Raw genomic sequence first — 72089 nt, 5'->3', positions numbered from 1 at the left:
GATACAGATGACCTCTTATTTTTTGTTAAGCTCATACATGGACAAATTAGCAGTGCGGAACTGCTTTCGGAGCTCCAGCTAACAGTGCCAGTTAAAACCACAAGAAACCGTCATTCTTTTCGTACTCTCAGCTCCTGTCACAGACATTGCCCGCTGTTCAGGCTGCAGAGCACGTGTAACTTCTACTCTGCAGACGTAGATATTTTTACAGCTCCCTCAATCAGGTCAGTTCAGACACTTCCAGAATTCTCATTCGCTAATATGCTCCCTCTTATTCTCTTACATGGAATATGGAATATTGAATATGGAAAATTTCTTTGCTCCGTCATACTGAATGGATATAGTAACTTCTTTTAGTAATGGATTATAGTAACTTGTATAGTAATGGAGTAATAGAGTATAGTATAGTATAGTAATGGAGTATAGTAAATATAGTAATGGAGTTATAGTAACTTCTTTTTAACTGCTTGCCTTACTGTATGGAGAGTATGCTGTTTATATGACTCTTTGGTTGTTTTCCATTTTATGGGTTGCTGTTGTAAGGTTACACCATTATCTATAGAGTGCAGATGTTCTGTTTCATCGGTACGATGTAATTACCAATTCTGTTGTATCCTGTCAGTTTTGTTTGTGTTCATTTCATGTAGTGTATATGCTATCTACGTTTTCTAGTGGTTTGTATGGTATACTTTGTAATATACATTCTTAAAGTTATTTTTGTTCTACTCTTTTATTTCTTACGCTGTCAAAGTGTTTTTCCTTTCACTTTTTGTTTTCCTTTTTTTTCACCTGTATCCCTCTGTGTACCAGCACCAAGGCCTCACGGCTGTTCCTGGACACAATAAATATACATGATTGATTGATTGATTCATTGATTGATTGATTGATTAATATTATTATTATTATTATTAATATTATTGCGAGGGGAGCTCGCGCGTCCCCCGCCTTCTCCGCCTGCTTCCCCGAAGCCTGCTAATCTTTTCATGCCTCCGGTGACGTCAACGCAGTCTGGTATCCCTACGAGGTCGTCGTTCGGCGAAGACGCCGCCGGTGCAGCTGGTGAAGGTGCCCCCTTCCTTTCCTCTACCACCGCTTCGCCGTTCGTTGACCGCCCCAGAAGTCAACCTGCTACGGCCTTGAGCACTTTGGTTTCCACTTCAGTCCACCCTCTGCCCCCCCCTCCTAGCTCCGACACCGCGTTTAATGGCCCGCCGACGAACTTGAAGAAGAAAAGGAGCCCTCCCCGCGTGGGTGCGTCGGAATGTTCTCAGTTGGTTGTGGTACACTGACCACCGAGCTCCAGGGCCATCTTTGTTTCAAAACTGTCGGCTAACACCACATCTGCTCAACTGTTGGCCCACTTGTCAACTGTGCAAGTTACACCATTGTCGTGCAAACGCCTTAGGACCAAGTACGACTCCTATTTTTCTTTTTGCGTAACTGTTAACGAGGAGTGTTTTAGGCGCCTGAGCGATCCATCTATGTGGCAAAAAGGTTGCCTTTTCAAGCCGTTCTAAGGCAAGGTCCTCCCTGGTATGCTGCACAGCTGTGAAATAACTGAAAATGATCAGTAAGTACGAGAGTCTCGACATATACTATCAAAACACTCGAGGTCTATGAACTAAGTCCTCTGAATTTATTAGAAATATTGTATGCTCTAAATTTTCTGCTATTGTCATTAGTGAAATCTGGCTTTCCGATGACATCTCGTCTTCCGACTACTTCCCTTCTAACTATCAAATCTTTAGAAGCGACAGAAAATTAACTGAACCTAAACAAAAAGGTGGTGGGGTTCTCATTGCCGTTGATCATCCAGTGCAGTGCATGCGGCGTGCTGACCTCGAGACCCTAGACGAATCAGTCTGGCTTGAGGCAGGCCTCACGAGGGGCGAGAGGCTACTCATTGGTGCATTCTGTATATACCGGGATGTATTACCTTCTGATTTAATCCAACACTCACATCCATAGGAAATGCCTCAAATGCACACTCTAACCATAAGCTCATTATACCTGAGGACTTCAATACCCCAGGTATTCGCATGAACAGTCTTTGCTTTGAGCACAAAAACCATTAAGCAGCGCAGAAATGCAGCATGCTAATAGATTTTTAATCGTTCACCTCAATGCAGAAGTTTTGCCGCATAGAAAACTTTTGTGGTAATGTTCTAGATGTGTGCTTCTAAAACTTAAAAAACGTACAAGTGTTTGCCTCCGAAATATCCCTTGTGCACCCCGACACGTTTCACCCCCCTCTTATTGTCTCTGTCTCGGTCGCGACACAGCATCGCTCTGGCGGTGTTGACAATTGTGCAGTCCCGCGATATGATTTCAAGCGTGGAGATTATGCTGGGCTGTATCACTTTTATTCATCTGCTGAATGGTGTAGTGTTTTGGATGTCAATGATAGACGAACAGTTACGACGTTTTACCGAAATCGTCAGAAGTGGCAAGAAAAAGTACATCCCTTGTTATAAGCCTGTTGCTTCCAAATTTCCGCACTGGTTTTCTAAAGAACTTCGAAGTTCGCTTAAACTTAAGGACAGTGCCCACAAAAAGGCCAAGCGTTCTTGCCTTCAAAAGTGGAAAGCGGAGTTTAGTCGGTATCGCTCACTTTGTAAAATCCTTCTACCGGCGTGACCACCAGCTCTATATAGAATCGTTAGAGGCTTCTGCGTCTCAGAAACGGGCTGAATTCTGGAGGTATGTACGCGGCCGTTCTAAGGCGTCTAAAGAACACGTTAGCCTGCCTAATTCCGATGGTGAAGAGGTTGAGGATTTTGTCACCAGTTTTGCTCAGTATTTTCATTCTGTCTTTCAACTGCCAGATGGCAACGACGAACACCTATTGTTTAATAACACAAATTTTACCACACTTATGTTCGATGAAAAAATTGTCAATGATAGCCTTCAACGGATGAAACCATCATTTTCCTGTGGTGCAGATTGAATTCCAGCAGCCATCATAAAGGCTTACGGCAACATTTTTGTGTCTGTCTTAACTTCCATTTATAATAACTACTTACTTTTAGGTAAATTTCCTCGTGCATGGAAAATCGCTCGAATTTTTTCAATATTTAAGTCTGGCGATAAGTCAGCCGTTTCTAACTATCATCCGAACTCCCTCTTTTGTGTCACCTCAAAACTCTTTAAGTCAGCTCTGCACAAACTTCTTGCTGCCTGCGTTGTGATACCAAATCAGCACGGCTTTTCTCGGGTCGATCGACGATCAAAAATCTTGCAAGCTTTATGACACAGGCTTCGGCTGCAGTTTGTGAAAACGGCCAGTTGGACGTTATTTAATTTGACCTCAGTAAGGCATTTGATGTGGTGAACCATCAGGTATTAATTAAAAAGCTTGCTGAGTCCGGTGTAGACGCAAGCCTTGTTGCCTTGTTCTCCAACTATCTCCTTGACCGGTCCTTTTATGTAGATGTTAACTACAAAAAGTCTAGTGTTTACCCTGCAACAAGTGGTGTACCCCAGTGTTCCGTGCTGGGTCCATTATTTTTTCGGTCTTTATCAATGATGTGTCAACAGTGTTAACAAACTCTTTTCTTCTCCATGCTGATGATGTCAAACTTTTTAGGCACATTAGCGGTGTTCAGGACTGATGTGTCTTGCAGAGGGATGTGTCGGAATTATCGGTCTGAGGCAGAAAAAACTGCCTAATTTTAAACCCCACGAAAACAAAGGTTATCACCTACAGCCGGAAAACTCACCGTCTGCTGTTTTCCTACAGTATTGAGGGAGCTCCTCTGCATAGGGTTGAGGAGATTAGGAACCTAGGGGGGCTTTTCGACAGTACCCCCTGTTTTTCTCCTCATATTAGGCTCATCACCCAGCGAGCACTCCGAAGTCTTGTAAATGTGTGTCGGATTACAAAGGAATTCTCTTCTGCAGATCCATTTCTCTTGCTATACAATACAATATGTATACCACAGTTAAAATATGCTTCTGTTGCCTGGAAGGGCATCTCCAAATCTAGTGGTGAATTAATAGAACGTGTGCAGAAGTTTTTATCCATAGTTAAGCACCGTCATCAAAATCACAGTTTTCATCGTGATTCTGACTTACCCATCGTCCCTTCCATCCGTTCCTTGAATTGCAGACGTGGGCGTGCAGACCTTACATTTCTTCACAAAATTGTTCATGGTGACCTTTCTTGCGCAGACCTGCTTAACTGTTTAGAGTTTAGTGTGCCACAAAGGCCCACCAGATCGCATCGCCCGTTCTTGACCGCTGCGCGCAACTCCAATCATTCTCCTGTGCGCAGAATACGGGATTGTTACAAGCGCTTTTTTGAACGCCTTGACATCTTTCAGAAATCCTTTACAATTAACCGTGCAGCGCTGCTGAATACAGTATGTAAACACCTATGATAAGTCTGTCGTTCTTTTTTTTCTGGAATTTGGTTTCTCTGCGGTTGTGTCTATCCATCTGATAGTTGCCTATTTTTGAAACTGTTTACTGTCATTTGTTCATCTTATCATTTGCCTCTACACTCTTCCCGTTGTTTTTGTTGTATTACTGTCAAACTTTGTTGCTCTGCCTGTCGTGTGGCCTTTACGACAGGCAGAGCAACATAGGCATCTTCTTTTTTTAATTTTTACCTGTACCCAAGCTCCGCCTGTGCTTTATTTCTATCATTTTCACTACTTCAATTTGTGTGTGTCTTGTCGCTTGTTTGTTTCTGGCTATATGTTTCTTGTATTTTGTTTTCATGTAAGTACCCGTGCGCCAGCACTCAGGCCTCTTTTTGTTCCTGGGCACGTAAATAAACGTGATTGATTGATTGATTGATTGATTGATTGTTTGATTATTATTATTGTACCTACTCAGACCTTCTTTTCTTGCACAAATTGCTTAATGGTAATATTTTATGCCCGGAACTGCTTCAATCAATCAGTTTTTGTGCTCCACAAAAAGTTACAAGGCTCGCCCATCTTTTTAAAACCGCTGGACCTCTAAGCACACGTTGTCGTCTTCAAAGCATGAAGCATCTGCATATTCTTCAGTCCGAGAAGCTCGATATTTTTCAGCGTCCTCTTCGAGAGTTTTCGGCTGGGTTTTTAGCTCTGACACACTACGTTCATCTTGGCACTGCTCTTTTTCTTCTCTTATCCTCCTGACGTGTGCATTGACTTCACCGAGCTTGTTCTTGTTCTTGGTTATTCGTGTATTGTGTTGATATTCCGACTGTAATTATCGTAAAATTTTTCCTTTTCTGTATTTGTTATCATTGCAAGTTGCCATATTCATTACATAGGTCCATTTGAAACTGAAAATTTGCGCTTCCCAGATCTGGTAAAGACTTTCTTCTTTTCACTTACCTTTCCGTATAGTTACGCCTATTGTCAGATGCCTTCTTTCAATGGACCAGACATTACAGTTTCTATTGGTTGTGTAATGTTGGTAAATTACACTATGGTATTTTTATTCATCTTTGCAGTTGTTGTAGTTTCTTAATTATTATTTTTGCTCCCTGATTTGTCACTTGACAGCTGTTGATGTATTTAAGTGCTGCCTTACACCTTTTCTCTGTTCCAGGGCGAATTTGTTGTGTAATGTCGGTTGGATTGCATTGTTTTATTTCTAGTCTTCTTTGCCGTTTTTTAGTTTTCTTTTTGCTCTCTGAAAGTTTATTAGCAAATTGTTGATATACTACAGGGCGGCATGTTCCCCTCTCAGTGCTCCAGCACGAAGGCTCCCATGGTTTCTGGGCTTTATAATAAACATTGATTGATTGATTGATTGATTGATTGATTGATTGATTATTCTGTTGCAGTGTCATGGCTTGCAACAGTAGGCCTCCGGATACTTCTTTTTTTTGCTGTTTTGCTTTCTGGGATTTCTGTTGCTATTTTTACCTTATTGTTTCTGTCATGCATATGCCTTTGTGTTGCGTCGTCTTGATTTTAGTTTGTTTTTATAAATGTTTTTATGCGGTGTGCCAGTACCAGTACCCTAGGGTTGTTCCTGTGCACCGAAAATATTGGTTTTTCCATTGAGTGATTCTTGATCGATTTAGTGATCGAACAGGCAACAAGCTTTGACGGTTAAGTACAAGAAATGTTTGCCGGTGCTCTAGATCCTGTGCATGTTTTCGGAAGCCTACCAAAGCGTATGATATGCACAGAATGCGAAGAACAATGCTCTAGAATCACTAATGTATTCGGCATTCACACGTTTTGTATTTGCCACGGCCAAACCGCCTGGAAATTTTTATGCAGGAACCTGACCGGCCGGTTTTCACAGAAATACAAAGGCTGTTGTGGAGGGTGCTATACTGTGCGGTTCGGCCCCACCGAGCCTCAGTTGTTCGAACGGGACTGCGATGAATATCACAAAGTCATGTGCGAGCAGCGCCCGGGGATGAGCGGTAAGCTTCCATCGGCAGATGGCCTTGCGCAATAGCGAAGCGCCTAGATATGACTTATCTAAACACTGGGCTTTTGGAATCGAGCTTCCCTCAAATTCAGTTGTCGCTGCTCACAGTCCTTGTTTTTCACATATAGCCATTTCCTCATGCTGCACCTTTGTCTCAGAAAACACATAATTGACGCCAGACGCAAGTCGTTCAACAAGTACACGATATAGCACGGCAAGCGCCTTTTTCTGACATATATTCTCTTTCTAAGCAGGCAATCAGCGCATGGACACAATTAAACTAATTTGGCATCGATGAGTCAAATGCTTTACGCTTTCTTGAAATCGTCACGCATTATGCCTAAAAGGTGAAGATTTATTGAAAGTGCACTTAGCCGTGTTATTTTAAATACTTGCGTAGACAGCTGAATCATTTTTTTGCCACGTGTGGGTGAGAAAATAATTTACATCCCCGTTAACGATGGCTAGAATGGTACACTCTAATAAATTGAGAATTTGGGACGTTTTTCACGCCGTGTATACACTGGGCCTTGAAACGGGGCCCTTGTGGAGAACCCTCTGGATTATTCTGACCAGTAGGAGTTCTCTAACGTGCGCGGGTATATTAAAGCATGGGTGTTCGCACATTTTAATATGTAGCACAAATGGCCGAGTACCGCCCCAGGCAGAAGCAGTACCGCCGTGTAATTCCATAAAAAATGCAGAATTCTCGAAAGTTCTGAATGTAATCGTTAGAATAACGTCAATGGAGATAATTGGTTGAACAAAATATTGAAAAACTAAAAAATAAGTAAAATGTATAAAAATACAGGAAATATCAAAACGATGCCGCATGGCACTTCCATAATAATGTACATTTCGCGAAAGTCTTACCTGTGATCGTTATAATTGCTTAAAGGGAGATAATCGGTCAAACAAAACTGAAAAATTAAAAAAACAAGAAAAATATCAAATCATTACGGGAAATGACGAACCGTCTACAGCCCTGCATTTCCACAATATAGCAGATTTTGCGGAAGTTCAAAATATCATCGTTAGAATGAGGTAACTGAATATAATTGGTGGAACAAAATTTTGAGAAACAAAAACATAACAAAACATAAAAAATTATGGATAATGTCACAATGTATACCGCATGGCATTTCCAAAATAATGCGATTTCAAAAAAGTTCCACATGTGATCGTTGTAATAGTAATAATGGGATAATTGGTCGAGCAAAACTTTTAAAACTAAAAAAGAACAAAAAATAAAATATTTACGGGAAATGGCGAACTGCATTTCTGCATTTCCATGCTACATCCATTTCCTTGCATTATGGTGCAAATGCAACCCCCTGCATTTCCACCCTAATGCAAATTTCCGAAAAGTTCCAAATGTAATTGTTGTAATAAAGTAAATGGAGACAGTGGGTCAGACGAAATTGAAAAACCTGAAAAAAATACACAATGTTAAAAAAATTACAGAAAATGTCAAGACACATACTGTTTGGTATTTCCACAATAGTGAAGATTTCTCAAGTTTCACCAGAAATTCTTATATTAGCATAAATCGAGATAGATTTAGAAAAAAAAACAGAAATTTGGCTAGAAAAAATCACACTCAAGACAGGCGGCATAAGAATGCTACGCGTTAGTAGACAATTCTCTGAATTTATGCAGAATTTTGTTCCCAAGAAAAGAGCCAAAGTGGCCGGGATTGAACGCAAGTGTATAGACTGAGCAGCACAACTCCTTAGCCACCCAGACACCACGGCTGGCATCTTTCTAACGTCACTAGCAGGGAAGCACACAGAAACCAGATAATTTCTATGTATCTGTAAAAGCCAAACTATTTGATGTGCTTCTTTAAATATACCTGTGCTAAACAAGAATCTTTGGAGGAATGAAAATGGACCGGCACTTTTCGGCGTCCCTTTGAGCCCCCATTAGGCATTTTTTCAGAAAATCTAAACATTTCACTTGACAGCATTTTCTAATATTCGGATTATTTATCTTGCAGACAGACGTCGGCCTTACTATGACAGGCGGGACTGCAGTAAGTATTCTCATATTTGTCGAGCGTAGCGAATCGGGGCATGATGGCTTTTCATTACAAAGGTAAGGGGATCCCCCGGCCTTGGTCCACATGTCGTGAAAACCAACGTACTGACAATGTTTAGGCAAGCTAATGCAACTGTGCTTCTAATTTTACAGGATGATACTGTTCCATTCTAATATTTGCAGGTAGTTTTTGTAATAGGGTATTTCATATCATAACAACTTGCAGATGACGTTTCTTATAAGGTCTTGCGATGTGAGCGATGATTGAAATAATTCATGATCGAGGCCTTATTTTTGAACATCGTTGGTCTATATAGCAGCCTAGACCTCAAAACGCTAAATAGCACTTAAAAACCGATCAAGAGAAGCGGGAACTTTTTTGAAAGCAGTTGCCACTGTACAAAAGCCGCTGTAAGTGCAACATTTTTTCAGCGAAATTTGCCAGAGAAACGACTGGTAATTTCTCTATAGGCAACCAACTATGTGCCTGGAGCAGGTGATGACGCACGTACAGTGGCCCTGGGTGTTGCAGATAAAGCCGACAACTTCAGGGTTGCTGGCGCCGCAAAAAATTACCCTCTCACAATGATGGCTTGATGAATAGGTACCCCAGAAGAGCGGCTGTGGAAGGCCAAGAAGAATGAATTGGGGTTCTTGAAATCTCTTTGCACAAGAGGTATTGTGGATGGAAAATTGTATGGTGCCGAGAGGGCATGAATAATTGACCTTGGCTTTTAATGATGAATGGAGCACGGGTCGGTATACTTGGCAGAATACATATATGGTTCTGGGTTCTACTGGGCTTGGGTGCGAAACGCTGCTCCCATAACCTGAATGACTGTGCCTGCATTGTCTTGAGATGGAGTCGAACCTTTTATGTGACACCCCATTTCCCTAACCATAACCTCGAACAGTGGGAGACTTCCATGTCTAGAGCACACCCGGATTAAGAGGTCGTGCTGACCGACAGAACAGAATTTGGGAAGATGGCGTTCGAACTTCTTGAATCAGAAACCCCCCGCACGCAAAAAACCCCTAATAAAAGTTTTACTATACTCTTCCTATCACTCGCCGTTTCTCTGCATTCACAACGAGGAGAAAGGAAGCTGTGAGCCAGGATAAGGATAACTGTTGTACGGTGGGAGGACGCAGGACACGTGCCAAAGAAGATGACTTCGATTTAATTCTAAGTGGGCCACAACAAGTTAGCCGATTTGTATGTACTGCACAGTACTTCGTCGTCGTCGGCGGTGAATCCCACTGGTGGGACGTGCTACTGCCCTCTCCTCTTTCTTCCAGTAAAACCAATGTCGCTAGCTGACTACCCACATAACCCTAAAGATTGGCTTTACCATGGAGCTTTCAAAACATGTTAGTGACCGTGCGAAGCAAGACGAAATGATTTGGTATAACGTATTTATGGTTGTACAACCCTTCCCATTTTATTGACACCAGATTACTGGATCATAAAGATCGGTTACAACTCGAATATTCAAGCCTCTGCAGTCAGTACATCACCAAGAGGAGGGTCATTTATTTGAAAATATCTGCCATGAATTTTCTACTACAGAGCGAAGCCAATGACTCGCAACGTCATGCGAGAAACTAGTCCGGCAGCCGAGAAACTAGTCCGGAAGTCCAGCTGTTGTGGGGTAGGCTTCGCGCCGCTCGAGGCCTGTTTTCTCAGGAAAACATGAGCCCAAGGTGGCGTTGCCTCGCTTCCACCGCGGGGACGTTGCACGAGCGTGTTGGGACGTGTCGCACTACTGGTTGTACGGGTTTATGCGTCGCGTAAAATAGAGTGTAAGGCGAGTGCAGGGGTGAATAGGGGGAAAATCAGGTTGGAATATGAAGGATGGGTGCTGAATGGTGAGACTGCTCAACAACGAAATGAACGAAAGCAGCCAACTTGACTGGGGAAGTTATCAAATGCGAAAACTTCGAAGGCAAAAACGCAGAACCTGATTAGGAAATCCTGATTCAAAGCTAGGTGTATGAAAACTTCTAAAGTCCCACAAAAAATTGCAGTGAGTTTGTCCTTAAGTGAGCAAAAAAGGCGTATGCTACGGTAACGCATGACCAATGATGCACTAACCAATTTTCAAGTAATGTGTAAAGACGAAAGCCTGTCTGGTGATTCTTCAATCCAAAAAGTTTGGTCCGTCAGCAAGTCTGCGTCTATCAGTTCAGTCTGCGTCTATCAGTAACTGTGCCAAAAGTTGCCTGAATTGTACAAAGAGTAACTCATACTGCTCAACCTTTCCAAAACTACTTAATGTGCTACCCTACATGACATTTGTCAACAGTTTAGAGAAAAAAGAAAACAATGCATATTTGAGACATTTTGAGACATATTTGAGCATATTTGAGCATATTTGAGACATATTTGTACGTAAATCCTATAGGGAAGAGGTCTATAAGAAAAGGAGGCAAGGACCAGATATTTGCCAGGGCACATTAAAAAATTGCGCTAAAAAAACTTTTGGGTGAAGAAGACAAAACTATCTCCCGCTCACACATACATTTTGTATCGGCATTTCATTCCCATAGTAGCAAACATTTTCAATGGATTCCTCGTGAGCAGGACCACAATGAAAATTGGAATCGATCTGAGTAACCCTGCACGGCCTTTTGTGTAAAATGGGTGAATGGGGCGGAGAAGAGAGTAATTGGTTGGTGGGGCCGAGAAGACAGCGTTTATGTGTAACGGGCGGCTCACAACTATCGGCTTTCGACGATATTTGCATGTGGGAGTAAGGTTATGCTACCGCGTCCATCTCCCGCGCTAACGCGAATTTACATCTCCTAAATTTTCAGCAGCAAAGAAGTAGCTTACCATGGTTCACAATAAGTTCTGTTTTGGCGTCTATTTTTCCTTGCACCTATATAGGTACGTATCCTGCTCAGGGAAAAGAGGAACGTTTTAGAACTAACTGCGGATACTGAAGAAGGCCGTAAGAAATAAAAATTATCCAACCTGACCAAATTTAAATTCACATGATTCCAAATATCTTGAGTGTGCATGCTATGACTTGAAATAATGCATTGGCTTGAGTCGGCCAGACCCCGGTTCTGTATACAAAAGATTCAGGAGAGCACCAGTGCACTCAGAACAAACGAAAATGTAGTTATGGAACTACGATTCATCATGGCTCTACCCTGTTATGATAATGAGATTGCGAGTAATTACGCTTACTTGTGGCAGAAAGCCGGAACTGGGTAATTTTAGAATAGCCGAAATATGAAAAGGGTTAACACTGTCATGGTCAATCTCACATTCCAATAGCACTTTTATAGCGGTGCACACATATTTCTAATTCTGCCGTTGTTGGGCTTGCTTTATTGCTCCCTGTCATGCGGCTGCAACCACAAAGCTGAGCGAGCTGTGTTTTTCGCGTTATTATAGGGCTGGGTGAATACATTAGAGCACCTAAAACGCGTGGAAATAAACTATATTACTCACTCCATATTAAACATTGATGTTAATCCCCGCAAAAGAAGCATACATAAACGCGCACACGTTCATTTTTTCGTTACAGATTTGGAAATGGTGATTGTTGATAACTGATATACCTAAGATGCATACCCAATTCATGAGACGTAGTAAATGCGCCATGAACCAAAATAGCAGCTAGATCCTATAAAAACCAAGTGGTGTGTCCCGGCAACAAGGACACCAACTTTACCTGTGCATCCACATACGTAATGGTGGCATTAAAGAAAGCGTATGCAATAGTGGCGGCTCCCTAGGCATTTTCTTTTGACGTTGCCTATAGTCTTGTTTCGGCAACTGGAGGCAGAGTCCTTCAATGTTTACTGGTCATGAAACTGCTCCGTAACTCAATGGTAGAGCTTCATATGCTGCGTTTGGCCGTCGCGCAGTGGCGCCACCCTCTCACTGAGGTCCCTCCTCGGGCGGCGTAGCGCTGACTCGAACGGTGGAGCCGTGGCGAGTTGTTTTTGTTTTGTGCGGGAAAAAACGTAACGCGCATATCGCGCTCTTGTCGAACATGTGTTGCGTCCCGGGATGTCGTCCCTTGTACAGCGATACCACAGAAAATGTTTCCTTGTTCTGTTGAGACGAGCGACGAGCAGCTGCGTGAGAAACGGAGGCGCGCCATTCCAAGGCAAGCAACTCGAGGTTTCAGCTTCGATTATAAGTGTGTGACAGTGTGTGGAAATGTACTGTGTGTGAGAATGGAAAAAGCAATGTACCCTTTTGAGAGCATCGTGGCCCTAAAATTGTACAAGGGTAACCCTAAGCCGGATTTTTGTCATATCAGTCAGGTTGTAGCGGTGCTTCATTACCTGTTTGCAAACTTGTATTACCTTGCGCTCAGGCTCGCGTGTAAAAAAGCTTTGGGACGTCCTTGTGCTTTTACTTTTCATATTTCCGTGAATTATCCCTTAGGGTTCATTTTGTTTGTTTTGTAACCGCGCGTGCCCGATTCCGGTTTCTCATCTGGCGTTACAACCGAAGCGCCCGTTTGCTCTTTTTGCCGTACGTCACGTCGGGCAATATTGTTTGACATGGAAGGGGTGCCACCTTGTCGCTAACTTGATTTTTTGTTTCTTCGACAATGTTCTCGATGCTATTTCCATGGATCTAAAATTAATAACGTTCCCAGAGTAATGCGTGCTTAGGAAACGCCACGCAACCCGCTTTATCGACGTTCATCTGTGCACGTCACACTGCGGACGGCTTCTTTGACGTTAGTTTCATTCTAGTCTTTTGTAGTGCAGGAGCTCGCTAGCTCGCTACGTTCAGAAAAGCTTTGCGTCGCTCTTGGCTACGTGGCAATATTCTGTTTCCTCCGTGTGCTGCACATCGCAGCGCGAAAAAATAAAATTTTGTACGCTGGACCACGCTCTTTTGTCTCCCTTCGTAACATTGAAATTTTTTCTTGCGTGTGATAAAATCAGTTTTATTGTTCTTTTTCGCTTCCTGTTTTTGCAAGGATTGCAAAGCGTGGAAGCAGAAAGACACATGGTGCAACATATATCTCTTCGTGTTTTGATCCTTCGCTTTTCTGCAGCGTTTTTAGATGTTCTCAAGTATGTACCCACTCATCGAAACGGCAATACTATTGGGCTATCTCTTTTAGCGTTCTGTGCATTCCAGAGCAATAAACGAATTCATTGAGCCTTGTCTCAACGACGCGTACTTGGTTTCTTTCAGTTTTTTATTGTATTATCGATAGGCCCGCAGCAGTCCGTCACTACACAGCTACCGTATGTGTGGTATTTACAACTTTGCTTTACCAAAAGAAGCAATATAGATTTAAAAATCGGCAAACAAGATGGCGCAGCGCTTGTGCCAAAGCACACAGGAGCCGTTGCCGTTCGCGGACGAAGTCTACGGTAATTTACTGCCAAAAATAAAACCCCATTGAAGGCAGGTGATATACACAATGACTGGACTATTCATCGCTAACTACTACGAAAAAAAAACACTTAATAAGCGCGCAGACACCAAAAGCAGCGAGCATTTACACGCCAAAAGCTGGCCAATACGCCGCGCGCGCGGCGGCTGGATGCCCTTCGTGCGGCGGTGGCGCCTGTAGTGGCACGCGCGGTCCCTATATGAAACGAGCGCCGAAGTTTCGTGACCAGTAAAGCATTGAAGGACTCTGCTGGAGGCAACAGACGAAAGCCACCGCACAGAAACAATAATGTGTAACTGTAACAAAAACCCTCGTTTTGTTGTGTTGTATTACATTCATTATAACGTACATTCACAAATTATTGTCACGAAGTCAAAGACAACGCAGTTGTCTTCAAGGAAAACAATTTTATTGGAGCGAACTTGTGCTCCCCTAACAACTCAAAGAATGCACAGGCGGCAAAGCAGCAGTCAACGAAGTGACGTGTGCAGGCGAGCTCCGGCGATTCGGATGCCGCGGCGTCTGCTATTCAGGCTTTTATCTTTCGCTGCGAGTGTTTCTGAAACCGTCGATTTACATCCAGAACATTGTAGAGCAAATACGATTATTCTGAGCTAGTGAAGTTAAGGCGAAACAGTCTGCTGATCTGAATGAGGTAGCGTGTGCGGCATAAAAATAAAGAATGGAAGAAGCGCTTCGCTTGGGACTCAGATAACAGAGCCGAGCGTGGTCGGGCAATGTGTAGTAGTGGTGGTTTGAGTGACGTCACTATTTACTATGGTAAATCACTTTAGCTCGAAGTTTTTTTAATTATGGCATTTTTCAATGAACCGACGTCTTTTATTTTTTATGGCTCCAGTAAAGCAGACTGAGCTACCAAAGGGTAGTTCTATTAAATTGAACAAAGCTGGCTTTTCGTTCATGGACCATTTATATATGGAGGTTTGCAACGGTTTGTAACTTTAGTGTTTGGAACGGTGTGTAACATTGTTTGTAACCATATGGTAATAGCACACACCGGGGTATTCGCTATCCAACTTCTAGGCACAAGGCTTAACACTCCAAGAATGCGGGAAGCTTCGGGGGATTATGTTCTTCGTCATAAAAAATGCGTGGAACGTTGCTATACAATCTTCGCTAAAAATAGTCAATGACTGGGCTTCTCTGCAAAGCGATGTTTAAGCGCCACCTTTGACAGAAGGTTAGAACATGAATTGCGCCGGTACTCATTTCGTACTAGGGAATTTTTAATGGCTAAAATACACGTGACATTACAAATGCTGAAGTTTTATCAGGAAGCTTGTTTATAAAAAGCATATATTGCCTTTTTATTACGTTACACGTTACATTTCGGAGGCAAGTAATGCACTCGGGCAGCACAGGACCTGAGCTCATGGAGGTTAACGACGGAGGTCTTCTCCTGGCTTATTTCTGAAGAGTTTGGCGATGATGATGATGATAATGATGATAATGATGATGACGATTTTGTTGTATGATCATATTTCGTCCAGCACACTCCAGAGCACCATAACGAAACGAAAAAGTGCTAAATAAATTACAGTGATGGTGCCTACTTGCGGCATTTGTTTCAGGCTTGGTCAGATCCGGGAATTTCAGTTACTGCTTTAACAAGCAGAGAACGTTCTTCAAGCATGATGGCGAACGGTTCTGCTTCTACCTTGGCCTGACACTTCTTCGAGGCAGCACCCTGAGGGAACCACACAACCTGTACAATCCCGTTTTGCCGGTGGACCTGCGTGACGATGATCGAAACCTTATCTGGGAAGCAGGCTTTGATAAGGAAAGGTAAGGATGCCCTCCTTTTGTTCTCGGCCGGAAGAACGACGTGCGGCCCCTTTTTGGCCTTCTATAGCAGACAAAAAACACTAAACTATCATTTAACGGTCACGCGCACGACACTAAAGCCACAAATGTTCTTATTTACCTTTCTCTCTGTTGAGATGTGGCTTCAAAGTAACAATACTTACGATTGCAGCTTTTCGGCTCTTCTAGTTACTATAGTGGACTTTCTGAGATGGCAAAAACGTATTTTCCAGCAAAACATACCCATTTTCCAAACATAAATTCTAACCCAGCTCGACTCAGGCATTTGAGTACGGATAAATCCAAATGGCTTACGTTGGAAGATGTTTCTGACTATAACGTCAGGAATAACCGTACTTTGCAAGAACCTGGTACTATAAAACACCAATAAGATTATGGTAGTACATTTTACCGAAGGAACATACATAATCTTAGCAAAGGTGGTATTCAAAACTATCATGTGCGAAAGCGGCTATAGGTATATCATCAAGAGTTTGCACTACTTTTAGACTATAGCCGCCAGGCTACCAGGTGTGGACTATCAGGAGTGGAGCTTAGTGTATATTGAGCAGAGAATATCCCTCAAAAGCAACTTCCACAAATATTGTGTAAAGGTGGACATAGGCTTATGTCCGTGTTTGTGAATGGTAGACCGCTGGGCTTCACACATGCTTAAGTTACTCCAGTGGCACTCTAAGCCATGTAATGAACACTAGAAGGCTAATACAGGATGGGTGGAAAGCTCGTAGTTTGCTCGAATGGGGGAATGGCACAACCGTTTCTGGGTGCTTGCGAAGTTCTCGCAACACCTTGAGAACTTCTGTGCGTGAGCTCCGGAGCGACCCAATCTGTTTCAATCGGCTACGCAGTGCACCGCAATGGAGAGTGAAGGCTAAAAGTTTTAATTTTAGACAACCGGTGTATCTCAAGGGCACACCAAGATACTTTTGAGATTCAAACGGGGTTTTTACTTAAGCGTTACTTTGAAAGAGTGGTCTCAGTTGTGGTAAGGAAGCTCGACGTTCAAGTTCTCGGTTACCCCAAGGTTTTAGGTTAGGAAAGAGGGCATGGGAAATGGCTGCCCTTGCAGTATGACCATTAAACTCACACCTAGCGAAATTTAACACTGGACGAAGAAAGAAAAGACGAAGCACGCGCTAGATCACCTTCCATAAAAACAATCAATGACACATGTAATCCGACTTTACATAACCTCCACGTCTGGATGGCGGGCTGGTAATATAAATAGGAATTCGTGATGTTTAACACGTTTACACGTCGCTATAAGAACGAAAAGGTATGGTTTGTTTGTTTAGCAGACACTACGGGTCACTGTGTCCTAGGAAAGTGAGGTTAATGGCTGTACTCAGCTTTTTACTCACCCTGAAGCGCACGCACAGGCGGCGTACACGAGACGGCATATAAGACGAGACTGATCGACTATGGGCCGGCGAAGCAGCCCTAAGACTACACATAGTCACGTGGTACCGTAGTGGCGAACATCCGAGCTAACGCAGCTGCGACGCCACTCGACTGACAATTAGGCGATGGGACGTCTCAAACTTGCCCCACGTGAACTCCCGCGACTCAGAGCCATTGTGACGCGATGAATGATCTTGGCAAGCATAGGCTTGTAGAGCTATCTCCAATGGTGTTGGTTTCCCGTGAGGGTAATCTAGCTATCCATATGTAATAACTCGAGTAATTGTATTTTGAACAACAAGAGCGTAGTTTCACAAGGGCAGTATTAAGTACCACAACTGCAGTTTTTGGCTGAAACCTTTTGTATCATACGGGCCTTGCTTTTGAGATAGAAATAAATAAGGCGACAAGAAAATGGGTAATTGGCGTTACTGGGTATCTCTCGCAATAAGGCACACAAGTGAGCAACAAAGCAAGAAGTCAAACACAATGACTTCAACTGGAATGGATTGGAGATGGAGATGGAGCTTGGAATGGAAATATAGTTCCCGTGAAAGCTCCTTCATCCGATGTTTGTCCAAGCAAAAATACCTGAATGTTGACTAACTGAAAATTCTTAAACCCTTTCACCGGCAGCCATTGACGCAGGAATTTTTGTACAGGTTATGGTGTTGCTTTAGAAAGTTAAATTTTTCCGCCTTGTCCACTGCTTGGTGGAAAAAATGGCAGCTCACGTTTTATACCTCTCCTCGTTATTCCGCATTTTTAGGAACAAGAAACCAGGATATTGCAATGCTACTAGCCTGGCCAAGATGACGCCGGAAACACAGAGTCTTCCGTGCTCTCATCAACTTGGATATATCTGTAAGTTCTTGGAGAACACGTATCGTTAGGGCAGCCTCATGGGGGGGGGGGAGGAAGGGAATGGCGGCAGAACACTATCGAATAAGACCACAAGAGAAAGAGCGATGGCAGGCGCTTCAGATTGTGCTTGTGAATTGGAAGACTATTGAAAAAAGAACCGATTGCGTGCGAAGTCCACCTCTTCCCTTTGTATCCTAGACCATTTTAACGCTACCAAACATCTTCGCGTGCCTAAAGCAGATGTAGCTTTAAATTTTCGGTGCCTAGCAAAAAATATAGGTTTTTTTCCGGGGACTTTTTGAGGGCCACCGGTTTATAAGCTGTGCGTGAGGGGTCGCACCTTGGTCCTTACACCAAACAAAAGAGGTGTTGGCGACATCACAAGAAGTAACATGCAAATGTCATTTTGCCAGAAGGGGTACTCTACTATACTACGCGTTAGTTTAAAGTAAAAAAACAACTGAGAGAATCAACAAGTTGAGGCGGTTGGGATCCGTTATACGGAAATTAACTAGAACCCGTGACGCGGAGCCGTATCAAGAAAATAACAAAAAAGTGGTGAAGACGAGTTTGTGCATTATTTTCTACGGAAGCCTTTTTACGTGCTTCATTGCCCGAAGTGCTATACCAAGTTATAGGGGCTCTGATGTATGCTGCGGTTGCTCAGAAACTTCATGCGCTTAGTCTTGACGAGGAAATTGAATACCTACGTTCGTCGGGGGCACACACGCCGAACGAAGCAACTTGCATCGGTGGAATTTGTATTCGCGCCCTGCCACTCATAGGTTACGCCAAATAGTACTACACTGGAAGGATTTTGTTCAATGCATTCCACTATTTTTAAAGGGTTATAATATTCACTTAAGACAATACGACCGAAGAATAGAAAAGGGCCAGTAAATGCAACAATAAGTAAGGGTAAGTACTGTTTATTGCAGTGTTATATGCTCTAGTAAAATAAACCAAAGGTCACCTACAGTGAATCGCGTGAATACACCCACAGAAAGGATACTACGATGCACTGTTTGATTTCTTTGCGTCATTAGACGAAATAATAACAATACAAATATGCGAATAATAGAAACAAAGTAGACGGACTGATTACATTCATTCAATAGCATTTTATTATTAGCTGAAGAAGGAGAAGGAGGAAAAGAGAAAATTTATACAGCGCAAATTCTTCTTCCGGGAGGCCTTCATGGTGCAAATAGGCGCTAGCCTCGCAGGGGCTCTTGCCAGAGACGCAAGGTTAACCTGCATTAAAAGTATTGCAAAAGGATACATGAACTGCCTCACGTACGTACCAATCGTTCGAATGGTAAAGGCATCTCGAACCTGTAACACTACCGGCTGGTAAAAGAGTAGAAGCTTTTAGGCTGTGGGTACCACTTTAATGATTCTCTTTCCACGGTACCGCCACCTCTCTAACTATTCCAAGTTCAAACTAGGTACTGTCACTTGAGGAGGTTTCGGAGTATCGGCACTCTTTTCTCCCATTGATCTGCGCCGCCGCCATGATGGGCAGTTTGCATCGCGTGATATTTGCTTACACTGGGACGGTTCATTTACTCCGCCATTTTGTTGTTTGTGCGGTTTAGTCGGTTAAAGCTAGTAGTCTTAGCTTGTATTCCCTGACGGAATCTTGAAGCGCTAGGACAGAGGGACCAGCGAGTGGGACAACACAAGGCGCCTTGTGTTGTCCCACTGGCTGGTCCCTGTGTCCTAGCGCTTCAAGATTCCGTCATGTCATACCAAAAGGCCCAAATCAGCACCCTCGTGAATTGTATTCCCTGCTCTGTGGCTGTGCGCACCGGAAGTGGTTCCGCCCCGGAATGAAAGATGATGCTTATAGCAGCATTTCAGCAGCAAAACTGTTTCCCAAGATGCCGTTTTTCGGCATCTTCTGCAGTTTTGTTCAGAAATGACCCAGTCGAAGGTAGCGGCGAGGTCGTAGAAGCGGCGATTTTGAAACGGTGACTAACACCAAAACTGCCTCCATTGATAACTTCCTTTCTTAGAAGCTGTACTCTGAGACTTTGTCGAGTGACTCTGGTTTAGGCAATAAAAATTTTTCAATGTACAGTCGTTAACACATGCGCTTTTTTCCGCAGCTATCGGTAAAGATATTTTATAATAATATCATTTCTATAATGTTGATAATTTTGTATTTTAGTAATTTTGTAATTTGTACCACGAAAATTACCTGTTCGAAGCAGTAATGTCAGCACTAAAAAATGCATGGCTCAAAAGCGGCGAAAACGTAACTTTTCCAAGTCCTCTGTGAAAATGTTATTGTTATCTGGCAGGAGGGAATTACTCGCTGGTGGCAATGAAAAGAAACCGCGGCAACAAGGTGGCACCCCAAATATTGAGGCTGCGAGAACGGCACTTGAAGCGGCAGAAGCTAGCCACAGAGGGACCGCAATGGCGAGCCTTTTCTCTGGCGGCTCGTAACATGCTCATCTTTGTAACTCGCAGTATTGTTTACGATATGGAATATTATTACTGCAAAGCAGTATATCTCTAAACCCCCCCCCCCCCCCCCAGTTTTCATTCCGGTGCCATCGATTTACTCGGCGGCACTCCGGGTATCATCTTTACCACCTCTGACACCTCTTTAACAAATATTTTCCCCTCGTCTCCACAAACAAATATTTTCCCCTCGTCTCCAAATATTTTCCCCTCGTCTCCAATTTTCTGCGACTACTCCAAAGTAGGTGTACAGAAAGAGCCCAGCAGAACAAAATTGCCTAAAATCTTGCGTGTTAAAGCACACAAGCAACTCAAAAGATCCTAGTCTGGCTTATTTATTAACATTTAAATAAAATAATGCGTAAAGTAGGGGTAAACCCGCACGCGGGATGCCTACAGAGTGTATTCAGGGCAAAGAAGCAGCAGCGCCAGGCCCGGCGTGATCGGTGCGCACACTCCAGAGAGGGGAAGGCGGCTCGCGCCCCGCGACCGCTGCGTGCGAGAGTACGTTTCCCCCTGGCCCGATGAAACGGTCTATAAACAGACGCCGCTCCCGTGAAGCCCAGGTATCGGCGGCCAAAGGGCTGCCCCCTTAAACGATCGAAACCCGCACTCGCTGTTTCCATGGAAATTCACTTGACTAAGTAGCTGCGAATCCCCTCCTGTAGAAGAGAAACTTGCCCATCTGGAACGTCGGGTTGGACCCATACTTCTTTTTCAGCTTGGAAGGTCTTCCGAGGGAGATTTTCGCCGGTGTCTTTCACGCCTGAGCATGCGCCATCACCGGTTCCTGGTTTATGCGTCATGGTTTGCGGGTAGAAAAAGGGGGGTGTGCAAGCACAGCCAGGCTTTATGCCGCTACTGATGAAATGCCGGTTGTGCTGGTGGGAGATTTAGATGTCGAAATTACATTGCTCAATGCGCTTAGTCGGCTGTACTGCTCAATCCAGTGGTTCGGGAGCGGGTTGTGGTACACAGACATCTGACAAAACAGTAAGATGCATACGAGGGGGAAGGAAAACTGACCGCCACATGTTGGTACGCGAGAAAAAACTCAAGGACTTTTATGTTTCAAATAGTTATGGAACGGATGCATGCCATTCTTTTGGAGGAACAAGAGCAAGAATTGAAGCGTCCGCCCGAACACAAGTGCGAATGGGTGCAAAAACAAAGGAAAGCTGTTGGCACCGCCGTTACCTACTCAAGTTCATCTGGTAGGGTAGTGGCGAATCCCTCCTAGATAAATAGCTAATTGCCCGCTTCGAACACCAGCGCGAGCCAATATCACTTCTTCAGAGGGCTTGCAGGGGATATTTTCAAGGGCGTCCGTCACTTCTAAGTCCGCGCACATAACCGGCTGCCGCTTTATGCGTGGGCAGGTTTGTAGTGGAGAATAGTAGGAGAGAGGAGGGGAGGCGTGCAAGCGCAGCTAAAGGGTTCATGCCCGTACTGATGAATTGCATGTCCGTTGTGCTCGTGCGAGGTTTAAACGAAGACTTTAAACGGCCCAATGCGACCTGTCCGGAGCCCTTAGTGATAGAGCGGATTGGGTTTGTGTGTTATGCTGTTCTGATTACCCACGCAAAACCCGCATCATGATCTACGGACGTAAAGAAATGCCATGTCACGCAGTTCGGTTGGCTCAGACGTGAAATGACGTCATTCTTTAAAGTTATTACGACAGTTGCGGCAAAAGTGTGAATCCGGAATTACACAAACAGTAAGATGCTTACGATGCAGGAAGGACACGGTTAGATACATGTTTAACTGCAAGAACAAAGCTTGGATCGTTCAGCGGTTCAGTCAGCTAATTGGCTAGGATAGATGCTCCATCGCAAATTGTGATAACCGTGCTTTGTTTCGTGCACTCCTTAGACTGCGCCCGGCTTTGTAGGTCATCCTTCTTCACAGAGTGCAAGGGCACTAATTTTTTTTATATCGCCGGCTTTTTAGGAATTTTTTACACCAGAGCGGTTTACCCCGAGTGTTTCGCATCCATCGCTTGAAGAAACCTCGAAGCTTAAACAAAACATGGTTAGGGAGGTACTGAGAATGGAATTTGGTACCTTTACACCATAAAACCACCAACATAAGCACTGGGCCACCGCAAACCCCAAAGGGTTCGTGGTTAGCAGAGGCGACGAACGATAAGATGGGTACCAATTAGAAAAAAAAATTATAGTGTCGGAAGCAGTGCGTAACACCTACCAGTAAAAACGTCTAGAAAGGAATTATCACACGTGTTAGAGTCAAATGGCTAAACTTTGAAGCAAAAAACAATAAAAAAATTTCCCCGCATTTCCCCGAGGGGAAGAATGTGAAAGTCCGAATGCATGAGTTGAATTTGCCCGGTTCGGTAATGTTCGCGAAAGAGAGATCACACACACACACACAACTACAAAGAAAGAAAGATGCATTTATTCACAGACACCTATTTGTGTTGTCGTTGTACTTGATTGCTAGAGCGGATCTCAGCTTTGAAATTTTGTGTCAGTACTCCTTTAAGCAGGTGCATTAGCCCTTCTCACGCCCGATTCCTGGCCAATCCCCCACGTGGGTATGTGCCATGTCAGCGGCCAGGCAGCGCGCGCCCATCTCCCCCCGTTGCCAAGGAAGACGAGGAGATTACTGGCCAATCCCCCACGTGGGTATGTGCCATGTCAGCGGCCAGGCAGCGCGCGCCCATCTCCCCCCGTTGCCAAGGAAGACGAGGAGCGCGCGCACCCGCAGCTGTTGCTATGTGGACGGACGGCGGTCACCGGAATTCAGGGTCGCTTATAAAGTGCATTCGCACTTAAAATTCATGCGCATTTAGCGCCCAAAAGCGAATCCAGCCTGCCTTCTAAAGCCGCCTGATTAGGCAAGTGGAAGGCAATTGCACACAGGTGTTTAGGAGGTAGGAAATAATAATAAAGTAGGAAAAAGGGGTACAGTAGCCCCGTAAATTAGGCTTAGCGGAAAACAGTTAAAACATCACCGACGCATGAAACAAAAAAGAACCAGTACAAAAAACATTTCCCGTGGCCGCAATCTAACCTGGATCGTGGTGTTATGAAACCGGCTTCTATGCAATTTTAGTACCTGGCGTGATATCTCGCGTGCTGTTGTGCTTGCCAGTTGACGTGCGTTGGTGCCGGAAGTAGGGAGCAGAGACACGAGTTCAACAGAAGTACAACAAAATCAGCGTTTAGGTGTGATAAAGATACCGACATGAAAAAACACAAACTACATTTAGCTGTGTTCCTCTTGCACATACGTGCGCAGTCCATGAGCGAAGGTACACGTTATCCGGTCAGGCATCATAGGAGAAAAGTTGGTATTTCTTGTCCTTGTTAATGACGTGGTTTTCTATTGAGTTTATGTGAAATGAATTCCGCAAAACGATTTGCGTGCCCAAACTATTCTTTATTCCCTGAGCTGATGTGGGGCTCCTGAAGAAAGTTGGCTCCAGATGCAGAGTTTTGCATAGAGTGAAAAAAATGCCAGTAAAAAGAGGTGTAAAAGCTTCATTTTTATAACTACATACATACACCCTGTGGCGGAAACGTTGATGTTAGAGAGAGGTGTATTTTTGCCATGGGTGCAAATGTTCACTCTGTAAAAAACCGAAAAATATCGAACGCGTATTTATCTACAGAACCTACGCCTGTTTTTTTGGCATATCTTGCAAGGCACACAAAAAAAAAGCTTAGAATAGCGGCACCTGACGTTCCCTTTCTTACTGTCCCATTTCCTGTTTTACCATTCGCCTTACTTTTTTTTTCGGGGAGGGGGTTATGTGCATATCGAATAGCAGAAAGTTGTTATAAACTCAGATGTCAATGCAGTCTAAGCGCAACTACGTAGCAATAAACATGTGCAAACTGTGTGAAGTCGTTTTTTGTACCTTTCTTCAACGTTAGGCATGAGAAAGAAAAACACGCAAGAAAAACCGGCACACTTTACTGTCGATTACAATTTGTCACCTTTTAAGTCAGAAAGCTTATTCGTAACAGAGACCCCCTTCATTTTTGTATGCCAGCTTAAACAGAACTTCGCGCAGTTGACCCATGTGTACTCCAGGCCAGTTGCCCACAGACTCTCCATTGAAAACTGATTTTGTAATGTCAGCCTACTTTTTGTAAGGTGTGTCAACCCCTCGTCAAAAAAGACGTTCCAAGTTAGAACAAAAAATCGGTCATCCAGGAAGCAAATTCAACGTTCCGCAATTGGAAGGTCTTTTTAGATTGTTTCAAAAAGTCCCAAATTGAAAATGGCTTCCAGATGTGCATGAAGCCCTGCTCGATATTTTCCATTTTTAACACCGTGAACACTCCAACCCATGGCATAAAATAAACCTCTGTCCAACGTCCACGTTTCGACCAAGTGGGTATTAGTTGCATAGCTTTCACAATACATAGCTTTCACACCTCCTGGCACTGTGAGTCTCCACACTCAGAGTTCAACAAAATCTCCTTCGCCCACTTTACACAAGTTGCGGTACTTCGTCTCCGGGAATAAACATTCGTTTTGGTGCGATGACAATGTTTTACAAACCCCAGTTGCTATCGAAAACCGAGTAATTGTAAAACGAAAAGACAAACCAACTTCCGTCATAAAGTGGACGACACATATTGGCACATTTAGTAGAGAACGAAACAAATCCTACAAGATATACGAAACTTTCGTCATTAGAAATACAATACAAAAGTGTTCTCAGAGTAAAGGTAGACGGTCTACAACCCTCCAACTTTCCAGTCGGCGCCCGCAAGGCCTGGACACTTTCGCTTTAATGGTTTAAAATATCTCAGTAATTCCGTAACGCTTCCCCGAAATTAGTGGGGCAGTTTATTTGACTGGGAAATGCTATTGAAGAATATGCTGACTTCCCAAAAATCGCGGTGCCATATTCTTGGAAACTTTTCAAAAAGGTTCGCTGTGCTGCTAGTCATATACAGTATTCATGAGTAAGCTCAGTGAAATAAAACCACCTTCTCGAATATTAGAAAGAAAGCAACTTCATCGCCGTTGTGCCGTTTCTTTCGCAACGCAAAATTCAACGCACATTTTTTACCCAAGAGGCCTCTCGATGATTTCTGTACGCCAGTGCTTAAGGCAAAGCGCGAACAGGGAGGAAGTGCAAAGCGTGACGCACATATGCACGCAAGTTCCCCTGGATAGGTGAAGTGCCCGTTAATAACTATTAGGTCATACATTCGTGGCAGGCCAATTTTGCCCTGTCTAGGATTATTTGCTCCACTCTGATGTGTTCTAGTATTTGAAAGGTACATCACGACACACCTTATCGAACTCCTTCTTAAAATGTACCTGCAACCTGGCAACCTGTTCAGAATGTTTTCAACCTATTTAGAAGATAACGAGGCCGCAAGCCGCAGAACCCTTTGGACAATGCTTACCTAGCATCGGGTCTCTCCTTGCAAGAATTTGCGGATGAGGCAATGAAGGCTTTTTTCCCCAATTATGACACGCCTCCTCCTTCCTTTGGGGGACCTTCACCCCTTCCCCCTGAGGCAGGCCGACCCCTTACCATGGAAGAGGCCGCTGGTCTTGTTTCCCCCTTCACCATGGCGGAATTATTGGCAGCTATCGACTCAGCAGGAACACATAAGGCACCGGGCCCCGATGGCATACAGTACGAAGTGTATAAGAACTGCACAGAGAAGTATCTCCAAGTCATACTGACCACTATAAACGAAGCTTGGGCCTCTGGATGCGTACCCAGGTTCTGGAAGCACGCAGAAATCATAGGCGTCCCGAAAGCAAGAAAACCACTGGATAGACTCAGCAATCTACGGCCGATTGCTCTCACATGTACCTTATGCAAGCTGGCTGAGCGTATGCTAGCATCAAGGCTCACATGGTGGCTTGAGGGCATGGGTTGGTACCATCCCTCTCAGATCGGCTTTCGGCCCCACATCGGCGCAGAGGATGGCCTTGAAGCGTTCTCTACTTCCGTACTCATAGGAGGACGCTCTTGTCATATTCGTTCTGTTCTTGCCCTAGATGTGGAGAAAGCGTACGACAATGTGAGCCATCAAGCAATCCTACAGATACTGCGTTGGCTTGGGTGCCCGGCGCCTGTGGTGTTCTTTATAGAGTCGTTTTTAACACACCGCACATTTTCAATTAGAGTCTCAAGACAGGCGGTTGGCTCCTTTTCAACATGCCGGGGGGTACCACAAGGATCAGTCCTGGCACCCATACTGTTCAACCTTGCCCTTCTCCCGCTCGCTTGGACAGTAGGGGCATTGAAAGATCTAAAATGCCTCATCTATGCGGATGATATCACACTCTGGTCGACACTTCCAGACATTGCGGATCAAGAACACGCTCTTCAGAGTACTTTAAATATGGTTGACACGTGGTGCAAACGCGTGGGACTCATGCTATCCCGAGATAAGACAGTGTTACTTATCGTCGCCAATCGAAGGGCTCGACAAAAACTGCAAAACCGACCCATTTTACTAAATCTTGATGGCGAGCCAGTGACGAAAGTTACTTGTCACCGCATCCTTGGCCTGGACGTTGCGGCCTCCGGCTCAGCTACGCCATTTCTCCGGGAAGCTTGCCGGCGCGCCCTTCAACTGCTACATCTAGTTCGCCGGATTTCCACGAAATCGGGAGGACCTCGCACAGAGATGGCTCGGCTTCTCGTACGTGCAATCCTGTAGCCACGTATCACGTACCAGGCTCAGTTTCAGTACATGACAAGGGTGGAATGGGATCGTCTAGAGGACATCAATAGAGAAGCCATGAGGACTATTACCTGCCTTCCTCGTTTAACGCGCATCTCCACACTACAGGAAGAAGCTGGCCTTAACACGATAGATGAGTTGGTTCACCAGCGGCGACAGGCACGATCCCTTAAAGCGCAGGTGTACACATCTGTGGCTGCTTTAAGGTGGTATATGGGCCTCCAAACTAACACGCCACCAGATCCCACTCCAGAACCCCCTCCTTGGACCCGAATATTAATTACTGACTGCAAGCCTCTGGGTCGGTCAAGCCGTGTTGCGCCGCAACTCTCATCCAGTGCTGGCCAAGATACGTTTTACGTCGACGCCAGTATTTCAGGAAGCCTTATTACCACAGCCGTCGTAAGCCCAGCCATGCAGTTTTGTCAAACCTGCCATTAATACGCCCCTCAGAGGCCCCCGTCAACACTTGCTGAGCTCAAAGCGATTTTCGACGCCTTGACGACTATAGAGTTGCTGAGGCCAGACCAATCGCAACATGTCAACATCTTTACAGATTCAATGCAAGCAGTCCGAGACCTCCGGAAAGTACTTCATCAAGTGCCCATGTCCCAAACCATCCACGCGAAGGCTGCGGCCCTAAGTTTCAGAGTGAAGATTACTTGGGCCCAGAGGACATCGACCCCTGGACAGCAACAGGCGGATGCGGCGACCGTATACCTCCAACGACGCATCCACTGCCCTTATTTCCAGTTGACGCAATGTCAAAGTTGGCCACCGACAAAGAAGACCTTCGGCGCTCCACACGCGCACTTATTCCACCGTGTGGATCAAACCTCCCTGGTGGGCTCACCCGCCGTGAGGAGGTGGCGCTACGAAGGATTTGCGTCGGGGCTGCTCTTACACCAGCTGTAACCCACACCTGGCCCCAGGATCGACGGGCTCCGTTTGGCCGGGCATGCCCATTTTGCACCACGTCGGCATCGACCGCAGACATTCACCATCTTCTGTGGACTTGCCGTGGCCTCCAACGTTCCCGACACCAAGTACTACATAGCCTGGGACTCAACCCAGGCCGACCTTCCGACTACAGACGCTGGCTCTTTGGGCCGTATCACCGGAGCCTTTTAGACTTTCTTAGTGAAAACTTCCTGTTTATGTACATTTAAACACACTCACCCCCACCGTTTTATGCTGCAGAACAAACTTTCGCAATAAAAAAAAAGATTCCACATTTTTTTGGAGGACATCAAGTGTCTTCAGGGCACATTGGAACCTCTTCGCCAAACTTTACGACTACATTGTAGACTTTGTCAGATAATGTGAATTCCCTGTAACCAGTAACTTTAGCAAGCACTTCTGTGTTAGCTTTCTTAGCTAACACAAGCCTGTCTTTCCTGTCGGCAAGCCTGTCGGCTTTCGAGAAAGTGGTGGGGAGTGCCCCTTTTTGGAGGGCTTCCATGAAGATATTGTGCAGGATATTTGTCGAGCCAGATTTAGTTTTGTGAAAGGCCGACCTTAGCCTATAAGTTTCTACGAGACATTCCAATTCTTCTGATATGGACTCATCGAGACAGAGAAGCACCTTAACAAGGACCTTTCAAATTTGTTCCGAGGGGGGGATGTTGTTAAACAACTGTGCTAATATTTTGCAAAACACTCTCGAAGTTTATATGACTCATGCATCTCAACAACATCATAGAGGAGAATTATTAAATGATTATTTCACGAGCTCCTGTGTTGCTGTTAGGGCACGCGCAAGGTGATTGCGTCCCTAGTCCGGGATGGCCTGGCCTTGGCTGGCAGTCTAGGCCCTCTTCACCAGTATGCGCTGGGTCCCAGGGCCCGGAATCTTCAGGCAGGCCACCCACTGTTCGTGAGAGGGGAAATGTTTGAGGATAGGCCTGGGGTTTGTCCGCAATTCCATTTTTGGTGGTATGGTGTGCCGGGCAAGGAACAAAAATTACAGGTGGCCGGGTATATGAGGTAATCCTACCAAGTAAGCACTCGGTATTCATATTGGAAGGGTAGCAGGAGATACCGGCGTTTTGTGGCTACCACAAAAGTTGACCTTGCTAGTCTGCACTGCATGGCGGGAGAGGAACACAAAATTTGAAATGGCTGCCCTGCTGCAGACAAATGACCCTGTTTTAGACAACGCCATTTACACGGGAACTACCGTTGATAGGCAGTACTGTATTCCAGAATATGAGGGGTTATGCTGAACATTACCGACAACTTTAGCGTGACTGCAGGCACACCAGGGGAAGTGAGTCTGTGCGTGATGAGGTGAATACTTTGTAATGAGTGGTAATACTTTATGTGCTATTTGTGTGATATGACTTCTTTAAGATTGTGTCAAGGTCACCAAAGAGGTGGCCGGGGTTTGGTTTGGGCTTTGTCAGGCTACTGTTGGGGTTGATTGGGTGTGCCTTTCGGTTGATTGGGGGTGGGTTTGAATATCAAGAACTCGGTGCTACAGACGCCGAGTTCACGAAGCGGGTAGCCGCGCGTGTTAGCGCGCCCTAATTAGGTCCCCTTTTGGTGAAGTTTGAATGGCTGGGGACGAAATGATCGTGCACTGCCGGTCATCGAAAACTTTCAGCGGCAAGTTCGGAAATATATGTGAGCTACCACCGCCGTGTCTCCGACTAAGGGAGAGGGACCGCCACCTCTGGTGTTTCGACAGCCTTGCACCACGAGTTCAAGCTGCACCATTTTTTTAGTTTTGGCTTGGTTTCTACTAAATTTCCTCAAGCTTAGCACACTTCCCTCCTCTCCTCTTTCCTAGATGTTTCGAGGAGATGCCCATTCTATATGTTAATCAGTTCTTAAAAAAAAGTTAAATTTTGTATTTCTACATTTTCATTTTTTGGCTCCATTCGGTCAGTTATCTTCCACGACATGATATTAACGAATATATGCGTTAGTCCCGCGAGCTAAATATTTTTGGAAATGTAGGTAGGTTCACGGTTGACTCATTTATGCAAGTGTTTATTAGTATTTCTCTGGTATTTACCCAGCTTTCTTAATTCAACATAGGGTAATTTGTTGAGATGTTTACGATTGAAAGTTTTTTATTTTGTACGAATAGTTTTGTAACATTTTTATTATTTTATTGCTTCTATTCTTGGGGTTTTCAACTTTCTATTCAACCAATTATTCCTATTAAGTGCAACATAATACGTTGATGCGTTATCATTGCAAGTATTGCATTTGTGGTAAATGCAGCACAATACGCGGCCAGTGTTGTGGATCTATATTATAATGCCCAACGTTAGAAAAATAAACACAGTACCCCCCTGCGTGATATTTGCTGAAACTGCAGAGCTGTGGGATTTGTTTACAATTACTCCGTTTCACTAGGGCTTTTTTCTGATGCACCATATGACAGTTATCTTAATGGCTGTCATACAACTTGTTTCGGAATTATTCGTGTAAAACAAGTTACCGCCATTTCCTGTAACCATGCTTCCTGAATAGATGGGCATGTGTTAAAAAAAATTATTCTGTATCATTTTGAAACTTCATAATGAACCTATTACGACAAGTAAATCAAACTTGGTGTAATGGTGCAGCAGTCTTAGCGGCTAATTGTAGCCTAATTATTTTTATACTTTTCTTAACACAACAGCGAGAGCCGCTTGCTGTAATCATAATCTCTGTGTACATAGCATGCTTCACTGCCCGGAGAGGCAATGTGACTAAGCCAGCTTACAAAGACCCATCTTACGCAAATTTTTAACTACCGGCTTTAACTCAGAACTTTACCGCTTCTCTGCGAAGACACGTTTTAAAGATTATATAAGCCGTCACCTATTTAGATCCGAAGGTCTTAAGAGCTTGAAACGGTTTATATATAGATATATATAATACAGTCGAACACGGCTATATCGAATTATTGTCTATATCGAACTCATAAATTATCCCCTTGAAAATTCTGTGTAAAAACATAGGAATTCGTACGTTTATATCGAACCGTATTTTTGCCGACATCGGGTATATCGAACGCCGCCGGAGCTGGTAGGTGCTCTTCGGCGGTCGCTGCACCCCCGATTGAGGTTGCGGAGGATGTGGTGGAATGCGCAGGCATAGCGAAGGTCGGGTACACGAGGCGACTCCTCGATAGGCTTATTATGAACCTCCGCGTGGGCACCGAGCTTAAGGTTGACCTGCTGGGAGCCATACATATGATGACAAGCGCTTGGAACGGCGTGAAGAAGGAGACCATGGCCAACTGCTTCCAGAAGGCAGGCTTTGTGACCGCCGAACTTTCCGAAGCTTGCGAAGACGGCGACGACGACGACGAGTGCATGGGCGACACGTTTCGTGAGTTGTCGTCCCTCTTCCCGGCTGCTGTTCCAGCCGGAGTGTCTGCCGACGACTTCATGAACAGACACCAATGTTCAGGCTATTTCGAGCCTCGGTGACAAGGATATTGTAGCTGCGGTCGCAGGAACCCAGGCCGATAGCCGAGTGGTGAAGATCGTCCGGACGAGGAGGCGGCTACACGATCGTACTCCGCGGGTGAAGTGGCCGCTGCGTTCAGATTGATTCGCTGTTGTTGCGGCGACATGGAAGGTACTGGGCTGTCGCACCTGGACGGCCTCGAGAAGATTGAGACCAACGTCTTTAATTTCATTTCCAGGACGAATTTTTTTCACGGAAATAAAGCGTCCTGTTGCGTCGTGAGTGCGGAATGAGTTGTCATTCTTGAATGCGCCCATCGGTAAGTGATCGCTCGCCATAGGTGAGGTCTCAGAGCCCATATTTTTTATATCGAATTTTTCATATATCGAACTATTTCGCGATCCCCTTGGAGTTCGATATATCCGTGTTCGACTGTATGCACCGTTTTTTGCGGTGGAAAAAACAGCTCTCGGTGGAGCATAGAACAATACAAGATAAACCGTTTTTAAAACTCAGCCCTAGAAGGCACCGCTGTTTGCTCATCTGGGACAGGGGTGCACAGGAACCTTGCCTAATCCGTGTGAACAATTTCATTGGTAAATCCATGTCAGAACATATTGCCAAACCGCGCTTCCCGAAACCCTTAAAGGACAAGCTTTTCGTTTCGTCCGAATTTTCTTTGGCCAAAACTTTACAGTTCCCCGCCGTTGTTGTGTATGTTCTCGAGCCCGCTGCCGTAGTCGTATTTTCTTGGCAGATCGACTTCATTGGAGTGGACCAATTACGGCGTAATCATGCCGCAGGTGGGGTTAAACTGGCGAGAAATGGCAGTGCACAGGGCACAAACTGCTGTGTTCCTTCTCCGGAGTGAGGGAATACCTGGGATTGGCTGTATTAGGTCGGGATGTTGCACGCCATTTGTGGTAGCGTGTATTTCCACGCCGCCAGCTGCGTTCGAGCAGGGCTTTCCGTGCACCAGGTATCCGCCAGTGAGGCAATGAGCATGCTTTTTGGAGTATTATGCCCACACAACATAGACGGCGCCACGAGTGAGCCAATACAACCACCGCTCAAAAAAAAAAAACGGTCGTTACCTGTGTCGCCAAAAAAGCCAAATACTGTCAACAACATACCCAACAAACAAAACGGCTGTCACTTTATATTGGGTCCCTATCATTAAACAACGTTCACTTCCTGGAGGAAAAACTTTACTCCTTGCCAACTGTCGGTTGCAAACGCGTATCCTACTCCTTGGATACCTCTAAAGTTCTTCCCTCATGTTGCAGGTCGGAAACAAAAGCTTCCACGTTGTACCGACCCGAGGAAAATAGCCAAAAATTTCACCGGCAAGTACATCCTTTAAACGTTCGTTTTTGCTTGGCCCAACTTGGTACGAATGTGACCAGTACAACTTGTGTGATCATGTCTGTCTCATCAATCCACATAACAGCAGCGGGATGGAAATTTCCCATCAGCCGGCAGCGAATCTGCATTAGCCGAGATGAGTTCATGTACAATGACAGCGTCGACTTTTGCAAGGAGCGCAACATGACTGTACTATCCCAGCGACATCTCTCCGGTGAGGAGGAGAAACTTTTATTGACAGAACAAACGGACAAGAGCTTCTGGGTTGTTCCGTCAGGGAGGTAAGATTCAGTGTTCAATGTATTAATGATGTGCTTGTTCCTGTCCTTCTATTGTTTCACTTCTAGGGCAGCTTCCTGCACAGCTACAAGCAGATAGGACGGGACGAGATTTCCCTTTTTAGGTGACAGGAGTTCTAGACATTCTTGTACAATAGGCGGCAAACTCAAGCCTAAACGTTTATGCACACTCAAGGATAAATGCCAGCCAGGCCCTGCAGGCAACGAGGAAAGTACAAATACCTAGATGAAAACGTAAAAATAGGCGATATAACCGGAAACACTGAAAGGAGCGTTTCAGTAAGGACCAACATCAGCAGGGTAAATAAAGGCAAACTAAGCAGAAGGAAAAAAAAGTACACATAAACATGTTGCATAGCTTCATAACTATGCGTGGCGGAATAAAACTGGATAAGTTGGCAGAAGTACAACTAAAACTTGAAAAGAAACACATAAACATATATATTTTTGTGGAGATTCTCCTGGGAGACTAAAAGCCCCTTTTCACACGCTATTATGTGCGGAACTGGCGGAAGAGGGCAAGAGGAGGTTTTTTCTAGTTTCTATACTAGGAAAAGCCTTTTATAAAGTGCATGAAAGACTTTAAAACCGCCTATGTGTCAAAGGCACAATATCACATAGAAGCTGACGGTTAGGGGTTGCTCATCCTCTAGACAGTGGTGAATTGAATACTAAATTTCGGAAAATGTAAATACGTATAAAAGAGAGAATAATGATTTCAATACCTAAGGGTAGTAAATAGTATTACTTAGGGTAAAAATGCTTATGCGGCATAGTTGAATAGATACACTGATAGTAATGGCTCCTTTGTGCTAGACCAATGTCAAGAAAACGGGGTGACAACAGAAACACCGAGAGAAAATGGCAGCGTAAAAACGTTGCAAAGCTGTAACAGACAGTCCAGCATAGTGTTATCTGATATTCAGGACTGTAGGGAATCCGGAAAATGAAGACAGCTTGAAACGAAACCGACAATCGAGGAAGTGACTGCAAAAAGTTTACCACTGAATTTGGAGAGGCAATCAGTCTCCACTCTGCTATATACATGCAGAGTCAGTCAAAATGATTTGAATAATCAAGCATTTAGTAGTGTTGGTGATATTAGGGAATACGAAATATGTCGGTTGTTAGGCGAAATTTTGAAGCACGATGAAAAAATTACCGTAAGTAAAACATAAATGAAAAATTCAAGCATCACATCCAATGGAAAGAAAACACTGAGCCCAGAGGCCAGCGTAATAGGCAGGCTTCATCATTCTTTCAGCGTACGGGAGATACATTCAACCACTTCTGGTAGGAAGCCGCCAGAAACCTCAGGTGAGCTTTAAGCACTGAAATATCGAAAATGGGGTGGCTGAGTGGCACGAGCACTGGCGCAGTGCCACAGCAGTGTAACGTCAAATTGAGCTGTATGATTCGTAAAGCGACAAATAGACACCGGGGAATGAAAGAATACGATAACATCCGTCTTCAGCAGGCCTTGTTCGTTGGGGTTTGACATACACAGTGTCCTACATTACACTAACCAAGACATACACGGACTACATGCTTTTATCTACATAGAAAGGAAGCAAGCCTTGGTATCCCATGAGAGCGTCCACTGACAGGCTCGTATGGCTCTGAACAACACGACAGATGCACTCATAGAGCGCCATCTCTCCAGCCAGGGAGCCCCGCTTCCAACGAGAAAAACTGGCCAGAAACTGCGAAATCAAACCAAATCGACTTCCCCGGATTTGAAAACGCAAAGAACCGTTCTGAGCGGGGACGGCACCATATCACATCCAACCCATTGCCAAATGACGTGCACCCGGTCCACCTCTCCGGTCGGCGTGAAGCGTCACCCTAAGCCTTGAAAAGCAAGTGCGCCCCCCTCCAGAACATGGTCTACACGGATGCAGCCGTAATCCGTGTTAGAAGAGCAAATACAATGACAGGCACCAAAAAAACAGAGCTTCTGTTCAGTGCCACCCCAATAACCGCCTCGAGCAAAGAACAGGATGAGCTAGCTGTGGCATTGACCCTTACGCTGTCCAGTGTCATGGCGAAGGTAACTGACTTACAGCAAGCCGGTCGCAGCCGTAGGTCGAGTTTGGTTGTACAAGCGCACACCTCCCACTCTCAAATACCGCCATAAAAATAAACTTGCCCATGACAATGCCAGAGAACTAGCCGACCAGGCCTGGGAACACGTGGACAAACCTACACCACTTGTACAGTATGAATACGTGCCACGACATTATAAGCAAGCCTAATAGGCGGACTATCCCGCTACCACACCCGAACCTCACGAACGCTCAAGAAACAACCCCCAGACTTCAACACACACGCTGCAACATCCAATCATACTAAACCGAACTTTTCTCGCCCAATACCCACCAGGATGCAAATACGGGAATCCCCCAGTTAGACTCAGACGTACTGTTGTACAGTGTAGGATAAACAAGCAACTGCCACTCCTCCCCAACTCCCCAAATCTTATAAACCAGCGAGACACACTGCTGTCCAGCCCCTGCCTTTCGAAAATGTCCTGCTCACCGATAGAGCAGCAGATGCTAAGGCAGCTTATAGATTTGTATGAGAACTATTCCAGTAGGAATACCATAAATACTCGCTACAATTGTTTTTTTTTCTTTCCACAAATGTTTCCGCACAACCACTCAGTGGGGGTGAGAAAAGACGCATACTAGACTGTGAATAAAGGAAGAGGAAAAGGCTTTGTATTGAATAACCAGGCAGATTTTCTGGCATTTACAATCGCCTACATGCTTCTCGACTATAGGCTGGGGATAAGGAAAGAATAAACCCAAGAAGGAGCTATCCAGGACAGAAAACCTATCATAGGCTTACGCGAACATGGACTTAAAGAGATATGTTCTCTTGTTTTTAGCTTGGGCGGAATCCCAATACAAAAATTAGGTCAATATTTTTTTCAAATAGGAGTGCAAAGCCTTTAGAACTTCGCGCTGCTTTGCGCGACACGTTCATGGCCCTAACTAAATCTCTAGTGTTATTCTTCCTTGCTGTAGACGTTCGATGCCTCCAAAAAACTTTGACATTGGTGCTATGTAGGCCGTAGATTCATTATATATGGGACCCACGAGAAACATACAAAATTAACGAAAAGAGCGACGCAGCATTTGTGAAGCGTAGAAATCTGCTGCCATATAACCATAAATCTGTGCGAGGAATTTGATAAGATTTACTGGATAGCAGGCCTCACTTTTCCAATTGCTGAACTCTCAATAAAATAAAAAGTCCGATCACGAATAAAAGGAAGTGATACACAGGGAAGCCATTTAAAATTGGACGTTCATAATAAATCAGCCAACGTTTCATCAAAGGCAGACGTGGGCTGGGTTTTGTTTGAAATTCTTGAAGCTTCAAGTCAAGCTTGTTTTGAGAAGAGTGAAGGAACAGTAACTCCACGTAAGCGTCCACGTGTAGTGTTTAGATACCTGTACATAAAAGGCATAGATTCTCTATGGATAAGAAAACTTGAAGGCAAATGATGAGTTAGTGTAATAACTCAAAAAGAGGCAAAGCATAGAGAAACCGATAAATTGAAGAAATCAAATCAAGAACGTCGTTATAAATGCGGGGCACAGAAAAATTTATGATTTCTTTTTACTATAACTGCAATGGCACTGCTTTACAATCGAAAAAAAAGAGCATTGTGGTTAGTAAAGATGGACCAAAGGGGCGTGCGTGGCTTATGAAAAAGGAAATAGACACAATGCAGCGTGTTCTATTCAATTGTGCTTGTATCTATATCGATGTTCATATGCCAAAAGTATTGGGCTTCCTGAAACCCTAGGCCCTATGGCATTAAAGACAAAGAAATGTAGGATGCGGTAGATTATAAGTACAAAAGATTGCGATGCCGCCGGGGGAGGGGGGGGGGGAACTGCGGAGAGGACAATGCCCCCTACGGTACCTACCACTTGTAAACGACGAAATTTCTACTTACCTCGACTCTGAGAGCGGTGAAAAATTGAGTAGTGAAAGTTAGATACATTATATTTTTTTATGAGAGCCCTCGTTTGGAGGCATACTATTTTGAATGAATGGATGAATAAAATAATGAATCAATCATTCAATCAAGCAAGGAATCGATCAATGATCTATTACAGTGATTCTCAAATGGGGGTCCGCGGACCCCTGGGGGTCCGCGAGAGCATTTGAGGGGTCCGCGAAGCCTACCTCAAAGCTTTTACTCAAAGCTTTTCTCGATTTTGCCAGCACTTTCTTGCAATGCAAAAAATATAGCTTTGTCGCATTACATGTACGTTTAGTTTCTCCGCGTAGCACCTATTTTAACAACTGCTTTTTGCACGACAAGCCAGCTATGAGAAGGAAAAAAGCATACACAGAAGAGGCAATATATAGGTGTTTAGAAGAATTTTAAATTCAAGAACAGATTGTTTAACATGGTGCGCATCGCCATTAGCGTCAACCATAAAAGGCGGCCATCGAATAAGGGTGTGGGCTACGTAAGCTGCAAGTAGAAATTGTTTGACATTATGACACCAAACAACATATGATCCATCGTGGGGTCCCTTATCACTTTAGCAAGCCCAAAAGGGGACCCCGAGGCAGTCATGGCTGAGAACCACTGATCTATTAGATCAATCAATCCATCAATCAATCAATCAATCAATCAATCAATCAATCAGTCAATCAATCAATCAATCAATCCCTAATTACTTCCCTCAATCCGACAATTAATGAGCAATCAATCCAACCATAAATCAATGAATCATTCAAGTACATCCTCCCAAATGTTTATTAATATAGAGGGAGCACTGAGCAAACAGCATGTCAACGTCTTATCAAGGTGTTCAGCGGCGACATAGTCGAGAATACACGCACGCGCATAGGGCCGTCTGCTGTATGAATGTAGTCTGCTGCGCTGTTTCCTGGAGAGTGGCACAGTACCCTGCCACTGCATCTGAATGATTTTGTGCCACACGCTGCCTAGCTACCTTTGGCGGTAGCGAAACGGACTTGCAAGATAACAAAAACCATGGGTGTGTTGCCCTGAGACCAACGGCGGAGCAGACGATAATCCCACAGGAGATAATTTCATGCGCGTACGCGTACCCTCACCTAATTTCCCGGTGAACACCGTGATAAGCCGATCGGCCGTCGCTCCCGCTATACTATTAAAAATTTGGGATGCTGTACCTGTCACGGGTGCAAGTGCCTTTGTTTCTTCAGTGAGAAAGCCCTAAAAAGTGTTTGGTGAAAAAAAAACGCCTTTGGTGCGGTACTTGCGAACATAGCCACTGCAGTAAAGAGTAAATAGATAAATGAGACACACATGTCCCTCCACTGGCTTTGAAGCCAGGTCAGCACAGCAGTAGACCAGTGATGTACCAACTATGCTATATCTGTTTTTTATTGCTTTCTTAGAAATTCTTATGGCACATGACACGTCAGTGCATGGATTCTTACCCGTCGACCCGGTTTTGTTGATATAGAGTGTTTGAAACTTTAAAAGGCACAATGAATAATGAAGTGCAGGCAACCACTCCGGGGGTGAATCATCTGCACAAAGCCCTCCTGTGTATACTTTATGCTTTGAATGAAGTTTTCCAAGACAGGCCAGGCGTTAACGTCCACATTCCGCGCAGCCATCTCATCTTCTATGTGCTATGTACTTTGAAAAAAAAGTACCTATTTGTTACTTTTAACTGCGTTCTTTTCACCGTCCTCGAAACGTTATTCGCCGTACCTGTACCAAATACGGACATATGCATTGGCACCGAAAACAAACATAGACGAAGCCCACAACCTCCTCAAAACGTCGTTCCGAGAACCTGTACCAACTAACGACCAATGCATTAGCACCGAAAAGCATCATCGACGAACTTTTCACCCTTCTCAAAATGTCGTTCCCGGTACCTGTCCCAAATTGCTACCTGTGCATTGGCTCCAGAAAACAAACATCGCTGTCCTTCTTGTACACACGCTTGCCGGAAACATTTTTCAGGTAGTGAAGAGAAAACTGCCGTTTCAGAAGGACAAGAGATACAATAACTTCTCTGACATCTTCCTTACGCACTCCGTAAAATATCGCTTGATGACAAAAACAACGTCAGGTAGGACTTTTCTCAGCTGCATTTCAACTACTGTGCGTAAGTTTGGTGCTGCAAAAAACAAAACCTTGTGACAACTTGTGAAAATAAATGAAAGAGCAAAACATATTAAAACGACTACTTTTTTCCCACCTTGAAGGCCAAATAAAAACTACAAGTAGTTCGTGCATTCTTTGAGCATTGCACGTGTAACCCAGAACACATGTAGCAGGTATTGTATTTTGACAAACAAACACAGATTGCATTGCAAAGTTTGCGTAGTGAACCAGAAAAATTGCGTCTTCGCCTGGTCCTTGTTTTGTACCCCACCTTTTCGGTCTCGTTGTATCAGTACTTTGGCTTTCCTGATATGTCTCCAGAGGAACTAGCAGATATTTGGTAGGTAATTCTGTGCAATTACGACTGGTTACGAAAGCAAAGCAATAGTTGTTATCTTTCTTGTACCTTTTTTGTGTCAGACAAACTTGCCGGATTGGCAGGTATGGATACCTTTGAGGGAAACACAAAACTATTCATTTCAAGCGTACACATAAAAATGTCGAAGAATGCATGTTGTGCTACATGGGAACATGATGTGTCATGAGTAGATAGGTGCGAACCGGCGGTGCCGAACTGTTTTTGAAGGGCACCTTTAGTGTGCGCCAATCTCCTAGCTGTTTCACGTCGTGGTTTAACGCAAAGTAATGTGAGCGCAGCGAGAATAGTATACACAGCAAAGCAGAACGTAGGATGGCTGATGCATCTTGTGCGAAAAACAAGGACACAAACGCGATGACAGCTTTGCAAAATACAATGTTGCAGCAATCAATGTGTTAATTATTATGGCCATGCTTGCGCGTTCAAAGCATAGATGCACACTTGCGTGCCCCAGAAAATTTTTTGCTGTCGTTTGTGTGTTTGCGTGTTCACTTTTTAATACCCATCGCTCAACCAGTCTTGTAATTTTTAACATAAGTTGTGTATGACCATAATTGTCAATATAAAGCCACAGAAGAAAACGTGAACGTGTTTGATAGGATCCTCGTTATTTGTAGCGCATGCCCGTAACGTAAAAAGAACAGGCAGCTGTTATTTACTTATGCTTTGTATTCTGCCTCACCTTGCATCGCAAGCGAACTGGTGCATCATTATCAGAGGTTTGAAGCGCAACCTTAAGGAGTAATAGACGAAAAGATTCAACGTCCTTGGTCCCTGAGCCCCTGTATGTCCCAAAAAACACGTCTGGCTAAGGTTAGCAGTTTCAACTAGCGGAGTAAGGAACTATACTGTGGCTTAGGGACTATTTAACCAGGTATTACATCTCCTAAAATAAGCCCTAAAATTGCCATGAGGTTCGGGCAATGGCGAGTTTACGCTACGAAAAACATCCGGCAGAATATCAGTTGTTTTTCGAATTTAATGTTGCTGATAGAAACATTTCCCACCTGGCCTTAAACATTTAACTTATAAACGATTATGCCGGCTCTGAAGACCTGCTGGAACCATCAGACGGCCATCCAGATGAGAACTGGTTGCCACATTGCTGAGAAAATAACTGAATGGTTTTTGTCAGTATAGTACTTACTAAATTATTTTGCTGGAAAGTGTGCATTGATTTTGCAATAACGTGATCGCTGTACGCCGACGTATTGCTTGTCTATCTCCCGGACGTAGGGTCGGTAAATCAGGCGCCATGTGGAGTTCAGAACTGATTCTCGAAAACTTATCTGCCAGTTATAATACCCTTTTTATTATTACATATCCACAAATCAATTTCACGCAGGCACTTGTCAGCACAACGCATGTCGTTGTTTACCCTGTAGGGTTGATGATTCAGTTTCTTTCTTTTAGACAATTGGTTTGCATTTTATGCTGGAAGTAGACCTAAAATAATTGCTCGTGTTTGTGTTTTTTTTTCAGAGGTATAGTGACGTATGCGGCTTCCTGTGCAGGCGCCATTACCCAGGCAGACGCTGGCTGCTTACAGGTGCACAACGCAGTTTGCTCTAGTAAGTGTTGGCTGAAATGGGATGCTTATACTCACCTTATCAGAAAATTTGTGAACAAGAATGGGTTAACTTAGCTGAATGTAGCAAAAAATACTCTTCCATGAGGCTTAGGTTCATTCTCTTCCTTAGAACTAGCCACACACACACACACACACACACACACACACACACACACACACACACACACACACACACACACACACACACACACACACACACACATACATACACACACCCTCTGTGTGTGTCTGTCTGAATAACCCCGTGTGATCTCATATGACGACGGCCAAAACATAGGCTTTTGTAAATGTTCTGTTCCGCAATCACTGATGTGAGCAGGACGGCAGCGGTCTATGTCAAGATTCGAGTTGAGCAGGTGCCTCAAAAATTTGAACTAAATGAGGAGAAATGCCTACTGCTGCCCCTCTATGCGCATGTAGACCAAGCTTAGCTGCTTGCTTGTTCAGCATAAATTTTCGGGTGAGAGGGTATGCCATATGCCTGCGCCACGCGTTAAGTTCCATTCGCAGAACGCAGATCAGGGCACGCGCAGACTACGCAGGTATTTGCTGCTACCTTCAAAAAGGGGGCGAAAGTAACGAGGGCGCACTGCCACTCCTATGTGAATGAAAGGCGCTGTTTAGTTCCATATTTTCCACAATTACCGGACTGGTAGTGAAGATGTTCTCATTTAAGTTATCTTTCAACTAGAGAGTTGGCCATTCCGATTATCAAAAGTTGAAAGTAATGGCTCTTCCTTGAATGTAACCTTCAACCAAACTGTCGTCGACACGAATGGTAATAAAACCCGAATAGCCCTGAACGTGTGACAGAAGTGTATAAGAGATGAATAATAACAATGAAGGTAACGAAAATTTTGTAGTTATGGTCTTCTCATTATAATTCTTGTTACTGTAAAATTCAGGAAGAAGGCGTCCCCTAAATTTTACATTCAATTCTATAGCATATTATACCTGTCCCTTGTTTCCGTCCCAGCATTCACAGTGCACGTCTCCATCGAGCTGTAGCTTTTCCCGTGGTATGTTTTCTACTCCTTGGTAGCCTTTCTGTTCAACGGATGGTTCACCTCTTGATCCGTACTGGCATTAGGTGATGCACCGAAACCCATTTGTATAGCTCGATTTGAAAGAGACTGTCTTCCCCTAAGCAGTGAGCTATTATATAATCCTGCTCCGTGCCCTGGAGTTAGTTTTCTAAATCACACTGCTCATTTTTTTTCTCTTGGCCTTACTAATACCATATTTCTTTCCATGTCTGGCTGGGACCACCGAAGATTTCCTTCAACAGTAGTATTGTGAGACTCCACGTTTGCGGTCCGTAACCGAATCGGCACTATGGCAAACTCTATATAAACCAGCATTTGTAATAATAAGGTGGAATTACTCCTGAAAAATACCGGATTTTTAACCGAATACGGGGCAGCGTTTGCTGATTTTGTGGCTAATATTTTTCAAGCGACTAGAAAGCGTCAAAAATAAATTGGCTGATATTGTTATACCCATCGACATGCTCAAGGAGAAATTTTGGAAATAGATTAACGTGGCACGTTTGTTTAATATCACTTTGAATTATTGTTTGTTCGTTTAAAGGCCAACTGCCACGAAACCTTCGGCTTCTTAAGTGCACTATTTTCCGGTAGCCCTTCAAAGTTGCTACGTGCGACATTTGGAGGCCCAAATGTACGTCGCTGCATAGTGAACCACGTCCAAAAACGCTCTTTTGAAGCCGAAACTGGAAAAAAAGGGCGGCCATTACGGACGGCAGGAAGTTACGTTACACACAGGAATCGAGTGGTCGCAGGAGGCGGATTCCCCAACGGCTGCCTTTGAGAAGACAGCGTGCATTCGATGTGTTTCGAGTTGTCTGTTTCTTCAAACATTTGAAACATGCACGAAAATGGGTTTCGAAGTTTGTGTAACCTTTAATGCTTCGCTGTGAGCTGCTGAGACGCGCTATACTCGTCCGGTAAATCGAAAACACAGGCATCGCGAGACGTCGTGGTGAGCTGGGAGCTAATATATAAGTACACAAAAGGCAGTGCTGAGGGCTAGATTGGCGCCGGCACAGCTAAAATGCCCTGTGCCGATCTAATCATCCTGTGTTTGTGAGAGAAAAGAAAAACAAGCAACCGCGGGAGGAAGACGTCGAAACATTCCGGCTAGCCTGCAAGAATAAGGTATCAGCACACGTTATCAAAGTTCAAATCCAGAATTTCATTATTTTTGTTTACACGGGCAGTTTTTCTCGTGTTAGCAGGGTGCCCGCGCCAAGTATGTAGATTATGATGTCATGCAGTGACGAAAGCACTGCAGTGTCTTCGCTCGTCGTGAACCAGTGGCCTTGCCCGAGACACAATGCTGCGGAATGTGCCCCCCCCCTCTTTTTATGTTTTTTTTAACTGGCGAGAAAAATATTGAAAACAGACGCTAGTATTTATTTGTTTTTTGACGAAGTTGTTTGAACTGAACCGGTTCCGTGCAGTGCTCCGTGTACTGTACTTGTTCACACCCCTACCGAATCGACAACAGTGACGACAGCGTATCGCCAATGCCTTTGCGTCAGCGTACTCGCGCTCTCGAAGAGTCGACCGGCCAATCGTGCATTGGATTGCACAGCTATCTGCCGTACCCGTTCATGACCCGACCGGACGCGACAACAGCGTAAACCCCATTCTGCGCATTGCACACTCGTAGAGACGCTCGGCCGCGAGCTTGCAGTGCGCCGCACATCCGCCGTAGCGGTTAGCGCACCGATGCACCGACCGGCCGCGACAACAGCGTATCGTCTCGCGTCGGCCGTTCCACGTATTACGCACTCGTAGCGACGGCCGGCCGCGAGCTTCAGTGCGCCGCAAAGCTGCCGTAGTCTTTCGCGCGCCGACGCACCGACCAGCCACGGCAGCAGCGTATACAGCAATCCCTCATTATAACGAAATCACTTTATTCGAAATATTGCTTTATTAAAAATTTCTTGTGGTCCCAACCCAAGCGCGTGCATTTTAGGCCGCTGTACTAGAAGCGCACAAACAGCTTGACCCGCTTAGAGCGAAATAGCGAGCGTGGGCGTCGCCAAGCGCCGGCGACCCAGTGGTGAGTCAGGCTGTAAAATGGCGGGTCAAGGGAGGTTCGTGCTGCCCCGGCGAATTTTCCGAGCCGGTCATGCCCGAGTCGCGCCATGCGACTTAAGATAAACAGTCGAACTACGTTGTAGTGTCACTGAATTTTGTTCCTAGCCGCTGGTCAATAGCGTTGACCTGACGGTGCGCGAACACCGACACTCGAACTGCGAAGTGTCGTCGACAAAGGCGCGCCAAAAACTTGTTTTGAAAACTTTCCGCTACATAACTAGGGAACAAATTGCCCAGTGATGAAGCAAATTCTCTTGTGCAAAACCTGTCAGTTTTGAGTATTGCGTTGTGTACCCACAACCGTCTTATGTATAGACGGTTCAACGCAAAGGAACGGCAAGTGGTTTCATAACTCGCTATTGCCCTATCCACGTGAAGATCGACAACCTCACGGCGATCACTTTGGAATTATTCCCTGCAAACGCAACCGCAATACTGCAACCGATGGATCAGGACAGGATTCAAACCACCCAGGAGCTACATGTACCACAAGGCTCTTTTGAGGCGCATACTACAGCGTGTAACGCAGGCAAGAGATACAACGTTGATTTGCTTGGGGCAATACAGTTGCTAAACATTTCATGGAAAAAACTTGCACCTTCGAAGGTAGGCAACTGCTATGCGCACGCAGGCTTTTCTGGCGCCCCTGTCAGCGAATTTGACCATGACCACCTAAATGAGGACTGGACTTGGAGCCATTTTGCACGAGGCTCTTCAGAAAATTGCTGGCCTAGAGGTATAAGGTGATATCGAGATGTTTGCGCTTGACGACGCTGCGCCTCCCATGGTCGCCCGACGTCGGATGTGGAGGTAATTGACATTGTTGATGGTGGCCCCGACAAGGACGAAGAGCCGGTGGACGAGCAGCCCACTTTTGTGCAGACGCGGGAGTGCTTACGCCTACAACGAAATCAAGTTCAATGCATGGGCTTTGACCGCAGGCTCATACTATTCATTGTCAAATGGGAGCAGTGGTTACTTGTACCCGGAAAGAACTTGAAACACCTAAGCTCACAGTCTTTAGAGCACGTGAATAAAGTTTCACTTCACTGTATACATTCTGTTTTGATTCCTCGCAGTTGTGGCATAATTAAAGCTAAATTATTTATAGCTTATCGTGTGGTTGCCTATATTCAAATACCGCTTATAACGAAACTTTTCGCCATCCCGCTGACTTCGTTATAACGAGGGATTAGTCTATATCCTCGCGTAGGATGTAAACGCGTTTCAAGTGCTCGTCGAGTCGACAGAGAGCCTGCTGCCGCCGTCGACCTCGAAATCAGCCGTTATGCTACTGCCGTTCTCGCTCGCCGACGGTGTATTGCCTCGCGTAGACCGGGGCCGGCACTTTTCGAATTCTCTCTTTATGTCTCGGCAACCCAGAGCTTCATCAGCTTCTCGCATTACGGAAACGAGTGAAAGCAATTATTCATGCAAGAGACGCGAATTACACTGCACACTCGCGTGAGGCCATACGTATAAGGGCTACTGAGGAGAGGCGACGGCCGTGCGGGAGTCCTGACTGGCTCGTCACAGCTGGAAGTTCGCCGCCGTAGCGACAAGTTGCGCCGACTTCCCGCTAGGTGCTGCGTCGGCTGAAGTGGCCTGTTTTTGAACGGTTTTATTCAAATAACTGCTCGTTTGTGGAGTTTAAAATTGGGACACAAGAGACATTAGTGGTGCATACCACACGTTGAAGCAGGATTTGGGGCAAGGAAATTTTTGTTGCAAGTTGCCTTTAAGCCTCACATCTAAGTTTTGCGAGAGTTCGTAAAGCAGTTTCAGGGTGATTCTGCGGGATATTAAAAAAGGACAATGACATCAGAATATTTCAAATGGCCTAAATATTCCCCATTGTTTCGAAATATTGATCACTTCGAATTGTGTTTTCGGCAAACTTCAATCTACCACGCTACTAACAATTTCGGAGCTATTGTGTCTCCCTGTCCTATCCCTGTTCGAGTAGGGTAATGTGTGTTCTTATGAAGAGCTAAGGTTCTTATATCACCGTACAATGCTACAGTGGGCTTCCCGTATTCCTTGCATTTTCAATGCTCTCACCAACGTGGCAGCAGCCCCTGAGTGAAATGCCTTTTCGGAATCTCCAAACGACATATATATATTTATATGCACAGCCTAGTTTTCAAGTCCTCAGTCTAATACATAAATGCGATTTATTGTTCAGAATACATTTCTAAGCCTGCTTGGTATTCCATTGAGCAAGATTGAAATTTGGCCGTGTTGTTTCGACGCACAGCGCCGAAAAAGATAAACAAAAGAACTATAAGGGACGTACACAGCAGTGCAGATTTTCGGTATAATGGCAATGATTTTCCCAGTATTATAATCTTGATCCGGTTCCTTCGACTATCGAATACCTATCTTGTGCCCCAGCCAAAAAGCAATACTTTTATACATGATTTGTACAAAACAGAGTGGGCTGATGGGCTTGTGATTTTTGAGCCCATTTAAAACATTCCTCCTAAATATGAAAATTTATTTTGTGTTTTGCATGTCTTCAGCAACTATGCGAAATTTTACACGAGAGCAATTATTCTGTTGATAGTAGCGTTTATTGAGTACATTTTAAAACAATTTGATGGAAATTGATGATGGTAGATTAAGTACGAATTAGTGTGAAAATTGCGGGGAAAAGAACAATTAACTCATATAAACCTAGATAAGCACGGATTAGGAACGGTACAATATCATGAGGGGGGGGGGGTTCTAAAAGTGAACATTTATAGAAATGTATTCATCACAGGCACGCCATGGTGTCAACTTGTAACCAGGCAAGCATACAAACCATCCAGAGACATTGTTGCTGCTGTGACCAACACTGTTATAATTACACTCGGAAAAACTGCTATTTTATGCCTGTTCTGCATAACAATTTAGATGAATGAGGGAAGAAATGCCCCCTAATGCGTAAAGGCTCATAAAACATGACCCGTATGAAAAGGCCTGACGGGCGATTAGTGTCACCGCTTCTCGAAGTTTTGTTGTGCCCTTGATTTGAACTTTTGAAAATGTCTCTTTGTGCAATTGTTGGGGATGAATAAATGTTGATAATTGTATACGTGTAGACTTCCGCAATGTCTTGAATGGTGAGAAGGCGTGTGATACTAGTTGAGCACTAAAACCGTTACGGACATCGATTATTTATAAATGCAAGAAATTGCAGCTGAACTTTATATAATAAGACCAAGCAATTGAACTTTATATAATATATGAACTTTATATAATAAGACCAAGACCAAGCAATTATTTATTTCGCATCGTAGAATAAATTCAATAGGTCTGTGTTAATTAAAGTTATCTAAAGTTTATATTTTGTATGTTCCTGCTTGTATGCAGTGCAACGACGTTTGTGGCAGCGGACGGGAGCAATTCAAAAGAGAATGGTTTATTATAATTGTAGCGCTTTGTTTGATTTTTGCAATATTGTGTAAAGTCGGAGTTTAGGTCGCACCACGTTCTGGTGTGTTTGAAGGGGGCATAGAGGAAATATAAGTTTGTTTTATTCGAAAGATTTGGTGTTTTATAGTGGCCCAGTGCTTTTCGAGCAGCAATGAACGCTTTATTAAGTGAGAAATTATTGAATTAATGTTAAAGTTTTGTTTATTAGGTCAAAAAATGTGTTTAATGATGTCTGCCATGATGTGACAGGTATGGGTATTCAAGCAAAAGAGTGTACTGTTCCGTCTGCAGCGGACTGCGGAACCTTGTTTGCCGTCTGTCCTCCTTTATAGCGCCGCCATACTGTTCCGCACCCCTGTCCGCATTTTCTTTGTTTCCGACCGTATTTCTATCGGGCTTGTTTGCGCGACGGAAGGTAGTAATTGTTTAGAGAAACATGCGGTATCTTCTACAAACAAGATCACATAAGAAAATGTCGCTTACGCCAGCCGGCCAGTGTCGCGTAAGACAACGTCAACGCGTGGCACTGCTGAGCAGCTATAAGACACACAGTCCGCGCAGTATCAACACAAGTACGCTCTGGTAGTTCTATATTTACGTCTACTTTTGTAACTTCCATTGTTTACACCGCCATCCTGACAACTATAAGATTAATACGCATTACGCTTAAGACGAAATGTGTCATTCCGCAAGCAAAAGCTATACCACTACTTTGCCTTTGCTTTTGTCGGCCTTACCCGATCACACAGGTGTGCATATTGCGTCATATGGTCCAGTGTGGGAAAGCAGCTAATCATTCCCATTTATGTAGCTTATTAAACCAAAGTTTACGTTATAGGTGGTGTAAGTATGAATTTAACAAAGCAGTCTTTGTAATAAAACAAACTTGTGTTTTGTGTGCACGGCCCCTTGAACATATAATATGTATGAACGTGGGACGGAATGACTACCGCAAAAAAGAGCATGAATTTTGTTTGTTCCTCAACGGCAAATTTTTCGCGCCGAAAAATTTAGTTGAAAAAAGTCGTCATTGTACTCCAAACAAGATTGTTTTGAGTCCCTACCCGAAAAGCGGTCAATGATCTATTGAATATTCATTTGGGCTTGCACTTGATGTCATTCCCTTCGCACCGCTTTAAATATAGAAATAATTAAGCTGCATCTGAATTGGCACTTTTGTATCTTGGTTTGATAGGCGGGAATAAAAGCGCTACCAATATACAATTATAATATTGTCGTATTTTCCAGTAGCTGAAGATAATGGCAAAAGGTTGAATAAGTGTGCATGTCCTTGTGTCAACCTGATGATATTCAAAAAACTGACTTTATTCTCTATTACAGGTGACAACATTAAGGACACTTCAGGGACCACAGGTAACGCGAATAAACGGTCTCTCCTCTTCATCATATATCACAGCCGTGTATTTGGGTTGCGTGTAATTAGGTAAACTTTATGTGAAACCAGTGTGTTTAAAATATGGGAGCATGCTGTGGATGTTCTCCCGGAGAGGTAACCTACTAATCCACTGAGGAACCAGTCAAGTTGCTTCAAATGATAGTTTGTGGTACACGCTTTCAATAATTCTACTACCGTTTCCAAGGACAGAAATCTTTTGGTAGTAGGAATATATAGCGTTTTCCCAGACCGCACAGAACATGAAATCTGTTGGTTGACCGGACAACAACACTGATGTTCGGCGTGCTCTACCATATTGTCACGAAGCCAAAGTAATTGGAGAGAACTTGTGCGCCCCTAACAAATCAAAGAATACACAGGCGGCGAAGCAGCAGTCGAGAAAGTGACGTGTCCAGGCGAGCGCCGGCGAGTAGGATACCGAGACTTCGGCTCTGCGGGAATATATCTTTGTGCGCGAGTGTTTCTAGAACCGTCGAATTACATCCAGAACACTGTTGATCAAAGAAGATAATTGTAGGCTTTTGATGTTTGTTCGAAACGCTCTTCCTATCAAAGCAGATTACACATGCGGAATAAAAATAAAGAATGAAGAAGTGGTTCATTTGGCACACAGATAACACAAACCAGAGCACCCGAGCGGTAAAAACAAAAAAATACACAAAGAAACCCAGTGCAAGGTTCGCGGCATTACCCACCCTCTAAGGGTGCATCGACCTGATGCTAAAATAGAAGACAGTCTGAACAAACATAAAAAAAGTCAGTCATCGTACGTAGTAAGGTTTAAAGCAGCCACGTGGACGACGTCGGGCCACGTGCGTCGTTTGTGATGCTACGGAATCACTATCAGGGATCACCTTGTAGGCAAGTTTGCGAACACGTCGTTGAATACGGTAGGGTCCGAAATACCGTCGCTGGAGCTTCTCACTGAGTCCTCATCGTTGGATGGTAGTCCCAACACACACATGGTCCCCAGGGCAGTACTGGGCGTCTCGGCGTCGCAGGTTGTAGCGTCCGGCATCCAGCAGCTACTGGTCCGTTGTACGAACTCGAGCTAGCTGGCGGGCCTCCTCCGCATGCTGAAGGTATCCTTGAACGTCGGCGTTAAAATCGTCGTCTTCTACGTGCAGAAGCATAGCGTCAAGCATCGTAGCGGGCCGTCTCCCGTAGACAAGCTCGAACGGTGTAATCTGCATATATTCCTGTATAGCCGTGCTCTACATAAAAGTGACATACGGAAGGACTTCGTCCCAAGTCTCATGTTCAATGTAGACGTAAATTGACAGCATATCCGTGATCGTCTTGTTGAGAAGCTCCGTCAGCCCGTTCGTTTGCGGGTAGTACGCTGTCGTTCTGATTGATTTGATTGATTGATTGTGGGGTTTAACGCGCCGACGCAGCGAAGGCGATGAGGCGCGCCGTAGTGGAGGGCTCCGGATTAATTTTGACCACCTGGGGATCTTTAACGTGCGCCGAAATCTAGTACACACGGGCGTTTTTGCTTTTCGCCTCCATCAGAAAAGCGGCCGCCGCGGCCGGGAATCGAACCCGCGACCTCGTGCTCAGCAGCGCAACGCCTTAGCCACTGAGCCACCGCGGCGGGTACGCTGTCGTTCTTCTGTGATCTCTGTTGCGTTAGCTTAAGATACCTTGCAGAAGCTCCGAAGTAATGGCCGTTCCGCGGTCGTGATTAAAACTTCAGAGACTTCATGTCGCAGCACAAGTTCGTTTATGAAGAATTTGCGACTTCTTGTGCGGTCCCCCTCGGACGAGTGGCGGCCTCTGCGTAGTACGTAAGGTAGTATGTTGCTACGACAATCCACTTGTTCTCGGATCATGACGTAGTAAATGGGCTCAGGAGGTCCACTCCAATCTGTTGGAACCGCCTCGATGTGACAGCGATCGGCTGCAGAAGCCCTGCGGATCTCATTGGCGGCGTTTTTTGTCGCTGGCAGTCCCGGCAGCTCTGGACGTAGTGGTTGACGTATGATGCAAGGCGGGCCAGTAGTACTTCGCCTTGATTTTCCAAATTGTGCGAGCTGTGCCGAGATGTCCGGAAGACGGGTTGTCTTGGCACGCTTCCAAAATGTCGTCACAAAGATATGCCGGGATGGCATACAGATGATTCTTTCTCGTCCCTGGGCTGAAATTCTTTACGGGGACGAAGTTTTCTAAGCTGAATGCTGTTTTAAGTTGCGTTTGGAGGTCCTAAGCAAGGGGACGTTGTGTCCTTCGAGGTAGTCGATCATGACACGTACGTCGGGGTGGGCACGCTGCTGGGCGCCTAGGTCGCTCTCCGTAACGACTCCGAAGAACGCGCTGTCTTCATTAGTCTTGTTGTGGAGGGTCGACGAAGGCGCGGGTCAGGAAGTCGGCATCGGAGTGCTTTCTGCCGGATTTACAAACGATTGTAACGTCGAACTCTTGCAGGCCCAAGACGGCCAGAGGAGTCCTTCAAAAATAGCGAGCCAACACAGCACATGGTTGTGTGTCACAAACTTGAAGGGTCTGCCATACACGTACGGGCGAAATTTCGATATCGCCCATTTAATGGCGAGGCACTCTTTCTGAGAGGCGTTGTAGTTATTCTCCTCTTTTTACAGAGCACGGCTGGGAAAGGCGCTTACATTTTCGGAACAGCTTCGCTTTTGGACGAGGACGGCACCCAAGCCTATATTGCTGGCATCCATGTGCATTTCCGTTTTGGTGTTTTCGTCGAGATGATCGAGCACGGGCGGGTTTTGCAGGCATTCTTGCAGCTCGCAGAATGCTTTATCTTGAGCGTTTTCCCAGCTGAAGGCAATGCTATAATTAGTCACCCGTGTGAGTGGCTCTGCAATGCGCGCGAAGTTTGCGACGAAGCGCTGGTAGTATGCGCAAATTCTCAGAAATCTTAGTACGCCCTTCTTGTCTTTCGGCCTTGCGAAGTTCGCAATGCCTGAACTTTTTGCCGGGTCAGGCAGGACTCCTCCGGCGTTGACAACGTGGGCCAAAAACGTGAGTTCTTCGTTCTCAAAACGGCACTTCTACGGCTTCAGCATTAACCCCGCACAAATGGCCTCGAGTACAGACTCGAAGCTTTCATGGTGTTTGTCGAAAGTCAACGCGAATACCACAACGTCGTGGAGGTACACGAGGGAGGTGTGCCACTTCAGGCCAGCTGGAACGGTGTACATCACCCTTTGACACGTTGCTGACGATATTCCCAACCAAAATGGCATCACCCTGAACTCATATAAGCCGTCCGGGGTTATAAATGCAGTCTTCTCTCGGTCTCTCTCGTTCACTTCAATTTGCCAGTAGCCGGTGTTCAGTTCCATCGATCAGAATTACTTTGCGTGCAGAGGTGGTCAAGGGCGTCGCCGATTTGTTGCAGGGGGTAGAGATCCTTTTTGGTAATTTTTTAAGTAGCCCGTAGTCAAAGCAGAACCAATGGGCCGTCTTTTTTTACGAGTGCGACTGGCGCATCCCAGGAGCTTTTCGATGGCTGTTTAATGTCGTCGCTGAGCATGTCGTTGACTTCAGTCCGAATGGCTTCCCACTCTTGTGATGACACGCAGTACGGTGACTGTCGTGTGAGTCGGGCTGCATCTTCAGTTATTATTCGGTGCTTCCCCAGGTGTACCTGACATAATTTTGAGTTCGACGAAAAAAACCTCGCTGCAGCGACGAAGCAAAAGCAATAATTTGTTCCGTTTTTCTTGTGGTAGCACAGTATTCACGTTGAAGGGATGGGGAATCTTGAAGGTTTCGTCGGGTGCGTGTTCAAAGTCGGTGACTGCGATCACGTTACTTGCATGTTCCGTTTCTTCAAGGAACGCAATTGCAGCTCCCTTGTTTAAATGCTGGTACTCTTCGGTAAAATTGGTGACCAAAACTTGATGATTGCGTTGCTTAAAGGGCGCAATGCCTCTTGAGACGGAGACACCGCAGTCGAGAAGGAAGTGTTTGTCACTCTCTACAATAACCTCGACGTCAGGAGCAGCCTGTTCACACTAGACGGTGATCCAGCTTCCGCGGGGTGGCAGGGTGACATGATAATCGGCGATTCGTATAGCAGCACGGTGTTTCGGTTGCGCCGTCATGAAGTGATCAGAGTAAAAAGTTATCGGCTTGCTCTGCAGCTCAATTTTTGCAGCGTTGTCCGTGCAAAAGTCCCTTCCAAGAGTGACGTCACGGGTGCAGTGAGGCAAAATAAGAAACTCGGCAGCCTAGGACGTGGTGCCGTCATTGGTGACGCGTGATATGCACGTTCCATTTCTCGTTACGAGATGACCTCCTGCTGCGCGTACGTGCGGACAGCCCCATCTCGTCGTAACTTTCTTCAGCATAGATACGAATGATCCGCTTATTACTGAGTAGACGGCTGCCGTGTCAATGAGGGCCAGTCCGTCAAAGCCATTGATGGACAACTGGACGGCGGACGCCGCCTTTCTCGAGTTGCGGGTGTGTCGGGCCGTCTTATCTCGGCTTGTGTGTGTTGATGGTTGGACACTACGCGTCGTCGTCATCGTCGTCTTCTTCTCAGCGGCAGGATCGGTCATGCCGGGTACACGTCTCTCCGTGTCGCTGTAGTCGTGTTCGGGAGTCACATCAGGGTTAGATCGGGTCGTCGGGCTGAGGGCATGTCGTAAATCATTGTTTTTGTTAAATCCTTGCGTCATTGCAGAATTTTCCTTTTTCCGCCGTTCTGCAACTTCACCTCTAGAAGTTGCTGCATTTAGTTTCCCCTACATGGGCTTGGCAAACTCTCACGCGTTAAGTCTGCGTTGCTTCGACTACTTGGCGATCGGTATGGGTAGGGTGACGGCGAACGGTTGAAGCGCGCTGGACCTCGGTTGGTGTTGGACAGGGAAGCTTCGATTTCAGGAGGGAGCTGTCCGGACCGGTGGCGTGATGCGCGGACGGGGAGCCCTCGCAAACCGAGCCTCTTGTAGGGGAAGCGACGGTAGATGCGGTCGGCCTCCTAAGTCGTAGCACAGCGGACAATTATCTTCCGTTCGCCACATGTCGGTCTTCCTCGGGCGGAGGGTTGCTCTGTAGGTTTTCGGACAAGCGACAGGGGACGACGGTATGAAGACTCGGGACCATAGGGTGCAGGTGGGCTAAGGCAACGGACAGCAGCCGCGTAGGCCATCGCTTGCGGCTCCAGGGGCTCTTCCAAGGTCGTTAAAGTTTCCAGAGCTTGCTGCACTTCTTCCGTAATGTCGTCGGTAAGGGAAGCGACTTTGGAGTTGCGGCGGCGTAGTGAGAAGTTTCCGCAGTTCCTCCCTCACTACTGCGTGGATAGTCTCGCGTAGCCTGTCTGCCGGAATCCGCATGCTATGGCCGCGCCAACAAAGTTGCGGTCATATTGCTTAGAACGCATTTCGAGGGCCTTCTCAATTGTGCTTTCTTCGGTCACAAATTAGGCGACGGTTTTGGACGGGTTGCGGGCCAATCCATCAATCAGTTCTTCCTTCCCACACCGCGTTAAGAAGCGTACCTTTTTTTCTTCCGCCACGCAAGGGTGTGGACGCTTGAATAACCTCTTCATCTCTTTCGAAAAGACAACAACGCTTTCATTAGGGTGTTGTGTACACGTCTGCAGCAAGACCTCGGCGCGCTCGTTTCACACAACCATGGTGAATGTCGTTACAAATGCGGTCTGAAATGTTACAAGATTCCAGGCAGCTCTCATTGTTTTCAAATCAGATACGTGCTGACTCTTCAAGGTAGAAGAACATTTGCCTCAGTGTTTCCGCGCCGTACCATCCGTTAAACAGTTTGAGCCGTTTCACTTGTTTCAACCAGTCTTCTGTACCCTCAGAAGGTGGCACATCAAATGATTGGGCTGCCTGAGTCGTCAAAGAACGAGGGCAACATTGGAAGCGTTAGTCATGTTGTCTGCGTTGATCATGATGGCTTTCACGACGTCTTCTTGCTTTACTTTATCCGGAATCAGTCGAAACTCTGGCGGAAAACCTTGCTGTCGGCAACTGACACGAGTTGCGCTTGCTTGACGGCTTGAAGAGGGCTTACGATGCATGTACTGCACACCTCCACAAGATGTCACGAAGCCAAAGACGACGCAGTTGTCTTCAAGAAAAACAAGTTTATTGGAGCGAACTTCTGCTCCCCTAGGAACTCAAAGAATACACAGGCAGCGAAGCAGCAGTCAACAATGTGACGTGTCCAGGCTAGCGTCGGCGAGTAGAATACCATGGCATCTGTTCTGCGAGCATTTATCTTTTGGCGCTAGTGTTTTTAGAACCGCCGAATGGCATCCAGAACACTGAAGATTAAGGAAGATTATTCTAGGCTTTTGACGTTAGTTCGAAACGCTCTCCCGATCAAAGCACACTACACGTGCGGCATAAAAATTAAGAAGGGAACAAGCGCTTCACTTGGCACACAGATAACACAGGCCGGCGCAGCCGGGCACTAGAAACAAAACGTAAACAAACAAACCCAGTGCAAGGTTCATGGCAATATGGCTACATAAAACCAGCACTCATGGTTAAATTAATAAATGTTTGTCCCCCCCCCAACGCTGCTGCATGTCTTTCATAGCTAAGGTTTATAGGTTCCTCAGCGTTTGCTGGCTCGCTCTGCAAAGAATTTTACCTTCAGCGAGAGTTCCTATAAATGTAAAACTTTTATTTCAAGCAGTTTATCAACATTTAGCGACCAAAAATAAAGCTTCCCCCAGCCTGCATATAGCATTGTATCTCATGCACAACCTCTGAAGTTTTTCAGTTGATCCTTGAACTGGTCATGAGCATACAGGGAACTCCTACTTTGCCGGGGTTCGAGGCATACAAAAGCTAGTCTAATTTGTAAAGGGAACGAATTCCCGCCTTCATTTCAGGTTCTTCAAACAAGTACACTCGCCTGAGATTGTTCTTCGTTTAAAACGCCAAACCCATTTGTCAATATCGATTCTGTTGAGTGAATACAGACCAAAGGGAATCCTACGTTTGAACTGTCATAACCTGGGACACATGTCAAAATTTTGTACTTCGTCCACTGAGTGCCCAGCCTGTGGTAGGCCGAATGCTGATTGTGATTAATGTGACTAAGCGATGTTTTGTATCGCCTGCCAAAGAACAACACACCTTGCTGTCGGCAAAGTGTGTCCTAGCAGGCTGCCGAAAAAGGATGAATAGGATTCGCAGAAGGAAGGCACCGACATTCATATAAGATATACCGTTGAACAGCATAACAGCGGTTTATTTATAGCTGCTACAATCCCCATTTTCTGTGTCTGGATGACTTGGTCGGGCGTTTGGCTGTGCCAAATTATGTCCCTCTAGGTACCCGAGAGATACAATTGCAGGATGAAAAGCAGGAGATTCATTTCTGGCTCCACTTGGTTGAAATAATGCTTTCGTAAACGAGAGGTGAAATTGTGTAGAATACAGAAGCTTAGGCACATGACTAGAGGACTACATATTACTGCTCCAGTTCAGGCGCGGCCGTAACTACAGACATTTCCAAATAAAAGAGGGGCAGCATAGTAGTGAACGAGTGTGTTGCGAATTCCTGTTCCCTCAAAAGGACGGAAACAGCAACCGAATGATGAGGAAACCTAGGCAGCCCGGTGTCAGGAAGAACCCCGACTCAAGGTGGCCCGCTATTGAACTGATACCCATGAACCAAATTTTATTGTCCCATGGTTACCCGCGTTCCATGAAGCCGTGACCAGCAAGCGATACACACCTCAAGGTAACGATAGAGAAAGAAGTGGCTGACGGGCTGGGATCGATCGGATGAGAGGATCACAATAGGAATGCTGATCTCACCACCATTTAGTTTTGTGTTGGTTCTTCCGCGTATCCCCTGCATGTCTGCGCAAGGACTATTTTAGCGGGAAGGAGCATTTTGAGGAAAAACGAAGAGGATGAGCATGGCACACTATCACCATCTTTACCTCGAGAAGAAAGAAGTGGCATTAACGGTGTTTGAGCAGTGGCATGGTTCTGGGATACAGTTTCTGAACTTGGTGTATAGTGAGACACCGTGTTTGTGGGTGGCTGGGAGACCGCTGATTTGGAGGTGTGTTCTTAAGGAGATTGGTCAGCCGAAAGGGGCAGCACAGGGTGTGCGTGAAAATAGTCTGACTACTATAAACTGAACGCGCTAGAATGGTACCTGTGGAGAGTTTTGCAGAGTCTAAGGTCACGGACGTCACCAAAATCCAGCCTTGAAATGGTGTAAGAGGTTAGTTGTAGGGGCGTATTGCATCTGCGTCGATGTATCAATTCGGAGTAAGATCAGGTGAGTGGTTGAGCTCAGATGCAGTGGCATTAAGGCAGTGAGAGAATTAGGTAAAGATAGAAAAGATGCGGGTCGTAGCACACTAGCACCATTTCGGGGTCATGGAGTGGAGAATGTATTTGTTTACAAAGTCTGTGATAAATCGGCGCAGTTAGGGAAGCGATGCGAGGAATTCGAGATGAGTGGGGCTTTGGAGATAGGTATTTTTGTACTCAATATGCAACCATTGGCTGCGCTGGGTAGGAAGAGACTGCAATTGGGGTTGGCAAAGGGAAGCACTGCAGATACGTGCCAGGCCCGCCTTTCCAGCCATACTCGGTGCCTAAATTCCTATTGAACGCTCGCAACTGTCGGTCAATCATTCAACTCGAACGACCGAAAGATAATTTAACTGCATTTCGCCCAGATCACGCCCTTGATGCCGGACTGCGCGAATTGTGGCCGGCTTGTCGCGGGTGAAGTGCTCTGGAAACGGGAGCTGGGGGTCAGCATCTCCACCACATCTAGCTGTATCTCTTGTCGTTTTCTTATTCCGGACACACATGGCGATTTTCAGTGCGTGGCGCTTCAGGGTCCACGATGTCATCCCTGCTGGGTCGTTGAGCCTCCCGCAAAACAAAATGCGCATACTTGGGGGGATTAGCCAAGAAGAATTTCTTTTATTCGTTGATCCGAACTAGTAAAAAAAAATAGGGGATCAAAAACTCGGTTTATTCAGCAATGAGTAAAAAGTAAAGAGGGGAAGGAAAACAAACTAGAAGTCAAGTTGATCCGGATATTTTTAGCACGGCAGGTAAGCCGCCTCTGCAACGTTTGAGTAGACGGCATGGCAGACATTTCTGAGGCAGTTTCCAGCTACTGTGTGCCCTCAAAAACAGAAGCACTGAAATAGAAAATTACAGTCCTGGGCGTCGCAGGCTTGCCTTCAGAAGCCATATGCGATTGTTGTTGTTGTTCCTCGTTTAATTTCGTATACCCATGTTGGGGACTACCCAGCAATCGAAAGATTTGAGGTGCTATTGCATGCGACGCTATTAAAACGTATAAAGAACAAACAAACTAAAAAGCGACACACCCGAAAAGAAAAACCAAAGCGCACCAAAAAACACACATAGGAAAAAAGCAAAACACAAATAAGCAGAAGACAAACACAAGTTAGTCCGAACAATACACAATGAAAACAATGGCGAATTAGCGCTCCGCACTTCCTAAATATTTCCCGTTGAGTAAACTGCAACCAGCATTATACGCATTCAGGGCCACGAGACAAGTTCTTGGAGCGAATTTCAGTTGAGTAAAGTCATTGTGTGACCCTGGATTTATTATGTAAGCCCATCATGAAGCTTGATAATAAAAGAAATAATGTACCCACCAGGGCATATATAGACTTCATTAAAACAAGCTGGTGAGCAAGTTCGTGCATTATGAGAACAATTTCGTGCGCGAATCCGGCAACGACCCATGGAAGAATGATTGGAAAAGCACTCGTTGAGCGCTTGTCCCATCGTCCTTCCGCCTGTCCTTGTCTGAGTCGCGCTCCAATTTGTCATCCTTTGTAGACCTGTATTTTACTTGGTTTCTACTGGCGGAATATCTTTTCTTGGTGACAAGCACACCGTCTCCTATTAAACTTCGCAGGCCATTTTCAGTTGGGTAATACGCGAAGTAAAAAGGGGACAGGGTGCTTGTCACAAAAAAAAACATACCACCATATGAAGAAATCAGCTAAATTACAAAGGCCCGGCAAAATCTCAAAAATTAGGGCACGATTCAGACAAAGATACGCGGAAGAACGACGGGACGAGCGTTGAACGAGTGCTTGTCCCATCGTTCTTCCGTGTGCTGTTGTCTCAGTGGCATCCGAAGTTTCCATCATAATGCACCAACTTGACCAACAGCTTGTTTTAATGAAGTCTATAAATGCACCAGTGGGTGCAATCATTCTTGTAATATCAAGCGGCATGACGGGCTTAAACAATCTGGGTTCCCACAGAATTTACCCAACTGAAATTCGGTCTACATATTGTCACGTAGCCAAAGACGACGCAGCTATCTCGATTTGATTGATTGTAGGGTTTAACGCACCGACGCAACGCAGGTGATGAGGCGCGCCGTAGTGGAGGGCTCCGGATTAATTTTGACCACCTGGGGATCTTTAACGTGCGCCGAAATCTCGTACACACGGGCGTTTTTGCTTTTCGCCTTCATCAAAAAAGCAGCCGCCGCGGTCGGGGATTGAACCCGCCACCTCGTGCTCAGCAGCGCAACGCCTTAGTCACTGAGCCACCGCGGCGGGTGACGCAGCTACCTTGAAGAAAAAGACGAGTAGTTTCGAGCGAACTTGTGCTCCGCTAACAACTAAAAGGATACACAGGTGGCAAAACAGCAGTCAACAAAGTGACGTGCGTAGACTTGTGTCGGCGATTAGAATGCCACGGCATCTTCTAAGTGAGAATGTATCACACGGCGAGAAGGTTTCTGGAATAGTCGAATTGTATCCAGAACACTGTAGATCAACGAAGATTATTCTAGGCTGTTCACATTCGTTCGGAACGCTCTCCCTATCAGAAGAGATAACACATGCGGCACAGAAAGAAAGAACTGAACACGTGCCTCCCTTGGCACAGAGACAACAGCGATAACACAGGCCGGCGCAGCCGGGTGGCAAAAGCGAAACACAAATAAACAAACCCAATGCATGGTTTGCGGCATTACCCCCTCTACGAGTGCATTGACCCGATGTTAACACAAGCGACAGTCCAAATAAATAAAAAATAAAAGTCTGTCATCGTACGTAGAAAGGTTTTCAGCGAACAACGTCGATGACTTCGGGCCGCGTGCGTGGTCGTAATGTTCCGGAATCACCATCGGGGATCACCTCGTAGGTAAGGTGGCCAGCACCTTGTAGAATCCGGTAGGGTCCAAAATACCTTCGTAGAAGTTTCTCACTGAGTCGACGTCGTCGGATGGGAGTCCAATCCCATACACAATCCCCTGGGCGGTACTCGGCGTCTCGGCGTCGGAGGTTGTAGCGTCTCGCATCCACCAGCTGCTGGTCAGTTGTGCGAACTCGAGCGAGCAGGCGGGCCTATTCCGCGCGCTGAAGGTATCCTTGGACGTTGACGTTGAGGTCATCTTCGTCCACGTGGGGAAGCATGGCGTCAAGCATCGTAGTCGGCCGTCTTCCGTAGACACGCTCGAACGGTGTAATCTCTGTGGCTTCGTGGATAGGCGTGTTGTACGCAAACGTGATATACGGTAGTACTTCGTCCCAAGTTTTATGTTCAACATCGACGTACATAGATAGCATAACCGCGATTGCCTTGTTCAAGCGTTCCGTTAGACCGTTCGTTTGGGGGTGGTACGCCGTAGTTCTTCAGTGATCCGTGTTGCTATAGCGTAAGATTCCTTCAATAAGCTCCGCAGTGAATGCCGTTCCGCGGTCCGTGATGAGGACTTCAGGGGCTCCATTTCGCAGCACAGTTTGGTTTATGAAGAACTGCGCGACTTCTTGTGCAGTGCCCCTCGGAAGAACGGCGGTCTCTGCGTAGTGTGTCAATTAGACTGTCGCTACGACAATCCACTTGTTCTGTGATCGTGACGTAGGCTTAGAAGGTCCATTCCAATCTGTTGAAATGGCCTCGACGGGACGGCAATCGGTTGCAGTAGTCCGGCGGGTCTTGTCGGCGGTGTTTTTCGTCGCTGGCAGTCACGACAACTCCGAGCGTAGTGGGTGACGTCGGATGTAATGCATTGCCAGAAGTACTTGTTTATTTTTGCAATAGTGTGAGCTGTTCCGAGATGTCCGGAAGACGGGTCGTCGTGGCACACTTCCAAAATTTCGTCACGAAGGTCTGCGAGGATGACAAGTAGATAAGTCGTTTTCGTTCCGGGGCTGAAATTTTGCTTCACCAGGACGGCGTTTGTGAGGCTTAATGCTGCTAAGGTCCGCTTGAATGCCCTATTCACGGTGACGTTGCGTCCTTCGAGGTAGTCGATCATGCCGGGCAGGTCGGGGTCGGCATGCTGCTTTGCGGATAGGTCGCTCTCTGTGACGACTCCGAAGAACGCGCTGTCTTCATGGGAGTCCTGTGGTGGTGGGTCGACGGGGGCGGGGGAAAGGCAGTCGTCGTCCGAGTGTTTTCTGCCAGATTTGTAGACTATTGTAACATCGAACTCTTGCAGGCGCAAGCTCCATCGTTCAAGACGGCCAGAGGGGTACTTGAAATTGTCGACATAACGCCGCGCATGGTGGTGTGTCACAACCTTAAATGGTCTACCATACACGTATGGGCGATATTTTGAAATGGCCCATATGATAGCCAGGCACTCTTTTTCGGGGGCAGAGTAGTTTTTCTCCTCCTTCGACAGACCACGGCTTCCATAGGCGAGTACCTTTTCGCAGCCGCTTTGCTTTTGGACGAGGAAGGCACCCAAACCTATATCGCTTCCATCCGTCTGCATTTTCGTATCGGCGTTTTGCAGAATGTTTTTTTCTTGGGCGTTTTGCCAGGCGAAATGGGTGCTATCTTTCGTCAAGCGCGTGAGTGGCTCTGCAATGCGTTCGAAGGTTGCGACGAAGCGCCGGTAGTATGCGCATAGTCCGAGATATCTTCGCACGCTCTTTTTGTCTTTCGGACTTGGGAAGTTCGTTCTGGCTGATGTTTTCGCCTGGTCCCGCAGGGCTTCCGCGGCGTTGACAACGTGTCGCTAAAACTTGAGTTCCTCGTAAGCGAAGCGGCACTTTTCGTACTTCAGCGTTAACCCCGACGAGCGAATAGCCTTGAGTACAGACTCCAACCTTGCTGAGGTGTTCATCGAAAGTCCGGGCAAATACCACACCGTCGTCAAGGTACACGAGGGAGGTGTGCCACTTGAGGCTAGCTTGAACAGTGTCCATGACTCTTTGAAACGTTGCGGGTGCCATGAACAGCCCAAACGGCATCACCATGAACTCGTATAGACGGTCTGGGGTTATAAATGCCGTCTTTTCTCGGTCTCTCTCGTCCACTTCAATTTGCCAGTAGCCGTTTTTCATATCCATCGATGAGAAGTACTTCGCCTGGCAGATGTGGTCCAGGGCATCGTCGATTCGTGGCAGGGGGTACAGGTCTTTTTTGGTGATTTTGTTCAGTCTCCGGTAGTCAACGCAGAACCTTAAAGTGCCGTCTTTTTTCTTGATGAGTACGCCCGCCTCAGCCCACGGACTTTTCGATGGCTGTAGTATGTCGTCGCTGAGCATGTCGTCTACTTGAGTCCGGATGGCTTCGCGCTCGTGTGACTGTCGGATAGGTCGGGCTCCATCTTCGGGTATTATCCGGTGCTTCGCCAGAGGTGTCTGAAGTAACATTGAGTTCGACGAAAAACACTCGCTGTAGCGATGAAGCACAGCCAATAACTTGTTCCTTTCTTCTTGCGGTAGTGCCGGATTCGCGTCGAAAGGATGTGGAAGCTTGAAGGGTTCTTCGGGTGTGCGTTCAAAGTCGGCGACTGCGATCACGTCACTTGCTTGTTGCGTTTCTTAGAGGAACGAAATTGCAGCTCCCTTGTTTAAAAGCTGGTACTCTTCGGTGAAATTTGTGACCGAAACTTGAGATCGGCGTTGCCTAAAGCACGCAAAGACTCTTGCGATGGAGACACCGTGCCCGAGAAGCAACCTTTGGTTACTCTCTATGATAGCGTCGACGTCAGGAACAGCATATTCACAGTAGACGGTGATCATCCAGCTTACGTGGGGTGGCAGGGTGACACGATCATCGGCGATCCTTACAGCAGCACTGTGTACGGGGTTCGGTTCCGGCGTCATGGAGTGATGGGAGGAAATATTTACGGACTTGGGTCTGCAGATCAATTATTGCGCCGTTGACTGTCAAAAAGTCCGTTCCGAGAGTCACGCCGATAACGAAAGCGGCAGATAACGAAAGCGGCAGGGTACGTCGTGCCGTCTATGCTGACGCGGGATGTGCGCGTTCCACTTGGCGTCACGAGATGGCCTCCTGCTGTGCGTATGTGCGGACCGTCCCATCTAATCATAACTTTCTTCAGCTTAGACGCAAATGGTCCGCTCATTACTGAGTAGTCGGGTCCCGTGTCTACGAGGCCGACTATATCAAAGCCGTCAATGGACATCTTGACGTCGGATGCCGCCTTCCTCTAGTTCCGCGTGCGTGGTGGCATGGCATCTCGGCTTGTGCGTGTTGGCGGTCGGGCACTGTGCGTCGTCGTAGTCTTCTCAACAGCAGTCTCAGCCATGTCAAGTACGCGTCGCACCGTGTACGTGTCGTCGTGTTCGGGAGTCTCGTCAGGGTTAGGATGGGTCGTTCGGATGAGGGCATGTCGTGAACAACTGTCTCCGGCACGTCCATGCGTCGTTAAGAGTTTCCGGTTTTTCGCCGTAGAGGAACTCACCGCCAGAAATTGCTGCTTTTATATTTTCCCCACGTGGGCTGGGGGACATTCCACGGGCGAAGTCACCATCGCTACGGCGGTTCGCCGATTGGTACGGGTAGGGCGATGGCAAGCAATTGAAACGGGCTGGGCCATGGCTTGTTTTTGAGAGATGCTCGTCGATCTCACGTGGTCATTGGCCAGGGAGATGGCGACGTGCGTCGATGGAGAATCCTCGCAAACCTAGCCTCTTGTAAGGGCAGTGGTGGTAGATGTGGTCGGCCTCTGCGCAGTGGTAACACAGCGGGCGATTATCAGGCGTTCGCTGCACTTCGGCCTTCCTTGGCGCCTGGTTTCGGGTTACAAGGGGTCGGGCGGGCGACATTGGGCGGTGGTACGGGGGGGTCTTGACGACGCGTTGGAACAGGGCGGGGTCGACGAACAGCCGCGGAGTAGGTCATTGCCTCTGGCTCCCGGGGTGCTTCGTACGCATAGAAGTTCCCAAAGCATGCTGCACTTCTTCCCGGATCACGTCAGTCAGGGAAGCGACTTGAGGTAGTGGCGTCGTCGTCGGGAAAAGTGAGACCGAGTTTAAAGCGCCGGCACGAATCGTATCCGAAACCTAAGCATTGATTGGGCGGTCGTACTGCCTTGTTCGTATTTCAAGCGTCTTCTCCAATGCAGCCGCCTCAGACGCAAATTCGGACACATTCTTCGGGGAGTTGCGGCCGAGGCATGCGAAGAGCTCTTGTTTAACCCCTCGCATAAACAACCTTAGTTAATTTTTTTTAGTCATTTCTGGGTCCGCACGGCGAAAACGTCGCTTCATCACCTCGACGAACACGAGCACGCTTTCATTTTGATGCTGCGTGCGTGTCTGCAGCAGCTGCTCGGCCAGTTCCTTCCGTACCATGGTCGTGAACGTTTTCAAGAGCTCGGTCTTGAATAACTCCCGGGTTGCCAGCGTACGTTCGTAGTTCTCGAACCAAATCCGTGCGGAGTCTTTAAGGTAGAAAGACACTTGCCTGAGTGTTTCGTCGTCATGCCATCGGTTAAACGTTCGGATACTCTCAAGATTCTCCAGGCACTCCTCAGGATCTTCCCTAGGTGACCCATGAAATTATGGTGGTTCCCGAGGTTGCTGCAGAACTACGGGGGTGCTCGATGCGTTGGTCATCGAGGAGGCGTTGTTCATGGCACCAGTCATGACGTCTTCCGCTTTCAATTTATCTGGCAGTAGTCGAAACTCGGGCGGGAGGCCTTGCAGTCGGCGGCTAGCTCTAGTTGGAGTGGCTTGGTGGCTTCCAGAGGTTGTTGGTAGCATAAACGGTGCGTACCCCGCACCACCAGTAGATGTCACGTAGCCAAAGACGACGCAGCTGTCTTGAAGAAAAAGACAAGTTTATAGCAGCGAACCTCTGCTCCCATAACAACTCAAAGAATACACAGTTGACGAAACAGCAGTCAACAAAGTGACGTGCGTAGACTGGTCTCGGCGAATAGAATGCCGTGGCATCTGCTCAGCGGGAATTTATCACTCGGCGCGAAGGTTTCTGGAATAGTCGATTTGTATCCAGAACACTGTAGATCAACGAGGATTATTCTAGGCTGTTCACATTCGTTCGGAACGCCCTCCCTATCAGAAGAGATAATAAATGCGGCACATAAAGAAAGAACGGAACACGTGCCTTCCTTGGCACAGAGACAACAGCTATAACACAGCCCCGCGCAGCCGGGCGGCAAAAGCAAAACATAAATAAACAAACCCAATGCAGGATTCGCGGCAATATTTTGAGTGTGTGGGTGGAACCTGCAAAAAGCCATTGTTCACCTTCTCAGAGTGTTTATGCGGACGTTCTCTATGCCGATAGTGTCACAGGGAATCGGTGAAGACACAAGCCTTTGGGTCTTTTTTTAGATTGGTATTTTGGATAAGCCCAAGCGTGAGACCATGACATACAAGGTGATTAGCTCGAGCCAGCTTCCGTAGCTTACTTATATCATGTTCAACAAAAATAAGAGGTAAGAGCACGCAGCATAAAAGTTCGTAACGGCTTCCACTTTCGTCAGTGCTCCTGCCAGTTCTTCTAGCTGTAGTTTGGCACTTACCAATACCTTTACAAATCCTAGCTTCGCTTTTTTAACAAGACTCTACCACCGGCAGATTCAACACAAAAGAACAGTTTGAACACCTCCGGTGGGGGCCGGCTTCAAGACAAGCCGCCTTATGACTGTTCCCCATTTATGCCCAAAAGTCAAACAAGTTTCACCAAATCATCATTTCAAAGCGTTTGCATTCCACGTTTGAGACCAAGATACCCACTCAAATCCGCCAAAAATTGTCAAGCCATAACAGATTAGGAGAATACATGCACTCATGTTTATGAGTTGACCGCAGTGTATTTTGGAGAGATGTGTGATACATGTTTTACTTCACGGTCAGTTGTGAGTAGAATGTATCACTGTTGAACCGCTTGAATTCCGGCGGGAAGTACCTCCGAAGTCAGCGCCCGCCGCAAAACCTTATAGTTTACGCTCGTGTGAACAAAGGAGGGTGGGACACTGTCTTTCAGTGTGTTCTCTGTGGTTGTGGCGCTATCGGGAAATAAAGCGCATAAGTTACCGGTCCTTTGGCGCTTAAAAAATCCCGACCATACACAATTCGATATCTCAAATTATTGAAGCTAAACCTCACGACATTGCTGCCCTGGAGGCCAAAATTTCAAAGTGGTCTACGCTAACAATTCATCGAAATTTAACGTTTCGGAGACTTTGAGACCGCCTTTAACGTCCACTTTACGAATTCTGTCTCAGAATGATAAAACTCTTACGGTCTGTATCTGGCTATGCGTGCCATTCACAAATATAGCCTTCTATTTGATCAAAATGGCCGCATGTGATGGTTATGAATCTTCAGCCACTGAGGACACATTTCAGCACCTTTTATTTGGTTGGTCACATTTATCATCGGAAGGACAGCTTCTCGAGCCAACTCTAGGGCCCAGGCTCTCCGTTCAACAGGTATAATAGCCCCGTCGAACAACGTTGGCTATTCTTAGAACAAATTTTACTTCAAAAAGCTTCTCTCTGATCTTCCAATAGTCGAGAAAGGCGGTCGCAAACTAATGGAAAACTGCACACAGTGCAAGATTTTATAGCATGGTACACTTGAGAGGCAACCAGAAAATTCCACCGTCTACTTCCGATACACTGGGGACACCTCTGCGCGGCGTGTTAGATCTACCTTCCTTTTTCGGTTGTTCTCTTTCATACCTAGTTGACCCTTTACCCCTTGCAGGAAAGCAACCTGTGTCTTAAACAGTGTAACATTCCCAGCTTTCATTCGCAACCACCCTTCCTTTATTCATTCCCAGATTTTTAGAAATACCACTTCCGCAGTTTCTCTTGTATCATTGATTTGCAAAATGGGCTCTAGGTACGTAAATATTTTACGGCAAAAATCTCAAGCACCCCATTCTGCGTGAACGTGCCATCGCGGTTCTCCGGTAATAAAGTACGCGGCTGACATGAAGAGTAAATAAAGATAAAATACTTTTTCCGTGTAATGGGATTTGTGCAGTCGGTGCTCGACTAAGCTTCCTTACCATCTTAATGACGAGGCTTGAAATTTCCCAAACAACATACCATAGAGAGTTGAAATCATGCGTGGACCAAAAGCAACAAGGCCGCCAACACAAGCATAGCTTGCGTTGTCTTTTTAAAATAGTTTCAATGCGGTAAATGGCTCCACACGTCTCCAGAGTTTAACAAAAGACTGTTATTGAGGACACACACAAACTTTGGTTGGCGCCTTTATTGGTACTAAGACGTGTAGCACACATTCTAAGGAATAAAGCATCCAATATTATTAAATTAAATATTTCTAGTGTTTATTTACCATGAGAAAGTGGTGAAATGTCTCTGTCTTAATCTCTGGGCTGGCTTAATGTGTAGTCTTGTTTTTTTTATGCTTTCTTTGTGTATGACACAGCCCGACTGAGTACGAATATGTACAGCGTTTGTTTCATCCCAAATAGTTGTTCAAACTCTGCATTTTTTCAGTACCGCTACAGAAATGTTACGGGTGTCAAGATCCGATGATCCGACTTACGGGTGTTTCGGAGTTTTTCCAAAATAGTTTGAAAGAATATGAGGTGAGTACAAACGTGTATATTAGGGAACGGTGCTTGATATAAATATGCTGTAACCTTTCATTCCACATCGATACTGCATTTTATCTAGGGATATTTCTATTTGCAAGACATCCTGCACGATCTGAAACGAGTGGCGGACGAAATCTACAGTTCTGACGACTTCGAAGTATTGCCCTATTTTTTGGGCAGAATAGTAGAAAGTTGGCAAAAAATTCAAACATGTAGGGGTGAAGAAGAAAAAGCGGATGGTAACAAGAAGATTGGAGATACTTTAGCCAAAATTGTGGAAAAAGCAATGCTGAAGACAAAGATTTTAAAGGGTGTTCCCGAGGTAAGCCTGTGAAGAATTTCTTACAAGATTTTTTGTTTTTTAGTATAGCGGTCCGTGTATGATTATATGATCTTTTTATGCTTTTTTTTTAATTCAGGATCGGCGAGTTCGAACGGCTTCATGTTTGTTCAGCATTCTCGAAGATTTTTCCCTGCAGAAGAACCTTTCTACAAGGCGCTAGCACTATTTTACAGGACGGACCAACGAGCCATAAGTATCACTGGAGGAGGTCATTTGTAGAATATACATCTAAAAATTTTAGCCCACAGCGAAGCGATCAATGGCCAATATCTAGTGTAGTGGAGTTCTAGCTGTAATAAGACTTTGTCTTGATACAACACCGCATGTTATCGATCTGAGGTAATAAAAGTGAAAATAACCCATTTTGTGTAGCATATTCCCTCTTTCTCAATTCCCTCAAGGAGATCAGGATGGATACACTCACATCCCAGCACTACGTGCCGCATCACTATCATCATCAGCAGCCTGCTCAGGTCCACTACAGGACAAAGCCCTATCCCATAGGCTTCGAATCACTCCTGTTCTGAGCTGCTGGAGTCCATAATTTACTGAGAATTTCTGTATTTCATTCGACGTCGGTACACGGCCCTCCCTTGTGATAGACTCATCTCTTGGTACTAAATCGGGTGCCCTAATTGTCAGCTGGTTGTCAGTTTGTCGTGGTACATCGCCAGCCCAAGTGCATTTCTTTTTCTTTAATTGAACAATTTTATCTCCTACTCTACTTTTGTTATATGATCCAGGTAGCTCATTAATTGTAGCTGCGTGTTGTTCCAAACATTTTTCGTTTAAAGGCCCACTCAGGCGACCTATTTTTGCTTGCTTGTTTAGGAAGGTGCCAAGTTTCGTCCCTGTGTGTCATCACCAGCAGTTTTCATTACTCGTAGATTTTTTTTCCAGGGACAGAGGAAGTTTATTTTTGATTATTTGGGAGTGCTTGCCGAGTGCTACTTTAAACTCCTGATATTTAGGCGTTATTTCAAACTCTTTCCATCTGGTTCTGAGTTCATGGGGGTTTCTTAGTCATCAAGAGTTTCTTTCTTTCGTCTTTGAGTTTCAGCGTTAGGTTGCATATAATCTGCATATGATCACTGCCCCTACTTTTACTTTGCACGTGTACATCTTGCAAGACACCTGCGTTGTTATTTAAAATGAAGTTCAATTTGGTTTTTGTTGCACCATGTCGCCTTTTTATGTTCATTTACATTCCTTCCATTTGTAGAAGGATGTGTTCATCAAACTCTGGTTATTTCTCTTTGGAACTCCCAACAGAGTATCTCCTCGACTGTTTCAATTGTCTATTTTACAGTTTCCCACTGACCTTTCACCTTTTGCGTCTTACCTAACCTTTAGTGAAATCTCGTATCACACTAGTGAATTGCATTGTTCCCTTCTTCATTGCTGATTCGAGGCCCTCGTACAAGCTGTCTATGCTTTCGTAATCGCAGCTGGTTGTTAGTGCATAGACCTGAAATATCTTTAACCGGTGTCGCCGGCTTAGCTTGATCAAAACAGCAACGCCTCTTTCGCTAAAGCTTAAAAACTGCTCTAGATTTTCTGCTATTTTTCTGTGGAGTAACATTCTTGTCCTATGCTTTTTTTTTACCTTAAGACCCACTGTAGCGCAGAATATGCCCCATAATTAGATCAATCAAGCATTCTTCTCTCGGTCCACCTCCACGTACCCATACAATATCCCACCTATTGCCTGAGAGGTCCTCTAGTATTACAGCTAAGCTTTCCTCACTAGAGAATATACGCACGTTCAACGTTGGCAGGGTCAATTTCTGTTGGCGGCCTGTACGAACCTACAGACTATTAGCAACCTCTGATGTAACGCTGCTCCGACTGTTGGTGTGGAGAGGTCCTCTTCAGCTACTGTGGTCTTAGGGGTAAGTTTAGTTGGTTACTTATGTTATTCATAGTTTGTCTTTGCCGCATGGGTTTTGCCGCATTGTTTCTGTTTTTCCGCAGATCACGCACACCCCATCGTTTTATGTATACTTCCCTGCGAGACTTTTAGTTCTCAAGCATCCTGATTTAGCATGAAAAGCAGTGCACTAACCTTTGAATATACGTAGAAATTTTTTGTTCTGATGTCGGATTTTCTAGCCCTAGCAGTACACCTCTAACGACATTTAAGCTTCTATTGTTTCTATTCTCCTTGCTTCTTTTTTGGTTAGCTTGGCTAGCTTTGATTGGCCGCTGTACTTTCCGTAGTTCATTGTTACCATTTTCGTCTTTGCCACATCGTCCCCGCGCTTTCAATGCAGATGTACCGGGTAACTTTAGCTGTCCACGTTCATGGATCTATTGTGTAAAACCATCCCACCAAAACATGTTTCACTCTGACCTTCTTAGCCCACGTCTCCCTGCATTGCTTCATATTTGTTTTATCTTCCGCTCCTAAGGCCAAATGGCCTATTGGTCTCTCGTTCACTTCAACACATGGTAGAACGTCTGATATTAGGCGGAGTACTGCATTCCCAAATTTTCGTTGTGTAACCTTTACTAGTTTATACAAACCTACTACTACCTCCTATTTGTCATATCCCCAAAGAGCTCAATGCTTCATTAAAGCTACGTTTCGCTTCCTATATTCTTAAGTCCCCCCTCGTCAGTTCTTAATTGTCCTCTACTTTTATCTAAACTCCCAGTTATTTATATTCCTTGAGATTTTAATGCTGAATCGAGAGTTCGTCAGTGCCATTGTGATTGACAACCATTACTCGAGGTCGGTGTGTTCCTGACCCATAATATTTCTGATCGTTTCATGTCGCTTTACCTTATCGTACGTACCTGGAATTCGCGAGCAATTGCCGCGTGTTCTGCGCCCATATAGTGTACAGGTAGCGCACGTGCCAACACAATACTTTTGGTACTCCCTGGTGCACGTGAAGGGCAAGATCACGAAGGAGAAGTTTCTAGGCATTATCTGCAGCATTCCCTGCGCAGACTGCGACCGACGCTAGGTCGGCGAGACTGAAAATTTTTACCAACGCCTCAAGCAGCACATCTACGATGTAAGAAAGAAGAACGTGTCTTCTAACGCTCTCACGGAACACGCAGAAGCGACTCACCATGAAATAGATACGGCCGTTGCAAAAATGATTTGAAAAAAGAACAATTGCAGCTCCCGGCTTTATGTTGAATCCCTGACAATCCAGGCCACAGAGCACACACTTAATCATAATGACGGCAACTTCCCACACGTGTACGTACGTTGCCTACGTCATATCTGAAGCAAACATAAACAGATAACTTTCGCCCCCACTTTTTATTGTGAACAAGGCAGCTGTACGGGAGCCAAAAGGTCTCTTGGATTTTAAACATTCCTGGTCGGTCCCAGTTTTTATTGCTGGCATACCCCTCTGGTTATCAGCTAAAAGAACAATGTCACCTGCGTATAACAGTTTCTGAATGACCTGTTGTACTACATCGCCTAGCCACATAAGCGTGAGGCTAAACTTGAATTGACTTTCAGTTCTTTTCTATCACAACCATATAAAGCCTAACAGTATTGGGCTCAAAGGGCACTCCTGTTACAGTCCGCGATGGATGTTCACGTGCTTTGCTCATTTTTTCCTTTCCGATGTAAGGTACATTTTATTATCTTGGTAGATTGCTGTCAGGAACTGTATTAATCGTCATCTAAGCCCTGGAGATTCTGCACCCTCTACAACAGTCTCTGCTTACGTTGTCAC

The 72089-nt window shown here is 45.6% G+C and overlaps 2 protein-coding genes across 2 annotated transcripts; both read left to right on the top strand.

Annotated features, from left to right (window-relative positions):
• The first annotated feature begins 15174 nt into the window (after positions 1 to 15174).
• On the top strand, positions 15175 to 32861 carry LOC144139796 (uncharacterized). The gene is made up of 4 exons (XM_077672052.1): positions 15175 to 15223; positions 15404 to 15617; positions 17827 to 17921; positions 32785 to 32861. The coding sequence occupies exons 1-4, from the start codon at positions 15175 to 15177 to the stop codon at positions 32859 to 32861; spliced, it is 435 nt and encodes a 144-aa protein (XP_077528178.1).
• Positions 32862 to 32970: 109 nt separating this feature from the next.
• Positions 32971 to 68740, top strand: LOC144139306 (uncharacterized). Its single transcript, XM_077671699.1, has 6 exons — positions 32971 to 33144; positions 41163 to 41251; positions 49161 to 49193; positions 67942 to 68033; positions 68122 to 68364; positions 68462 to 68740. Exons 1-6 carry the CDS (start codon positions 33008 to 33010, stop codon positions 68543 to 68545), a joined length of 678 nt encoding a protein of 225 aa, XP_077527825.1. The 5' UTR covers positions 32971 to 33007; the 3' UTR covers positions 68546 to 68740.
• Positions 68741 to 72089: the final 3349 nt, after the last annotated feature.

Source organism: Haemaphysalis longicornis, unplaced genomic scaffold (assembly GCF_048455015.1).
Source record: "Haemaphysalis longicornis isolate Haplotype H1 unplaced genomic scaffold, Haemaphysalis longicornis Haplotype H1 scaffold_5, whole genome shotgun sequence".
Lineage (NCBI taxonomy): Eukaryota > Metazoa > Arthropoda > Arachnida > Ixodida > Ixodidae > Haemaphysalis > Haemaphysalis longicornis.
This window is presented reverse-complemented; position numbering and strand designations above follow the sequence as displayed.

Bases quoted from the DNA above. Each gene is read 5' to 3' on its own strand.
- LOC144139796 (XM_077672052.1), top strand. From the start codon at position 15,175: ATGCACTCGGGCAGCACAGGACCTGAGCTCATGGAGGTTAACGACGGA. The intron at 15,224-15,403 runs GTCTTCTCCTGG...CATTTGTTTCAG, and splicing joins CATGGAGGTTAACGACGGAG to GCTTGGTCAGATCCGGGAAT. The intron at 17,922-32,784 runs GTAAGTTCTTGG...CTCATGTTGCAG, and splicing joins TCATCAACTTGGATATATCT to GTCGGAAACAAAAGCTTCCA.
- LOC144139306 (XM_077671699.1), top strand. From the start codon at position 33,008: ATGTACAATGACAGCGTCGACTTTTGCAAGGAGCGCAACATGACTGTA. The intron at 41,252-49,160 runs GTAAGTGTTGGC...TCTCTATTACAG, and splicing joins GCACAACGCAGTTTGCTCTA to GTGACAACATTAAGGACACT. The intron at 49,194-67,941 runs GTAACGCGAATA...GCATTTTTTCAG, and splicing joins GGACACTTCAGGGACCACAG to TACCGCTACAGAAATGTTAC.